Source organism: Bison bison, unplaced genomic scaffold (assembly GCF_000754665.1).
Source record: "Bison bison bison isolate TAMUID 2011002044 unplaced genomic scaffold, Bison_UMD1.0 scf7180017864171, whole genome shotgun sequence".
Lineage (NCBI taxonomy): Eukaryota > Metazoa > Chordata > Mammalia > Artiodactyla > Bovidae > Bison > Bison bison.
In genome coordinates this window covers 3758780-3822963 of record NW_011494743.1, presented here as the reverse complement: position 1 = coordinate 3822963, position 64184 = coordinate 3758780, and the positions used below count along the sequence as shown (strand labels likewise).

At 40.8% G+C, this 64184-nt stretch overlaps 1 protein-coding gene across 2 annotated transcripts; it reads right to left on the bottom strand.

The window, feature by feature from the left end:
• Window positions 1-11068: 11068 nt before the first annotated feature.
• On the bottom strand, window positions 11069-29767 carry THUMPD3 (THUMP domain containing 3). Of its 2 annotated transcripts, none has more exons than XM_010842056.1 (10): window positions 29644-29767; window positions 28097-28202; window positions 26776-26853; window positions 20751-21227; window positions 18592-18722; window positions 15771-15840; window positions 13405-13520; window positions 12291-12401; window positions 11411-11534; window positions 11069-11236 (listed from the first exon to the last, which is right to left on the bottom strand). In XM_010842056.1, the coding sequence occupies exons 2-10, from the start codon at window positions 28166-28168 to the stop codon at window positions 11087-11089; spliced, it is 1329 nt and encodes a 442-aa protein (XP_010840358.1). In that variant the 5' UTR covers window positions 28169-28202; window positions 29644-29767; the 3' UTR covers window positions 11069-11086. The 2 variants fall into 2 exon arrangements, with proteins under 2 accessions (XP_010840358.1, XP_010840357.1); XM_010842055.1 differs by having other exon boundaries at window positions 27914-28202; window positions 29644-29766.
• Between the last annotated feature and the right edge of the window lie 34417 nt (window positions 29768-64184).

The following is a 64184-nucleotide window of genomic DNA, read 5'->3' as shown; positions in this document are numbered from 1 at the left end:
GGGGCTGCGTGAGTCTCTGAGCGCAGGCGGGCGGCGGCCGCCCCTCCCCCGGCGGCGGCGGCGGCGGTAGCAGCTCACTCAGCCCGCTGCCCGAGCGGAAACGCCACTGACCGCACGGGGATTCCCAGCGCCGGCGCCAGGGGCACCCGGGACACGCCCCCTCCCGCCGCGCCATTGGCCCCTCCGCCCACCGCCCCGCACCCATTGGCCAACTCGCTGCCAATCAGCGGAAGCCGCCGGGGCCACCTAGAGAAGAGGCTGTGCTCTGGGGCTCCGGCTCCTCAGAGAGCCTCGGCTAGGTAGGGGAGCGGAACTCTGGTGGGAGGGGGTCCGGCGGGATTGGTGGGGGGATGGGTGGCTGAGGTCGTCTGGCCGGTACCTGGGGGTCGCTTTCCCCGGTGGGAAGAGGGGAGCATAGCGTTTGTTACGCTGAAAGGGAGAGAGGTGGTCAGAGGCAGGCGGGAGTGCGGCCCGCCTTGCGGCAACCGAAGGGGGAGGGAGAAGGGAGCGGAAAAGGCTCGAATCCGGACGGAGCCATTGCTCCTGCAGAGGGAGGAGCGCTTCCGGCTCTTATCTTGTCACTGATTGGTTGCTGCTGCTCCCGCCGTGTGTGAAAACACAAATGGCGTGTTTTGGTTGGAGTAAAGCGCCTGTCAGTTACAGCCTCGGGAGTGCGCAGCCGCCTAGGGACTCTCGCATTGCCCACTGGGTGGGTGCTTAGGTAGGTAGGGTGGAGAGAGACTTGGATGAGCAGGCGCGGTCGGCCTCCCACGGGGAGGTAGGGGTGGGGGTGGGAAGGGAGGGTCAGTGAAAGTGGCTTCGCGCGGGCGTCCTACCACCCTCCCCTTCCTTCGGGGGAGTCGGTTTACCCGCCGCCTGCTTGGCTTCGGCATCTGATTGGCTGCTGAAGCTCAGGGAACGGCCCCTTGTTATTGGCTCGGGTCCCAAATGAGCTAAACCACTGCGCGGGTCGGCGGGGAGGCGGTCGTTGGTACGATCCTCCCCGAGACCCAGCGCCGCAGTGTCTGGCCCCGCGCCCCTGCGCAACGTGGCAGGAAGCGCGCGCTGGAGGTGGGGGCGGACTGCCGGGCCGAGGATTCTGGGTGGTGGCGATTGCGGCTCCGCCCTGGGCGCCCGCTGCCTGAAGGACAAGACTAGCCCGACCTGCTCCTGGACCCGTGGGGCTGAAGGGAGGAGTGGGGGTCGGTGCCGCTGGCTTGTGGGTGGGAGGTGCATGTTCTCCAAAAATCGGCGCGAGCTGCAATCCTGAGGTGGCTGCAGTGGAGGAGGCGGAGAGAAGGCCGCACCCTTCTCAGCAGGGGGAGGGGAGTGCCGCAATACCTTTATGGGAGTTCTCTGCTGCCTCCTGTCTCCTAAGGACCGCCCTGGGCCTAGAAGAATCCCTCCCTCCCCCGCGATCTCGTCATCGCCTCCATGTCGAGTCTCGATTATGGGCGGGATTCTTTTGCCCAGGCTTAACCTTATTCCTGGGCGTTGTCCTGCAGGGGATCGAGCAGGTATAAGACTTAGAGGACGAACCCAATTTCTTTTATCTTCCCACAGGCTTGAGTTTGTGTCACAAAATAATTATAATGGGGTGGTGGAGTGAAATGAAGTCCAGGCAACACCTAGGACTTATTTTATGCAGCGAGACTGCGAGTTACTACTTCTTAACATCCTTTTGTTGCATATTTTCCAGGAGATTGAGAGAGAGGTTAAAAGCTTGATCTCCTGAATTTTATACTCTCCCCATTTGAGACAGTTGAGAAATAGGTTAAAGGCATGCTCTCTTGAGTTCCCCATTTGAGACCGTAGCTACACCGCCAAAACAGAGCATTTTAGATTAGATCTTAAAAATTTAATTCCCCACCCTTGCATTCTCAGAGTCAGGCCTTTTAGCAACTCTCACTCATACTTTCAGCCCATTTTCTGTTTGTTACACTTGCTCATCTTGTCCCAGTCATACCATTGGCTTTCTCCTCTCCTGTTTTTGGTATCCCGGTGAGTCATGAAACCAGACAGGTTTCACCACCAGTTAAGGCTACCCAGCTCGAGCATAGGCTTCACTCTTGCCCAGAAATGCATTTATTCTTCTTTTATGGATATTCTGGAGTCTTTACCTTGATTTTCATTTAATTTTTTAACCTCAGCTGGGATTCTACTGACCCTCTTAATAGTCCAGATGATCTTGACGACTGCTTTGCTGAGAACCGGACGTGAGGTTCAGCAACATCTCTTTTATATCCTTAGAATACCTTTCAACCCATTTTCATTGATATGCTTATGAGTTAGTAATCAAGCTCAGTTGCCATAAGGCTAGTATCCTTCGAACTAGGATCTCTTGTCTCTGATATCTGCTGATACAACTTTCATATGTGTCCAGGACAGTAGTTCTCATACAAAGATAACAGCATGGAAGTAACCGATCCAACTCCTTTACTGCCTGGTAACTACTGACAGGATGCGTTCCATCATCACAAATGTGATGTACAAGGTCCCTCAATGGACTAACCTCACCTTAACAGCCTTTTTGTTTGTGACAGTTTTCCACATACACACCCAAACAATATTATTGGACCTCTTTGTAGGGGTGGTTCCTCCTGGAATGCTACCCTTGATAGTCCTTACCCTTCCAATAAAGACTGTTAAAACTCAAATATCATCTCCCCTATGATCTTGCCTTCTGTGGTCTATGCTTTAAGCTAGAATCCCCTTTCTCTTGGTCCCATATATAGCAGGTTGAATCATAGCACTTCTCAGGTGGTTGTCAGTGCTTATTTAAATTATCTTAGCTATTCTGAGCTGCTTGTTGAGTGTTGTACCTAAGTTCCTAGTATATTTCTTGATGGCTAGCCAACCTTAAATAAAACGGAATGAGTGACTTGTAGACGTCTTTATAAGGTTTGATAGATTGTCCTCTGTTAATACTTTTTTGTGTGCTTGCTAGTGTTCTAGATTAGCACTGTCCAGTAGAAGATTCTGCAGTGATGGAAATGTTCTGTAGTGTGCTATCTGACATGATGGCCACTAACCATACATTATTCTTGAGCCCTGGACATGTGGCAGTTGTGACTAAGGAACTGAATTTTAAATTTTATATAATTTAAATTACTGCTGTGGACAGTGAGGCTCTAGCTACAGACTGGATTGCAGAATACTTAATGTTGTTCACTCACTCAGTACTGTCCAACTCTTTGCCATCCCATGCACTGCCCCACACGAGGCTTCCCTGCCCTTCACCATCTCTGGGAGCTTGCTCAGACTCTTGTCCATTGAGTCGGTGATGCCATTCAACCATCTCGTCCTCTGTCATCCCCTTCTCCTGCCTTCAATCTTTAGATGGACATTGATAATTTTCTCTTCATACAGAGCAGTAAGGAACCTCTGGCACATTTAAGTTCCTCCCACTCCACCCCTGACTCCTGCCAGGTTGGTTGGTTGGCAGGTTTTAATACTGGATTGACCAAAAAGTTCATCTGGGCTTTCCGTATGATATGGAAAAACCCAAATAAACTTTTTGGCCAACCCAATACCTATTTGTGTTCTTCTCGTGCTCAGTTGCTCAGTGATGTCTGACTCTTTGCAACCCTGTAGACTGTAGCCCACCAGGCTTCGATATCCATGGGATTTTTCAGGCTGCCATTTCCTGACAGCTAAATCCAGAAAACCATTTCTAAAGATAAACCTGCCTTGGACAATGTTGAGAAACCAAGTGTTGATGTGTTTTGAGTTTCAAAAAATAATACATCATGAATTTTAGGAAAGTGGGATTTCATTAAAATAATGATGACAGAAGTTTAGTGAGGAATAGGACTTTAAAAGGGAAATTTTTTAACTTAAAACTTTTCCTTAAAATGTGAGAAGTGCACATAATTGGCTTGCTATTTAATGCAGACTCCCAATCTCACACCCAGAGATTCTGAATTCAGTTAAGATTGGTGGGGGGCATTAGAATTCTGTGTCTTTTATATCCTGATGTTTGTAGGCTGGAAATCACACTATAAATACAGTCCTGTGGGACTACAGTATGCCTGTCTTTAGTAGTTTCAGAAGCTTATAGGTCAGATTGTTTTGTTTTTATTTTAGAAGGAATGTTAAACTATTCCAAGTAAATTTTTTTTTTTTTTGAGAAAGAAGTTTCCTTTTTTGTCTATTTTCCCACTACATGCATTCCTCAAGGATATGGATTTGTTTTTGATTCCGCAGTGCCTGAACCTAGAGCTGAGTACTCAATAAATGTTGATTTTATTGACTTATATGTGAAATTGATTTTCAGATAGAGTTTTAAGTCCACAGAAACAATGCTTTTTTTACGGAGAAACTTAACCCAAATTACCTAATATTCTATTCATAAAGGAAGCTGATGCCTCACGGTCTCTGAATACATTTGTCGGCCATTTAGCTCTTCCTTGGGTTTCCTGTACAAACCCTTGCACTTAGCCTCTTCCTGTGCTTGACTTCCTTAGACTTTCATTACAATTTTTTAAACAAACCCACTACTTAGCTCCTTTTGAAGTAGAGCCATATTATTTCTTAAACTCCTAGGACAAAAAATGAGTAGAATGAAAACATACTTGCATGAGAGAATTGAAGGTTTTGTAAGTGCTCTTAATTTTTTAAAAGATTTATAAAATTTGAACATAAATGTTTCTATCATATTTTTTTGTGCACAGAAGAGGTATGGTAAATTATGGTTTGCAACTGTTAATCCAAAATGTGATAGGGATCAGCATCAGGAGGGTAAGACTAGTTTGTTTTAGGCAGCATGTGAGATTTTAATTCACCAAATATTGGGAGCACAGAGTCTTAACACTGGACCAACCAGGGAAGTTCATAGGCCAACCTTAATTATAGAATACATCGTTAGGTCATGTCCCAGAAGTCTGGTACTTTAGATTGCAAAGAGACCGAACAACTTTCCTATAGACATAGCAATTTATTAAGGACCAGGGAAGGCAATGGCACCCCACTCCAGTACTCTTGCCTGGAAAATCCCATGGATGGAGGAGTCTGGTGGGCCGCAGTCCATGGGGTCGCTAAGAGTCAGACACGACTGAGCAACTTCACTTTCACTTTTCACTTTCATGCATTGGAGGAGGAAATGGCACCCACTCCAGTGTTCTTGCCTGGAGAATCCCAGGGACGGGGGAGCCTGGTGGGCTGCCGTCTCTGGGGTCGCACAGAGTCGGATACAACTGAACCGACTTAGCAGCAGCAGCAACAGAGATCCAAACTCTGGTCTGATTTGCTTAGCTATTACTACCAATTTAGGGTACTGTCTTTTCTGATGGAAAGTCTTTTAGAAAATTTAATCTAGGTGCACATACAGGATAGGCTGTAGGGTTAAAGGCAGAGAGACCACTTTAGAACCTAAGAGACCACTTTTAGAGACCACTTAGGTTCTTTTATAGTAGTCCAAACAGGAAATGATGAGGTTTTATATACAGTGGTAGCAGTCAAGATGGAAAGACAGACTTGGACTAGCTAAATGTCAGTCACTGAAAAGAATAGTCTCAACACATTCCTTTCTCAAGGAAGCCTTCCATGATGCCTTAACTCCAGTATATTGGGTTCCCCAACTGAATGCTGTCATAGCATTTCTCACAATCATAATTATTAATTGGGGTGTTTTCCGCATACTTCTTTAGCTTGCTCCTTCAGGGCATGACTTTGCTTGTTTTTGGCTGTATCCCTGTTGCCTAAGTAAATGGAGGTCTTCAGGGTCAAAACTTTTCGTAATACAGTTAAGTCCCTTACATATGAACCTTCAAGTTGCAAACTTTCTCTCCATTCATGTAAGTTAGTTCATATGTCTCATGTACAGTGTCACGATGTAGGGGTTTTCTTTGAGGAGGCACTGTTACTCTTTGAGACACAGGATCCAAATGTAGACCAGTACATAGAGGTTGCAGCAACTGTGAATGCAATCCAAAGCTATTGTGTCATCTCTGATGAGAAAAAAAGAGCTACTACCCAGATATCACTGGATTAGGTATTCAAAGGGGTAGATAGAATTGAATCCAGCGAAGAACCAGAATCCCAGAATCTGTGCTATTCAGATAGAATTGAATCCAGCATGCAAACAACTTGTGCCATCCAGGTCAGGTGTGAGAGAAATTGCAGCTTGCTTTCCATCTCCTATTGCTGATAACCTTCAGCTCTACTATCTCCCACCTCCTCTCCCCGCTCCAGTCAGTAACTCTTGCCTGTTCCCTCGATGCCTTTATGCCAGCCTTTGTACTATATTATTGTACTTTTCAGGGTACTGTATTATAAGATTAAAAATGTTTATGTATTAATGTTTCTGTGAAAAGTATTATAAACCTGTTACAGTATAGTACGATATAGTCAATTGTGTTAGTTAGGTACCTAGGCTAACTTTGTTATACTTAGGAACAAATTAGACTCACCAGTGTGCTCTCCGAATGAAACTCATTTGTATGTAGCAGATATACTATACTAAAATGAAACAACCTTTTCAACTCATTAACCTTTATAACTTATTCTCACAAGTGCGTAGAGGCTACATGATATGTGGTGATGTCATCACTGATGTTAACTGAATGGTGCTGTATATTCTTCAGTTTTCCATAATTTCCTAAGGTGGTAGGTTTAAGTATGAACTCACTCTTTAGGTTATGCCTTCAAAATCCCAGCAAACCTCAGTATTATGTAGTTATAAAATCCTGTAGACTTTGTGCCTAAGCATGAACATGAATACATTCTGTTGTCTTGTTGTGAAATAAGGTTTTAAATATTTTCTCACAATTTATAAACTTTTATATTGAATTACAATTTTAGAATATAAATTTTCTCAAAATAAACCAATTTATATTTTTCTTAATTTAAGAATGAATCATTGGCTTAAAAGACTGGTTGTAAGACTACATGTTCAACCCACAACTATACCATCTATGTCTGAAAGTGCTAAAAAGATTAATATTTCAGTGGTCTGAGGGAGAATAGATTCCAAAAAAACTATAATAAAAATCTACTGAAGTATATTAAAGGACAAGTTACTATATGGCATTGGCTGAAGGAACGTACATACATGGTAGTAGAGAAACTTTACAGATAGCTGATGCTCCTGAATATGTGTGGGATGAAAAATAAGAAATCATGGTAATGCTACTGTTTAACAATGCAGTGTAAGATTTGTGGTCAGACATGAATGAAGTGTATGAATATCTCATCCATAGAAATATACTTAATGCCTTACAGTGGATGAATCTACAAACATGGCTGTGCTTGCTTTTTGCTTTTAGTTGTCAGCAGCAGCGTCAGACTGTCCTACGTGCTGCACAATAAACACAACATTTCTAAGACAAAGTGTTGAATAACTTTAAAATCTGTTTATTCTGATATTTTCACTAATGTTGAAAAGCAAAGGTGGTTAAAACTGCTAGCATCTGGCAAAATACAGTGGCACCAAACTAGCAGTCATTCTTTACTGCCACCCATTTGCAGTGTAGTGGTCAGAGTTTCATGTTTCATTTAATGATGTCCTTGTGAAAACGGTAAATTTATTTAAATCTGGGCCAAAAACATAAGTTATGAAATGGAAAGTTTACATGTGGTGCTTCTGCTACATGCTAAAGTACTCTGGTTGTCTCAAGAAAAAATATGCAATTGAACTGCATGCTGAATTAGCTCCTGTTTTCTTAGAACACCAATTTTACTCAAAAGAATGACTGTCAAATTTTTGTTGTCAGAGTTGGCTGTTTGGCAGACATTTTTCTGAGTATGATGGAGGTGAGCTTTTTTTCAGGGAAAACAACTGACAGCAGTTATCAATGATGAAATTTCAAATTTGGAAGTGAAAAGTAGAACTTTTGGAAAACTTAAAGGAGCTTGACATCTTTTTGGTACTTAGTGTTTTTTTAATGTAATGATTTTAGCTACTATGTAATAAGCTGGGCCAACACTTGGAATATTTCTATAACTGAGGTGAGCCAGTAATTTCTACATGGGCAATACATAAAATAACAAAATTGCAAATAAGTAACATTTCAACCAACTGAATGCAGGAGGTAAAAATCCAGCTTCTAATAGCCCCTTCTCTTAAGGCAGAAATTTCAGAGAACTGAATTACAAAAATACACAACATTGCCAGTCTTTGTGGAAAATAGTTTCTTCTATGAAAATGTTATTTGTTACTGAAATCTTTTTTTCTCATTTTAATCTAATATGGTAAGATACTGGTAAACAAAGCTACTTGGGGCCCTGAATTTTTAAGAATGTAAAGGGTTCCTGAGAAGAAACATGCTATAGCATAGTGTATATATATATCAACTTTCATACCTGTCGAATTTGTCAGTGTAGTTTACAGTGGCTCCCAGAGTTAAATGTGGATTACTGGGAGGATGGGCATGCTAGGACAGGGAGCAGGTTTTAGTGGGGAAAGAGGTTCATGTTGAGTTTTAATTTTAAGTAGGACATACAGAGAAAGGGCAAGCAACAGTAGATAGTTGGAAATTCAAAATTTGGGCTTGGGGAAAACAAAAACACCATTTTCCTTTCCAGTAAAAATTTCTTTCATCATGGAATATATAATTAAACAGTTGTTACTTCATAACTGATTGGTGTATGTGTTAGCCTTAGGACAAAGGTATGAGGGTTGATATAGCAAGCTTCTTATAGTTTTTTCCACATTGTGCACATTTAAAAATTTGGTACAGGAGAGTTTCTCTTGAACTTAAAAATGTAACCAAGGTACAATAATTTGATTTTTTGTCCTAGAATTTTCAAACTTTATATTCTTACATAACACCTCACCTGAACTTGGAAAAGGCTTTTCTCTGCCTAACTCACTAATAATACACACTTGTGGGCATTAATGTACTTTAGGTATTTGATAGACATTTTAAAATACTTCCTTTTTTTTTCACTTTACAGTCCTTGTAGTGCAGACTTGAACCATGTCTGACATTGGTATGTTAAGAATCTAAAATTTTCTAAAAGTCTTAACTAACATTTGAAAAGAAATGTTTAAACAAATGTTTCTCTCTCTAGCCACTAGTACATTGTCAGTCTCTGAGAGATAACCATCTTCCTTTCCTTTCATTAAACTTAAAAAATCTGTCTCAATGTCTGTTATTTCTCTCCCCCCTCTAAAATATTGAATGTCTGGTCGGTTACCTCAAGTCATTTTTTGTTCAGATTATTAAGATTACCTTCCCCATCTTTTCACATTACCACGGTGCAGCAGGCCCACTTCAAAAGTTAAAAACCAAGATCACACAGCTAGTAGGTGGCAGTGTCATATACAACTCATTCTCGCTTTCCTGAGTCCCTCACGTAGCACATTTCCTGTTCCTGTCACCAGATTACAAAACAATACTAGGGAGGAGGATGACGAACCATTACAGTGTTCACTACATACTTATATCATCTTAAACCACTCTGTTCATGTTTTTATAATGGTATTTAATAGGACTAAAGCTATGATAGATCCGGCACAAATCTGATTTACTCAAGAACAGCCAATATGCAAAATTGTCTGTTATGTTCAACAAATATTAAATGTCCATGCTGGTAGGTAAATGTGTCTGTCAGGCACTTGGTAAGCAGCAAAGAAAACAGACATGTTCCTTGAACTCTAGTCCTGTGGACTGCGGACTAACAGTTTTAAAAGGTTTGAACAGTTTATTTTGTCAGAGGTGAAAGATATTATGTTGAACCTATAGTAGTGCAACTGTGCATTCTGATCATGGTAGAAACTCCAGTCTAGGATACAAGACCCTTATAAATGTCTCATTTCCAATTCATACTCAAATGGGAGGTACATCAGAGAGAAACCATACAAGGACTATGGATTATGCTGCTAATCTGAACTTTTCTTTCAAAGGAAATAAACACTGTCCTTTTATTCTAGATGAGACATTAAAAGTTAATTATGAATAGCACTGTTATGTAACTAATATGGCACTGAAAAATCTAAGCTGAATGTAGCCAGAACTCCAAAATAAACTGAATACAGAATCCCACATAAAACTCCACATCTAATCTGTCCCAGGGAAGCACTGGTTTCACAAGACTTAATTTTTAGGTTATTTCATTTTCCACTGTTTTGGGAAGGACTTTCTGCAACTAGAAAAGCATATATGGTAGCTCAGCTGGTAAAGAGTCCACCTGCAATGCAGGAGTCTCTGGTTCAATTCCTGGGTCGTGAAGATCCCCTGGAGGAGGGCATGGAACCTGGAGAATCCCCATGGACAGAGGAATCTGGAAGGGCTACAGTCGATGGGGTCAGTCAGACATGACTGAGCAACTAAGCACGGCACAGCAGAGTGACTGAGAAAAATAACAGAAGGACTTGCGTGAAGTTTTTAATTCATCAGTTATCTAGTCCTTTAGAAAAGCCAACAAAAATACTTTTGACAGGTTTATGTCTGATTTTGAAAAGCATCACCTCTGTGTACTGAAAGAAAAATAAAATTTCTTTAAATATGGCTTGTTGGTCCCTTTCATTTACCATTGTATTTGCTGCTATTTACAAATAGGAGTGTCTATCTTCAGATTAATGTGTTAATCTTATTCACTAATGTTATAACTTTTAAGGCAGATAATAAACTATAAGTCTTATAAGACTTACATAAGATTTAGCTTGTCATGGAACAAACACTATTTTACAAAGCATAATAACGCTTCATTTTTAGAAACTAATGTAAAAAACTTGAGCAACTAAACAGCAAAGCTGCACAGGCAATGAAATGTAACCTCATGCTCTGATTAGGCTCTCTTCCTTTCCATGAGGCCAGAGTAGCTTTCTACCTACAGTGGAAAATAGGAACTGTTACAAAGCCTGAAAATGTTCTAAACCCAAATCCCGGAGCATTTTAGTAGGCTTAGCATCTTTAAAGCCTTTTAAGAAAAGTACTAATTGCTCAACTACCCCTTTCAAACAGTGCCCAAAAAAAGCTCTACTTTCTTATAAGACTTATTCCATTTATATCTTTTCCTAACTATGGTGAAGAGATTTATACCAAATCTTTAATACTGTTTTTTTCTCTCAAAGCAAGTTCTTTGTGCTGATATTTTCAGTGTCAGGAAGCACAGATACTAGTAATCATTTTCGATCTTTGTATTACCAAGGACATCTTTCTCCATCTTCTTCTGAAGGATGAACAAAACTTTGAGGTGTACGTTTCAGGAGATAAACTGCAGCATGAAGACCCCCTATGTTGACCCAAACAGTATGCACCTTCCGCCATAGGTGTCCCATTCCAGATAATGCCTGTGTATACACAAAAAGAAAAGTAATTAGCTGATAACTGCTTCTCTACCACTCAGAGGTCTTAGTAAAAAACACTGGGAGAAGAGAAAATACATCCTACTCAAATATCCCCAAGTCTAGTTAAAAAGGTCCCAAATTTGTCACAGGCTGAGGTTTTGCACTAACATACAGCACCTTGGCAAAGCATTTCTTGTCCTGAGTCAGTAGTACAGCTCGGCCTGTCCCTGGTCTGCAGACACGGCTCATCTCCCGCAGGCAAGCTGGATAAAGGTTCCAGTTTCTCTTCTTGGAGCCCATCCTATAACAGGAGGTCGAATAAGTCACTTACTTTTGCAAAAGGTAAGTAGCTAGGACTGTATATGAGAAGTTCTTAGAAATTCATTGCAATAAGAAAATCCTGAAGTATGAAAAAAGTTGCCTTGTAAAACCACGCTTTGCCATTTATGTGTCAAATGATCAGACTAGTAAATTGCTTAGAATCTTGAATGGGCTGAACTGGTTAAGGGTAAAAGAAACTGACAACTATAATAGTTAATATAGGTTGTCTTAGTATAAGCAGTTACATAACAAAATGCATGTATGCTCAGTGGTGTCGGAGTCTACAGCGCAATGGGGCTACTGGAGCGGGTTGCCATTTCTTTTTCCAGGGGGTCTTCCCGACCGAGGGATCAAACCTGCATCTCCCTCATTGGCAGGCAGGTTCTTTACTAGCTGAAACACTGGGGAAGCCACATAAACCAGTGATTAAAAAACATCCTGAGATTTTCTCAACCTTTCTCTGAAGTATTAATGTAATTCAACAGTGGGCTACAAAGTGGATGAACCTCCTGTGATGGTCAGGATCAAAGTGTAGTTAATACACTTCTGAGTTCTCAGAAGAAACAAAATGGGTGAATCTATCATACTGTTAAAGGAAGTAAAAACCTAAGTCTCCTAAAAGAAATCGAAGATTTCTGACAGAATAAGCTCAAAAGAAAAGACAACAGATTTAGAAGATATGTGGGTACTAATATAATAACAAATGAAAGTAAAACTCATTTTTTAGAAGTCTCACCTTTTTCCAAATGGCATGTCTGTGACAATAATGTCTACAGAGCCAGTTCTTAGTGGCAGGTTGCAGATATCCCACTGAATAGTATCTATGGGCAAGCCCAAGGGCAGTTTGCTGTGGGGACAAAAGAAAAGGTGCTTCAACGTATCCTGAAGAATGAAATTAAAAAAAGACTTCTCAAGAGACTGTTACAGTATCCAAAAATTAAAATGAAATCAGTGACAACATCTGCAACTTAGCAAAAATGTTTAAGGTAGCATGTATGTGGAAAGCACAGATCATAAGCTAAAACACTTATAATATGTAAGAACAAGTAAATTTGGAAATTAGTTAAGACTGATTTTCAACTTTAATTGCATAAGAAAATATTAATATTTTAATATGTACTTGTTTTATAAGAACAGATTTTGAAATGAAAAAATGATTTATGAGTTATGAGTCTGAATGAATCAAATATTGGGATACACGTGGTCCTGCAAGGCTATGAAATCATCAAAAGTGGTCCTGAAGCATACCAATAAGAAGACATTAAAGATTATATGGGTGGGATAGACAAATATTTGGTATTCGGTGACTCTTCCCCCTGGATTTCTCTAATTCCTGTAACATTTAGCACAAGATTGAATTCCTTGTTTGTATTCAATTAAGTTTCAGACAAAAGGGCACCACTGCCATCTTCCTCTTCCCTGAGACCTGGGAGGATAGCTAAGGCCCCTCCTCTCACCCCTGCATGGGGTGCCTTCTCCAAACTACATTACCTACTTAATAAAACATTTCCAGAGACAAGATCGCTTGTGCCTCTATTAAGTCCCCAACTAGATGGCTGCACGCATAATGGAAAACTTACAAAATTAAAATGAATCTATGTAATTCTTCTATGTGGAAAAGAAGATATAGGAATAAGAAGGAAGACAGAAATTTAAATAGTTGCATTAGGGTAAGGGAAATTATAGTTAAAATATTTTAAAAATATAAATTAGTTTCAGTCAACTTTAAATGGAGTCTCTCAGAATGTATATTTGGTTATAATGTCACAATGCACTGGTTGTATTAATTCATAAAGCCAATATGAAATTTGATTATCTAAGTGATGCTACAAAATCTTTTAAATTTTTACCCTTCTTTAACTTGGATCTTGGTCAATAAAGATGAGATGTTATTTGCAGCTCTATTCACAGCCAATGGATTATTATCACCAGCAATATGATAACAGTTAGACCATTCTGTAGCCCCCTAAAAGACAAGAGTATTTATTAAAACAGAATTAGCAAACTGCAAAAAAAAGAAAACCCCAAAATGATTAAAGGTAAAATCATTTCAACCACTTGTCAATATTCAAGACAATCCAAGTCAATAATCCAATGCTTTTCTAAAGTGGCAAAACACTGCATGCTGTCAACATTGCTACCTCCCTTGCTTGAAACACCCTCCTGTTCTTTCTGTTTGCTCAACTCTCACTCATCTTTGAAGTCCCAGCTCAAACGTCATGCCCTCTGATGTCAACCCCAGCTCTCCAACCTGTCTCTCATTTGCCTCTCCAAAAGCACTTTGTACATATATCTGCCACTGTACTTTTTCCCTTTTTCATACTTCTGTACCTATCTGCTCCTCAACAAACCTGGGAACTCCTTAAGGATAGGTCTGGTATGTTATTTAATCCTTCACCCAGTACTCCCTACCACACAGGAGGCCTTGCAGACTTTAAATGTACTTTGAAAAAGTTAACCAAATCAAACTGACTAACCTATACCCTTTTGTGATTATGGGATTTTTATATAATCTGAGAAACGAATACTTAAGAATTTAAATGAAGTGTAATCTTCATTATATGGGCTTTTGAATGATAACCACTATATTCTTGAAAGGATTTTGTAAGTTTAAAATATGTCAACAGAACATAAACCCTGAGCTTTTCGTATTATTTGTGCAGTGAGGTGACACACTGCCCTAGGCATGAACAATGTTCTGTGCAGATTAACAGGTTTCTGACATGAAAGCACAAACAGTTCTGCTCTCGGTTTAGGGATGAGTAACAGCACCTCTTTCTTGGTAAACAGTAATACCCCCTCACCCATGGACACAGTGCTTCACAGCTTTTTCTTTTGCCCAGACCCTTGAGGGTAATGGAGAAGGGTGTGATGAAAGCCTCAGGTGATTTCTGATTGCCCAATATTCATTTTTTCTTCTAAACCTATTTATGTAGATTTTCAGCTCCTGAAAGACAAGGGTTTTGTAGTACTTCCAAGTTTTAAAGGGAGTATTCGAAATTAAATATTTTAGAGTTTGGTGAACAAACTGTCTCTATAACCTGTCAATTCCTTTCATAATTTCATTCATTTGGATCATATATCAGCCTAGGTTCTTCTACATTGACATTCTCAGGTCTACCCCTACATGGAAGGGCCTCGAACATTTTCTTTCTATCGGCAGTGCCAGGGGCTCTTCTGGACTGTCTCTAGCTCTAGTTGTATATTTCTTGACATGTATTGACCTTCACTGCTATTCCAGACAACATTCACATCATGGTTCAAAGCTGGAGAGCACTCTGCTTTGTTTCCAGAATTCTTTGCGACAACAACTGATTTTCCTCTGTGTGGCTCCTGAGCCAGAGTAAATTTCTCTAGTTGATACTAGCAGAAAACAGCAATCATCTGGACTACTGTGATTTCCTTCTGGGATCCTAATTCCCAGGTGGCAGATGTCCTTTCCTAAGTGCACTCTGGATTATTTTTCCCTTTGTAGGTTGCTTTGGACTTGTTCATGTGTCCAGTTTCTGCTCACTCAGAATCTGTGGTATCTCCCTGAAGTTTCTTCCCACTGGCTTTACATATACTATATTTAAGGAACTTGCTATGTTTCACAAGTTTAAGCAATTTTACTGGGAGTGCCCTCTTCTCAATTATAAAAGTTTAGATAATACTGATTTAATAACAATGATTCAAGCAAACTCTCCTGTTAAATGTTCTCCACTTAGAAAATGCCTTTCCATTTCTTGCTTTGCTTTAGGTAGTTTTTGAGTCCTCTCAATGTGATTTGAGAGGTTTTTTTTTTTTTTAACTTTGTAACCTTGCTAAACATCCTAAAAAATCGAAATAATGTTCCTAGGTTTCCCCTAGGAACCTAAATGGATTAAGAAACATAATCTCACTTTATAGAGATTAAATGCCCTCTTCCAGTTTATGCTTGTGCCTTCAATTACCTTTTCTGTTCAAGTCTACCCATTTGTCTACAGAAATGGGACGCATCAGTTTGTAATTCTCAGCCTTCTCTGTAATCCAGTGAATAAACATGACTTCTAATCTAAAGCCTAGTCCTTGGCTATTTATAGTAGGTGGCTACATCTTTATCACAAAAGTTCCAGCTTTACTAGTGTAATTCACTCAAATCTTGGGTCCATGGACTTAACCTTGGTCATTACCCATTAGTTCTAGAACATTCTGGATGTATCACTTTCTTATCTAAAAGCTAAAGGAAAGTTATTACCTCAATTGGTATTGCCCCTGTTCCACACATCGGATCAACTATTATATCAGTGGGCTGAGGTGCACAGAGCCTAGAGAAGAAAACAGCCTATGTGAACAGATGTCAACAGCCAAGACACCCACAATAACTATTCCTGATGCTGTCAGATCACAGGTCTGTTATGCCAGCCTGAAGAAACAACAATCAGTATTTATTTTAAAGATAAATTTGTAACTATATGTTGAGTCTATAGCCTGGCACTTAAAAAAAATTACACATAACTAAAAGTCCTCTATCGTCCAAAACCTCTATTTCACTTTGAATGGAATTTGGCTTGTAGATCTTTTCATGTGTGTGTGTGTATGTACATATGCTTTTAGAAAATACCTGTTATTCTGTATATAAACTTGTGTTGTTATATTGAAAACTCAAAAGTGTCAAGTACAACATGTATCAATACAAGTTTACTGGCAATTACTCATTCAGGATTCCTTTCCTAATTACTTTTAAAGACAATAAAGGTTGCTATTAAAATAACTACTTTAGTTTTCAGCTCTTAGTATTTGCCAGGCATGGAATTAAGTTCTTTGCATGCATTATCTCTTTTAATCCTTTTAACAGCCTTGTGAGATAGGTTACTATTATTATTCTCAGTTACAGATAAGCTGATGCAAACCCATCCATCTGTGGATGCAAAGCTAATAGGTGACAGAGTCAGAATTAGAGGCATTACTGTTAGTGGCTTAAATGTTACCGCCTCTATGAAATATCTCCTCAGACAGGTGACAAGGTTCTTCTTTCCTTCTTTTGTCCTGCTATTCTTTCCACATTCTATTATGGTTCTCCCTCACAAAACTGAGATTCCTGAGGACTAACACTGGACTCCTTTTTCAAATTAATTTGGAGTATAGTTGCTTTATAGTTGGTAAAGAATCTGCCTGCAATGCAGGACACTCGGGTTTGATGCCTGGGTTGGGAAGATCCCCTGGAGAAGGGAAAGGCTACCCACTCCAATATTCTTGCCTGGAGAATCCCATGGACAGAGGAGCCTGGCAGGTTACAGTCCATGGGGTCGCAAGAGTCGGACACAACTTAGCAACTAAACCACCATAGTTGCTTTAATACTGGATTCTTATTGTAACGCCTGTCCAGCTTTCAAGAGTCTTCTCCAACACCACAGTTCTGGACTGCAAGGAGATCCAACCAGTCAATCCTGAAGAAAATCAGTCCCGAATATTCATTGGAAGGACTGATGCTGAAGCTGAAACTCCAATACTTTGACCACCTGATGCGAAGAACCGACTCGTTGGAAAAGACCCTGATGCTGGGAAAGATTGAAGGCAGGAGGAGAAGGGGACGACAGAGGATGAGATGGTTGGATGGTATCACCGACTCAACGGACAGGGGTTTGAGTAGGCACTGGGAGTAGGTGATGGACAGGGAAGCCATGGGTTTGCAAAGAGTCTGACACCACTGAGCAAGTGAACTGAATTGAACTGTCCAGCTCTACTTCCCCATTCCTGCCCCTCAAAACACAGAGCAACAGAATCCTTGGCAACCCTCTTGGGAGTAAGCAACTCTGTACTCCCAGCCACTGTTGCTGGGTCTGAGTAAACACATGACCGAAACTGTCAATCAGATTCTCTCTTCTTCTAACCATTGGGAACAAAGAGCTAGAAACCCTGGTTATTTAAAATTGGAAACATAAATTTAGATGAGGGGGAGCCATTTATAGAGATAAGTAGAGCCAAGAGCCCATGGGCTCCCAGGGGAGATAAAAGTGACTGTCTAGGTTTCTGGTGGTTTTCTCTAAGACCAGGATCCTACTTTTCTTAAGACATGGCTTTCAGTTTTTCTGTGGGTTCCCCAAGACATCTCAGTATTTTGCTATTAATTCCCACTCCCACACAATCATCACTTTTTAAAATCTTAAACTAGCTTATTTAGGTTTCTAACAGTTGCACCCATAATAATTCTCTATATTCCTGGCTCCTACCATAATGCCTTCAGTAGATAATAAATGTTTGTTAAATGAATGATGACTAGGAGCTCTTCCTTAATCAAATGGGCCCAGTTTTCCTACTGTTGTCATTGAATTGACAGGTTCCAATTGTGTTGAACTAGGATTCCAAGGATGAGCAGGGGAAAAGAGGAAGCAAAGATTGGAGGACAAGGAAATAGAATTAACTACCAGGTATGCCAGGTACTGTATGTAACAGGTATTTTGCATCTGTTTCTGCATTTATTCCTCACACATAATCCTTTAAGTCTCACATCAAACCTATTTTGCAGTCTGGCAAACAGAAACCTAGAGAAGACATCTTGTCCTAGTGGTGGAAAGAAACACCCAAAGGGAAACAGGCAAAGAAGAAAGAAAGCCGTTTTGTTCTTTGAAAAGTAGAAAATTCCAGGATGATTCCTGGGTTTCTGTGAGTATAGAATTTTAACATATAAGTAAAAGCTCTCCGTGTTCATTTATACATTATACACATTTATGAAATCTCTGCTCTCCATCTGCTTCACTGCACAGAAATGAAACAGAACAAAATTTGTTCTATTTCTCAACATGGAATATATCCTTTCTAAACAGAAATGTGACAACTACATTCAAAAGGCAGATGAAAACTATCATTCTCATTTTAAATCAAGAAAATTGAGATATTAATTATGTGATCTTTTCAGAATCTCAAGGAATCAACATTGGATACAAAGAAAGAGATCTTTAACATTTTATCCTGTTCTTTATCTACTAGATTCTAACACAGTACCTCACAAAAGATTTTGAAGGGAAAATTCAAAGCAAAGTGTCCCTTGAAACTACAAGGCTAACTCATTGTCCTACCTGAGCATCCCATAGGCAAGAGTAGATCTAAGAGTTGTGGGTCCAAAATGTGTGATATTTCTTCGGTGGAGACTCTCCTCTGTCAACGCAATGCCCACAACAACTTCATTATCATGGATGTTCAAAAGAACCTACAAACAAAATAAGACAGAATAAAATAGCTTTAAGAGAGTTCAAGTTATACTTATTACTAAGATTTTAAAATTTGAGGCTTAATTAATTTGTTACTTTATTACTGAGGTATCCCTTGCATACAGTAAAATGCACAAATTTTAAGTATGTAGTGCAGTGAATTTTTGCATGTACATGCTGTGTAACCACCACCCAGAAAAAGAGTTTTTCTTGCCCTCTAAGTCAGTGCCCATCCCAGATTGTCATTAATCTGACCACTATCATGATAAATTATTTTTTCTTGAGCTTCATATAAAGGAAATCATTTAGGTATATACTATTTTAGAATTATTTTATTCTCCTTTTGATTCACTGTTTTCACAAGTTAGGTATAACCAGGTTTCCTCTGATTTTTATAAGAGAAACATATTTTGAAGGTTTCCAGGCTTCTAAAATTCATTTAAAAATTTTTTAACTTTGGGGGAAAAAATTCCAAACATATAGAAATGCTTAGAAGAATACTGGCACAATGAACTCTTAACTATACCCTTCATTTAGATTAACCAACTGTTAATGCCAGGCCACATATGCTTTAACACCTATTATTTTCTTAGTACTTTAAAAAAATCTGACTCATAAGTAATGCCTGTGAAAATATTTTTTTGGTCATAGTTATAGTTTTTCTAGCACACAGTTAAATATAAACTATTCAAATAAAAGAAAAATGAGTTCTCCCATCTTCCACCTCAAATTTCCTCATCATGATCTCAACAGCAGCAGTTAACACCTAGCTCTATGCAAACCACTGTTCTACACACTTTATTACCTCATTTCATATCTACCCCCTCTGAGCTAGATATTATCCTCCTCCTCTTATAGATAAGGAAATTAAGACAGAAAGAGGTCACTTTTACTTGCCCAAAGTCATACAGCTCATAAACTGGGGTTTAAACCCAGGTAGTGGGGTTTTCTTGGTGGTCCAGAGGCTAAGACTCTGCACTCCCAAGGCGGGGGGCCCAGGCTCCACTCCTGGTCAGGGAACTAGATCCTGCATGCTGCAACTAAGAGTTCACATGTCACAACCAAAGACCCCACATGCTGCAACTAAGAGCCAGCACAGCCAAATAATATAAATAAATAAACCCAGGTAGTACAGCTCCCGAATCTCCTCTGAGCCCTTTTGCTAACTCTGGACATCACTGTTGTAGTCAGCCTGTTCATCATCATAACAGCTGTTACAAGGAAAAAGGAATGAGGAATTGTTCTTCCAATTTGATATGCAAAAATAAAAAGAATAACGACTTGCCCCAGATTCAAGTGTCCCAAAAGCAACAGTAAAAACATCAGCTGCTAGAGGCTGTTAAACTGTTGGAGATGGAAAGATTAGTCAGTATGGTCCACATGGAATCACCCATATAGCAGAAGATTGAGACCAAGGAGAGTGAGCATGTTAAAAAGGAGGATCTGAGCTTGGGAATATAGCGCAATTTAAGAAAGAGGAGAGCCGGCTCCAGGATGAGTGTTAGTAATGATGTCCTCGTTTTAGAAGGTCAAGGTTTGTTTTAAAAATATACCCCACTTCAGTAGCAAAGTCTGCAACCGAGACACACAACAACAAAACAGTTGCTTTAATTCTTTTGAATTTTATAATCTGAATGTGTCCACACCATGTTAGAAAAAGCACTAGGTTAGAAATTAGAAAACTCAAGTCTCAATAGCTCCCCCACTACTGTGCATGTAGTATAGACCAGGTATCATTCCAGATACTTCAAAAGTATAATCTCATTTAACCTTTAGGACACATAGGTATGAAGTGTTATTGGCTCCAGTTCAAAATGGAGGCTCAGACAGAATATCTTGTCCAAAGCTACACAGTTATGGAGTACAAATCTGGATTTGGCTCTGTCTCCATTGCTCATACTCTTATTAATGATACCCCATTAACTTTGTGACCTCAGTTTAATTGTCCATAAGACTTAAGTCTTGAAAATTCTACAAATTTGTTATGACAACCTTCTTGAATCATCACAGTAAGAACATGCACTTACCTCCACATCAAAGTTAGTCATATCAGCCTTCCACTTAAAATAATCTTGAACAGCACCCCCAAAATCTCTTGCTGCCTCATTTGAGGAAAAGCAGTGTTTCTCTCCTGCCCTGTTGCATGTGACTCTAAACTTCAGCACTTCCGGATCAGCTTCTTCTTTTGAGTTTTCCTCAGTCTCATCTTTGCAAGATGTCAAACCATCACCTATTAATGTTGATACCTGCTCTTTGATGGCTGGATTTTCATAACAGTCTGAGATCTGTGAATCTGAGACACTGTTAGTTAACTCTTTTTTAACATCCTTCTCAACTGTTGTGTCTCCTCGTCCATTATCAATCTTCTGTTTACTTGAATTCGGATTTATCTTTCTGCGCTTTGTTTTTTTTTTCTTGAAACATGTGTTAATTTTCCATATTTTTAAAGGGTCTGACCATGGAAGCTTCCCAGCCAATTCCTCAAAATCCTTTAGAACTTCTTCCTATAAAAGACAGAGAATGAAATCCATTAATTTCATTCATTTCTTAACACTTTAATTGAACAAATAAACTCCTACTTTGCCTATGGACTACATTAATCGCTATGTTGGGGGTGGCAGGAGTACAGGACAAAAGAGTAAATAATATAATGCCTATAACTGAGGAAATTAAAGTCTTAATTGAGAATATTAAGATGTATACAAATTAAGGCCACTACAGAATAATACAAGATAGAATGGTAGGTCACAAGCTGGGCTTCTAGGTTAAAATGTAAGCAAATAAGAACTATTAACAGTGGTTACCTCCAGGGAGGGGAAGTGGGTGGATGAAAGACATGGGAGGGCAGCAGACCTCTCAATGACTGACTTCCTATTTAATTTTGTGGCTGTGTATACATACTATTTTTGAAAAGAAAAAACCCAAACTTTAACAATTAAAAAGGTATCTATCCAGTATCTAAATAGTATCTACAGTCATCTGTGAAAAAAGTAAATCTGATCACGTGTAAAGTACCTCAGCAGCTGATTACATCCCCGCAAATTTAAATTCCCTAAAAAGCCCAAATAACCCAACTCCTGTCTATGTTTCTTTTCTTGTATCATGTCAGGATCATCTCTCCCAAGCTTCTCACCTCTGCTTCACATGTGAAGGTATGTGCTTCACATAGCCTCTCTGCACTGCTGGCTCCCTTCTCATTATTCAACAGCAGTTTAAAAAGCACATCCTCTGAGAGACCTGCTCTACTCTCAAGTCACTCTCATCTTATTTTCTTTACATAACTTAGCATCATCTAAAGTTTTAGGTTCATTACCAAGGCTCCTCTCAGGAGGTAAATACAGGGACTTCCCCGGTGGTCCAGAGGTTAAGCCTCTGAGCTTCCAGTGTAGGGGGTGCAGGTTCAGTCCTTGGTTAGGGAACTAAGATCCCACATGCCACACGGCATGGCCAAAAAGAAAAAAAAAAAACAAAAACCCAAAACAACAAGAAAAAGAACAACAGAAACACCAACTCAATGGTAATAGAATCTACATGGTATCTGTTAATCTAGAACCAGAACATAAGAATTCTAACGTAAGAATTCCTGAGTACAGGGAAACTCAAGCAGAGGTGTAGGAAGACACCTGAGGAAGGATACCTACACATCTCAGGCAAAGGGGCGAGCAGTCTGCAAAGGAGGAACAAATAAATTCTCTGGAAAAGCAGGGAAGAAGAGAATGCACCAAGAGGGAGCTTCCCTGAATCTTGTTTGTTTCCAAAGGCAGCAGAGGAGAGAAATGGAGGCTGAAAAAGGAATCTCAGAGACTGGCTCTATTTGCTGGAAAGAAAGAATAGAGATTTGCAGAAATATTCTATATAGTAAATAACCTTAAAGTTCCTGAACCTTTCCAGCTAGGGAGAAGGAATGGTTAAAAGAACTCAGTAAATGGTATGGAAATTATACCTCAATAAAGCTATTTAAAAAAAGAAGGAAAAGGAGAACTCATTCACCCACAACCTTTTGCCAGAAGGAACTTCACAGTGAATCAGGGGGATTTCTTGCTGGCCTGGAACAGTTCCTGAATCTCCCATCAAGAAGGAACTCCCTCATTCAAGGATGAGCAATTATCAAAACTTATTAGCACCAGACTTACATGAATGGAAAAAAGGAGGCAAGGGACAGAAAAACAAACAGCAGAAAACAACCAGTGACCAGAAAGATACTGACACAAAGCAACTGAAATCCATGATGAGATATGTTGCTGCTGCTGCTAAGTCGCTTCAGTCATGTCTGACTCTGTGCGACCCCATCGAAGGCAGCCCATGAGGCTCCACCATCCCTGGGATTTTCCAGGCAAGAACACTGGAGTGGGTCACCATTTCCTTCTCCAATGCATGAAAGTGAAAAGTGAAAGTGAAGTCGCTCAGTCGTGTCCGACCCTCAGCGACCCCATGGACTACAGCCCACCAGGCCCTCCGTCCATGGGATTTTCCAGGCAAGAGTATATGTTGACATGACATCAAAAAAATCTAATAAGGAAATACTTCTGCTACATAAGAGCTCAAAGAAGAGATATAAAAGCAGGAAAAAGATGAGGGGAGCTGCCAGAAGAAGATGAAACGGGAGCTTGTAGAGTTCAAAGAAAAAGTTGAATGAGAAAACAAAACCATTGCAAAAATGAAGATTATATTAGAGCACCACTTATGAAAGCCACTGCTGAAAATACAGTAAGGGATGTGAAGGAAACAAAGCAAATACAGTAAAAATGAGCAAAGATTTTGAAAAGGACTAGAGAGAACAACAGAAAACATCAAAGACAGTCCAAAGAGATCCTACATATGTATAACTGGTTTATCCCTGATAAAGGGATTTAAAATAAAACATATTAAAAAAATAATTCAAGAAAACTTAAATATAAATGGATATGAATTGCTCTAGAGCTTGACATGTCCTAACTAGGAATTATCAACAAGGAGACATATTCTGGTGACTTCAAAGATTGAAAAAAAAAATCATCTGGGCATCAAGCAGAAATAAAAAGAAAGCAACAAATATGGGGGGGAAATAACAGGGTGGCTTCAGATTTTTCCATGGCAACATTTCATGCTAGAAGAAAATGAACAATGTCTATGATATTCTTAAGGAAGGAGAGCATGACTCCCAATTTTAAACCCAAACTATTAATCAAGAATAGAGGAGAAAGACAAACATTTCTGAACTCATGCCATCCAAGAGATAAACCTGTAACAAAAAGACAAGCAGTGTGCCTATAATCAATTTAACGAAAAGACTAAAACAAAAAACAAACATACGGATTATGACAGCAAAACAGAATGTAAATGTTACAAAGGGATGTATCCTTGGAGGGAAAGGTAACAGAACATGGCAAGTAATTTAAGCACACTGATATCTTCTTCTCTTGTACCCTGAGGTCAAAGGACAGAAATTAAAGCTAATGTTTTTTAAAGTATACTCAAAGGATTTAAAGGCATATGGGTCAGCACCAAGAAAAATTATAAAACTGGAGGATGAAAGGGAGGAAGGAAAAAAAAAAGGGAGGAAGGAGAGACGTGGAAAATATGCCAACTTCATCACTGCTCTTAGTAGAGATTCAAGAAATACTGTGTAAACAGTAGATTAAGTTGTATTTATAAAAGTTAACAGCTAGAGAAAGATCACAAACTTTCCAAATATTTTAAAACACATGCACATGGAAAAAGCAAACACATAAATTTTTAAAAAGCTAAATGTGTGTAACATAAACATGACAGAACCAAGACCACACATTTCTGTTGTATCAATAAACATCAATGGGATAAACTTATCAAACAGAAAAATGATCCGCAGACTGAACATGTACATGCATGTATGTAGGATGTTCATTGCACCACTGTAATGACGAGAGTGTGGACAATCCCAATGTCCTAAAATGGGACTGATTACATTGTGATGCAGTCAAATCCAACAATGATAGCGGTGTGATCTCCAAGATGACAACTAAAAACACAGAACAGAACAGTATGTACAGTATACTTCCATTTGTGTAAATATGTAAAAAAAATATACATATTAAAATACCTCTTGAAGGATATCTAAGAAATTGGTAATAACTGTTGCCTTCAAGAAGGGAAATGGATAGTATGAAGACAGAGGAACATGTTTCACTGTATATCTTTTCAATCTTTACAATTTTGTTCTAAATAAATATATAAACTGGCTAAACAATTTAAATCACAGGTGTTACCCTTTTAAAAAAATTAGTTAATAAAAAAGCTAATAGAATTAATGATATCATCTGAGTATTTAAAAATAGAGAACCCATTAGGATGGTTAAACTAACAGGTTTTTATAGACATGCGAAAGTATAATGCAACAAAGGAAAAAACTGATGGTCAACAGAATGAAAACTAGAAGCCAAACAAAACAAAGTTCTACTGGGGGCATGTTGCAACTCAAGTCCACAAAGGGCTTAACAATTTTTCACGGTCACATGCAACAGAAGTTGCTCTTGCAAAGATCTGAAAATCTACTTTAATTCTCGCTGTTTTCTTCTGGGACTTCTATCAGTAACCTGCTTTGCAGTTACTTAGAAGGCAGCTCTGGAAATATGGCTCCATAATACCAAATTCACCTCCAATTAGAGAGATCAAGAATACCCCAAATAATACAAATTCCAGGATGGCAAAAACATGGCAATTGAAGAAAATATTATTAATAATACCCTAGTAGGTTAGAGGCAAGAATTTAAGATGGACACATATTTTAAAAATATGTCAACATTTATTCATGTATAGAATCAGCTATTAAAATTTTGAAATACTTAAGAGCAAAGATTGTCAGCAGCCTGCCTGTTATTTACTAATTTTGTAGATATGATTTGGTTGGCAATGCCCGTTAGAAGGCTGAAGGGTTATAAAACTCGTGTTAAAAGTTACATTTTTAGTTAATAAAATTATCATCTATTTGCAGTCTGAACTCTTTTCGATCTGTTTTTTTCTACGTTGTGGGTTCATATCAGTTTGACTGGTTTCTGAATGATGTTTTGGAAATCAACCTGTTACCAATAAATAAAAATTAGACAATCAGGCGGCACATCATAGTTTTAAAAAAGATTATTTCTAATATAGGCAATAAAACTGAAAGAAAAAGGTTTTCAAGCATTTGACTCTGGAAATGAGACCTTTACAAAGCAATGTGGAAAAATACTAAAGCCGGACTGTGATCTATTTTCAGCCTTCAGCTTAGGCAGCATCTCAATATTTAGGAATCTGATGCTAAATACAAGTTAGGAACAAAGCTGTTGTCCTAACAACTGAAGGAGTATTTAGATATTGCTTTGGCTTTATTGCAAAAAACAAGTTAGAGAAGAAAGCAGGGCAAAAAATAGAATGGTGAGAGAAAGTGTTATTGGTAGATGACACAAACTGATGCCTGCTCTTTGCTTCACAGCCTGGAAGCAATTCTATTTGAATCCATATATATCAGCAAAGCTCATCTAAGGTGCCTTTCTTTTGTCAGAAAGTCAAATCATTTGTTCTATTTCTTGTTAAGTTTTTGTTTTTCAATATTGATTTTTATTTCTTTGTTCTGTTATTCTTTCCCCTTTAAAAGACAATGGGATATAGTTAACATATAATTTTAGTCTCAGGTATATACAAAATGATTCAGTATTTGTTTACCCTGGAAAATGATCAACACAACAAGTCTAGTTAACATCTGTTACCATACAGTTTTCTGGTGATGACAACTCTTAAGATCTACTATCTGAGCAACTGGAAAATGTGCAGTACAGTATTACTAACTACAGTCACCATGTTCAGTTCTCTTATAACTGGAAATTTGTATCTGTTGACTTCCTTCACCCATTTCCCACACCCTGCAATAATTATTTTTAAAAGCAACTTTTGAAAATGGATTATCAACAAATCTCTGGATTTTACTGTAAAAGCCTCCCAGTATTCTATGATCATAAAAGAAGCAGTAATGCTAAATGATACACAGAATATGAAAAGTGGAAATAATCTCTTTGGGAAGATGGCTCAAAATTAGCTTCCATGTTTAGGAAAGCTTACCTTTGTTTCTTTGAACTGGTAATCCTTAAACTCCTGAACAACCACAAATAAATTATCAACTGATCTCAGACAATGAACCTGGGTAGGGAAAAAAAAAATTTTAAGAGACAAATTCTGGGCAAGATTTTGAAGTGCATAAACTATCAACATTTAAATATAAAAATTAGGTACAAAGATTTTAAAGCAGCTAATACCTATAATTTGTATTTAATATTTTTCCCATTTCCCCACCCTCCCATCTTTTTGGCTACCCATCAGGTTCTATTCCCCTACACAAAAGGAAAAAAGACAGATGGAAGACTAGAAGCTAGAAGTATTCTGTGGGCAGCAGAGTTAGGAGAGAAGGAAAAGATGAAGCAGTGAAATGGGGCTTTATTCTGCCCTCACAGCTCTCTGGGGTATACTGTGTAGGGTCTGATCTCCAGCTTGGTGATTATTAGCTAAGTAACCTTGTGCAAATTACCTATTATTAAGCTTAATGATTAATGAGGATAATGATAGTGCCTATCTTTACAAAGCTGCTGAGGTTATTAACTAAACACTGGATGAAAAATACAGGGCCTACTATATGCCAGATACTAAGAGCTTAGGAAATGTTGACCAAAAAAACCCCCAAAACACATGCAATAATCCCTGGCCCCGTGTTGCTTCTGTGGTAATGAGATACAGCTTAGTGTTTACTCTAGAGGGATGGCGGTTTGCTGACCTTCACTTCTCACTTTCAGTGATCCTAATTACTTTTGAGCATGAATAAATTTGACACAGATAGAAAAATCTCTCCCTTTATGCTTCAGTACTGGAGTCTAAATTTCAGCTACATGCCAAAGTAAATAAATTCTAAGAGGAATAACAGATACTAAGAATTTCTTCCTGAGTCTCACAGGATTTTTTCTGGTGAATTGATCCTCAGGAAATATTAGGATCAATTCTAAAAGAAAAATAAATAAATAAATAAATAAATAACTAAAGCAAACTTACAAATCAATACCCAACAGAAAATGCAGGAATACTTTAAAATCACCTGATATAGGGCAGAGCAAAGAAAAGCAGTAAGGATTCCAGAGAGGTCTGTAAACTAAGAAAGTAAACATAAAATCATCTATTTAGAAAGCCATTTTAAATATTGCTTCATTCAAACCTGAGCCAGACTGTCCACTGAAATGTCAAAGTATATCTTGCCCCGGTCTTTGCTGATTTTGCATGATGACCCCAATTTCTCTCTCACTTCATCTGCAGCTGTTTGCTCAAAACCAGTAGGCACAGTGGCACCAATAGTGACTTGGAGGTGCTCAGACTCACTTCTGGGGCCACTTTCAGTCACTTGTATAGACATCTGGTTCTCACAAAGATTCACATCCAGGAGCTGGTTAGTGGCTTCTTGAACATCAGACATATTGGCAGTGCTTCCAAGATCCTGAATATAGTCCCTTTAAAAGTAGTACAGAAAAGAAAAAGAAATAATGCCCAAACATTATCACCTCTTACTTCAACTATAATTAAAAATATTTAATTTGGAGGTCTAGCAGAACAATCCAACATAACCAAATCAGTATTCACCAAAGTTATACGGACTGAATAACATGGGTCAAAGTGGAGGATTTAAAATACAGTATTATTAAAAAAGCAACACAGATACTATGGAAGAAATGTAGACAGACAAGTCTTTCCACAGCATGCAACTTTTGGTTTGAGATCACCCATCTTGATGATAGTCATCACATAACTACAGAAATTAATCTCAAAACAGAGGTTGCTAGAGCACATTTAAAAATATTTCCGCATTTAATCCTTCTTCAGCTAGTAGTTAACAACAGGGGGCTTTGGAATTTCAGACCTGGGTTTGAATTCTTGTCCTGGACATTCAAAAGTTGAATGACCTAAAATAAGTTTATTTTCCATTGCCTCTATTTCCCCACCTGCCAAATGGGAAATGAATAATGGCTCTCTCATAGGGTTATTAAAAGACTTATGCAAGAATGGCATACTACTGCCAGTTCCTACTTGCTAATTAAGGATGTCTATCTTCCTCTTTGAAATGGATAGTGATTCATGCATTTAAAAAAATTAACTGACCATCTACTGTCTTGTGATTACAAATATTTGAATGTCTAGGACAGGGCAGGCTCTGGGATACATGAATGGGCATCAGTAGAGATCTGTGAACTATCTGAAACTAACTGTAAGCGAAATTTCCTTTATCTGAGCATTTGGTACGGTGGGAGGCAGGGTGGAGTAGAAAGGACTAGAGAGCTGGTAGGTGGAGATCAAAAGTTCTCGCCAGATTTTCAAAGTTTCGGGATCCAAAACAACTTAAGCAGACACAGAGTTCCTACACTGTCCCTATTCTGTACCCGGGACAGGCGACACTGTCTAACACAAATAAAAGTCCTTTCCTGCCATTAGTGAAAGTCGCTCAGTCGTTTCCGACTCTTTGCAACCCCATGGACTCTCCAGGCCAGAATACTGGAGTGGGTAGCCGATCCCTTCTCCAGGGGATCTTCCCAACCCAGGGATCAAACCCGGGTCTCCCGCATTGCAAGCGGATTCATTACCAGCTGAGTCAACAAGGAAGCCCATTGTTCCTGCCATTAAGGAGCTCACAATCACTAAATAAGGGAGCGGAAGCCCACGGAAGGGCGTATCCAGCCAAGGTCAGAGTGCCAACCAGTGGCGCAGGCGGGAATGAAACCCACGTCTCCCGACTCCCACCCGAAGGGCCCTAATCACAGGAATCCCGGGGAGCACGTAAAGTCCAGGGAGAGGGAATTAGAAGGGATCCACTGCAGATCGGGCTGAAATGCAGCCAGTGCCCGTCCGGGTGGGAAGACGAAGGTCACTCCTCCCTGCCGAGGGTCAGCGGCGCCCCACCTGGCCACTCCCAGCGTCCGGTTAACCGGCCGTCAGTGTAGACCCTTCCGGCTTCGGAACCCCGCCGGCCTAGCGCGCCCGGTCTCGCTACCGGAAGCCGCCTCGGTGACCCGGAAACGGAAGTCTGGTGGCGCGGCCATAACGGCTCCGAGTAGGGGGCAGGGGCCTGTGAGAGGTCGCTGAGGGAAGAGCATGCGTATAAAGGTCTGTACGCTGTGGTGCCGAATCTGTGGTGGCCCGCCCCTGCGGTTGGGGGCCGAGTCCTCAGCAAACTGAACCGGGAAGGCCGCAGGCCTCGTCGCCTGTCGTCATTGTAACTAATTTTAGAGAGCGCTTAGCGGCACTGGCACTGAGTGAGCGCTTCACACGCGTCATTTGTTCAATAGCTCTCAAGTGGCAGGGGCCATCCTTTTTAAAGCCGGGGGAACTGAGTCTGACAACGGTTGACTGTCTTGTCTAAAAGGCAGCTTTTTAGAGGCAGAACTGCGATTTGAACCTGGCTGCTGTGAGGCCAGAAATCTTGCCTTTAGTGTATGAGCCAGTGTTGCTGAAACTAGGCCTTGAGTTGTACTTTGCCTTCATTATTTTTGCCCAATTGTACTGTTGTTTACTTAACATTTTTCTCTAAATGTATTATTTTTAAACTTATTTTTTAAGTAGCTTTCTTTCTTTTTAAGTTTTTTGGCTGCACCGCAGGACTTGTGGGATCTTAGCTTCCTCACCAGGGATTGAACCCTGGCCCCTTGCATTAGCAGTGAGTAATCGTAACTGTTGGGCCACCAGGGAAGTTCCTAAGTATATAGTTTTAACAAGATACTTTAGAAAGAAAAATTTTTACAATTCAGCAACACAAAAATAGTTCAGTTTACATATGGGCAAAAAATTGAGTATTTCCGGAGAAGACACACATACAGTCTGTAATCACATGGAAGGATGATCAAGGTCTCTAGTCATTGGGGAAATGCAAATTAAAGCCACAGTGAAATACCTATTTGAGTGGCTAAAGTTTTAAAAAGAGTACAGTTCCACGTTTCAGTAAGGGTGTGAAGTAATGGAACAGTTGGGTGTTGCTGGTGGGAATGCAAAATGGTACAGCCACTTCAGAAAACAGTTTGTCCTTTCCTCAAAAAGTTAAGCAGAATTACCATATGGTCCGGCATTTCTACAGGTATGTAATTACAAGAAAACTGAAAACATGTTAAAACAAAAACTTGTACCTAAATGTGCCAGCAGCTTTATTTATAATAACCCCAAAGAGAAAACAACTTGAATACCCCTCAGCTGATAAATAAGTAAATGTGGTATATCCACACAATACAGTATTATTCAGTCATGAAAAAAGGAATGAAATCCTGGAACGTGCTACAGTATGGATGAACGTTGAAAACACGCAAAATGAAAAACAGGAAGAAGCCCCTCCTCAAAAAAACCTGTCCCGAAAGACCACATGTTCCATTTGTATGATGTGTCTAGAATAGGCAAATATACAGAACAGAAAGATTAGTGGTTGTTTAGGGCTAGGGGAGAAGGAAATGGTAACCCACTCCAGTATTCTTGCCTGGAGAATCCCAGGGACAGAGGAGCCTGGTGGGCTGCCGTCTGTGGGGTTGCACAGAGTCGGACACCACTGATGTGACTTAGCAGCAGCAGGGCTAGGGGAAATGAGGTTAGGAAGTGATAGCTAAAGGGTATGGGGTTTCTTTGGGGATGTTGAGAATGTTCTAGAATTAGATAGTGATGGTTGCAGAACACTGACGATGCTAAGAGACACTGCATTGTGCAGTTTAAATTGGTGAATTTTATCTTAAAGGAAACTTTCTCTCATGGGAAACGCATCATGTGCAAAAATGATACTTAAGAGTTCTTAGAAGATTTAAATGAGATTAACATGTTACCAGACATAATTAAAATAGATGGTGCCCTTAAATACAGTGGAAACAAAGCAAGGTTATTAAGTTCTGGCCAAATAGTGTTCCCTACAAAAAATTGTAAAGGTTAAGGCCCATTCTCTTTTTAGAAGGGTAAGTTATCAAGTGTTAGAGACAAAATTGCACAAAGTGGGATCTTTTTGACTTAACGAGAGGGATTAAAATATTGAAAAGATTCTTTCCTCTTGATTCAGTGTTACTTAAATCATACCTTTTTTAAAATCATCTCTCATGAAAAAGTCACATACATGGGGAAAGTTACCCTAAGACAGTATTTACTCACAGTGTTTTGTTAGGTCTGTGGTTTAAACAACAGACTTTTTTGAACATTACGTGTCATGCACTCTCAAGAACTAAGGATACAGCAATGAATTTTTTTTTTTGAGCTTCTATTCTATGAAAAAGACAATACAGAAAAATACATATCACATTCCTATGATGATAAGTATTATGGAGAAAAATTAAGCAAGATGGGAGATGAAGAGTGCTGGATGGATGGAGGGGAAAACCTATTTAATATCAGGTGGTCAGGAAAACCTGAGAAGGTAACAAAGCAGAGCCTGAAGGAAAGCAAGCCATTTGGGTATCTAGGTGAAGAGCATTCCAGGTTGAGGGCAGAAGCATGTTCAATAAGGTTTAGGAATATCCAGCCAAGAGGCCAGCCAGCATGGCCAGGGAGGAGAGGATGAGGGAGAAGATGAGGTAGGGTGGGTACGCTGTATAGGCCAATGTTTTACACATTATCACGATGACGTAGATTTTAAGAGAATCACTCTGGCTACTACGTGGAGAAAGGTTCAGTTCAGTTCAGTTGCTCAGTCGTGTCCGACTCTTTGCAACCCCATGGACTGCAGCACACCAGGCTTCCCTGTCCATCACCAATTCCCAGCGCTCACTCAAACTCATGTCCATCCAACCATCTCATCCTCTATCATCCCCTTCTCCTCCCGCCTTCAGTCTTTCTCTGTTCAAATAAGTCAGCTCTTCGAATCAGGTGGCAGAAGTTTTGGAGTTTCAGCTTCAGCATCAGTCCTTCCAGTGAATATTCAGGACTGATTTCCTTTAGGATGGACTGTTTGGATCTCCATGCTGTCCAAGGGACTCTCAAAAGTCTTCTCCAACACCATAGTTCAAAAGTATCAATTCCTCAGTGCTCAGCTTTCTTTATAGTCCAACTCTCACATTCATAACATGACTACTGAAAAAACCATAGCTTTGACTAGACGGACCTTTGTCAGCAAAGTAATGTCTCTGCTTTTTAATATGCTGTCTAGATTGCTCATAACTTTTCTTCCAAAGAGCAAGTGTCTTTTAATTTCATGGCTGCAGTCACCATCTGCAGTGATTTTGGAGCTCCAAAAAATAAAGTCTCTCACTGTTTCCATTGTTTTCCCATCTATTTGCCATGGAGTGATGGGACCGGATGCCATGATCTTTGTTTTCTGAATGTTGAGTTTTAAGCCAGCCTTTTCACTCTCCTCTTTCACCTTCATCAAGAGGCTCTTTAGTTCTTCTTCCCTTTCTCCCATAAGTGTGGTATCATCTGCATATCTGAGGTTATTGATATTTTTCCCAGAAATCTTGATTCCAGCTTGTGCTGCATCCAGTCTGGTATTTCACATGATGTACTCTGCATATAAATTAAATAAGCAGGGTGACAATATATAGCCTTGACATACTCCTTTCCTGATTTGGAACCAGTCTGTTATTCCATGTCCAGTTCTAACTGTTGCTTCTTGATCTGCCTACAGATTTCTCAGGAGGCAGGTCAGGTGGTCAGGTATTCCTGTCTCTTTCAGAATTTTCCACAGTTTATTGTGATCCACACAGTCAAAGGCTTTGGCATAGTCAATAAAGCAGAAGTAGATGTTTTTCTGGAACTCTCTGGCTTTTTTGATGATCCAACAGATGTTGTCAATTTGATCTCTGGTTCCTCTGCCTTTTCTAAATCCAGCTTGAACATCTGAAAGTTCATGGTTCATGTACTGTTGAAGCCTGACTTGGAGAATTTTGAACATTACTTTGCTAGTGTGTGAGATGAGTGCAATTGTGTGGTAGTTTGAGCACTCTTTGGCATTGCCTTTCTTTGGGATTGGAGTGAAAACTGACCTTTTCCAGTCCCGTGACCACTGCTGAATTTTCCAAATTTGCTGGCATATTGAGTGCAGCACTTTCACAGCATCATCTTTTAGGATTTTAAATAGCTTAGCTGGAATTCCATCACCTCCACGAGCTTTGTTCATACTGATGATGGCCCACTTGACTTTGCATTCCAGGATGTCCGGCTCTAGGTGAGTGATCACACCATCATGGTTATCTGGGTCATGAAGATCTTTTTTGTATAGTTCTTCTGTGTATTTTTTCCACCTCTTCTTAATATCTTCTGTTTCTTTTAGGTACATACCATTTCTGTCCTTTATTGTGACCATCTTTGCATGAAATGTTCCCTTGGTATCTCTAATTTTCTTAAGGAGATCTCTAGTCTTTCCCATTCTATTGCTTTCTTTACATTGATCAGTGAGGAAGGCTTTCTTATCTCTCCTTGGTATTCTTTGGAACACTGCATTCAAATGGATATATCTGTTCTTTTCTCCTTTGCCTTTCCCTTTTCTTCTTTTCAGCTTCCCTGGTGGCTCAGATGGTAAAGTGTCTGCCTACAATGCGGGAGACCCGGGTTCAATCCCTGGGTTGGGAAGCTCTCCTGGAGAAGGAAATGGCAACCCACTCCAGTACTCTTGCCTGGAAAATCCCATGGACAGAGGAGCCTGGTAGACTGTCATCCATGGGGTCACAAAGAGTTGGACAGAACTGAGCGACTTCACTTTCACTTTCTCTTCTTTCCATAGCTATTTGTAAGACCTCCTCAGACATTTTGCCTTTTTGCATTTCGTTTTCTTGGGGATGGTCTTGATCACTGCCTCCTGTACAATTACACGAACCTCTATCCATAGTTCTTCAGGCACTCTGTCTATCAGATCTAATCCCTTGAATCTATTTGTCTCTTTCACTGTATAATCGTAAGGGATTTGATTTAGGTCATACCTGAATGGTCTAGTGGTTTTCCCTACTTTCTTCAATATAAGTCTGAATTTGGCAATAAGGAGTTCTTGATCTGAGCCACAGTCAGCTCCCGGTCTTGTTTTTGCTGATTGTATAGAGCTTCTTCATCTTTGGCTGCAAAGAATATAATCAATCTGATTTCTGTATATCTATATGGAGAATGGTAGAGGGCAGGAATGGAAGCAGTCCTTGGGCCATTTCAGTGGTTCAAGTGAGAGAGCATGATGACTCAAACTAGGATATTAGTGGTATTAAGTGTGAGTGTGGTGAGAATTCAATTCTGGTGTATTTTGAAGGATGACCTGTTATTGGTTATGAATTGACTATGGGTTTGAAAACAAGGTAAAAAGCAGGATGTTTAAGGGTGAGGCTGAGCAGATTTTGCTGATCTGAAGTGGCCCTATTCTGCCAGGGGATGAATGCTCAAGAGTTCAGGCTAAAATGCTGCAGAGGAGGTAAAAATGGACACATTTGCTCTTTGGAGTTCTTACTCTCATTTATTGCAAAGAGTAATAGTATTTTAGTTTATATCAGAAAAACACTGATGAACTGCTGTGGAAACAAATGAACTGCTGTGAAAATATTGACTAAGTGTGTCCTTGCTTGAAAAGGCCAGGTGTGGTTGTTGTTGTTCTTTTAATATTTATGTATGTATTTGACTGCTCCAGGTCTTAGTTGTAGCATGTGGAATCTAGTTCTCTGACCAGGGATTGAACCCTGGCCCCCTGCATTGGGAGCACAGAGTCTTAGCCGCTGGACCATCAGGGAAGCCCTGAAAATGCCAGTTTTGAATAAATAACATTTACTTGTGGAAATTGAAACTTCTAATTTCTTTCCATTTGATAGTTGTCTTATAGGAAACTTGGAGAAGGCGATGGCACCCCACTCCAGTACTCTTGCCTGGAAAATCCCATCAGAGAGCCTGGTAGGCTGCAGTTCATGGGGTCGCTAAGAGTCGGACACGACTGAGCGACTTCACTTTCACTTTCACTTTATAGGAAACTAAAGTGACTCCTAAGTAAATAAGCAAATGATTAAACTTAATGATTCCTATCAGATAGCAGATTACAAACTGAGTGGTAGTTGCTCCCATGAACATAGACATCTATTTTACCCTAATAGCTGCCTATCCTTGCCAATTCTTAAGGGTAAAACAGTGTCCAGGTTAGAGTTAGAAATAGTGCAACCAATCCCCAGCCGGGTCCCTCGCTGTGCTCGTGTATAGAAGCAAGGGCTGTTAAGCACGTCAGCCTTTTGTTCACAAAGTGATTTCCTACATGTTCCCGAATAACATGCTTATAGTCCCTTGGACTGCAAGGAGATCCAACCAGTCCATTCTGAAGGAGATCAGCCCTGGGATTTCTTTGGAAGGAATAATGCTAAAGCTGAAACTCCAGTACTTTGGCCACCTCATGCGAAGAGTTGACTCATTGGAAAAGACTCTGATGCTGGGAGAGATTGGGGGCAGGAGGAGAAGGGGACGACAGAGGACGAGATGGCTGGATGGCATCACCGACTTGATGGACGTGAGTCTGGGTGAACTCTGGGAGTTGGTGATGGACAGGAAGGCCTGGCGTGCTGCGATTCATGGGGTCGCAAAGAGTTGGACACGACTGAGTGACTGAACTGAAATGAACTGAGTGCTATATCTTACTTTTTCAATTTTAGACATTATCTGTGAAGTCTGTTACGGTACTTGAGGTTTAGCCTATTAATGTCCCACCACATTATTCTCCTCTCCCTAGTCCTCCCATTAAAGTTACAATCCAGTATAGTTTGTTTCTCTGTGTTATTTAATGGGTCATGGAAATGATAAATGATACATAAGACATCTTTTTGTTTTATCGGCTGTAGACAGTATCTCTTGATTCCCCATACTGTAAGGCAAGGGTTTAATCAGCATTCCTGGCCTTTGCTCTACTCATTTTGTACATTTCTCTACCTTTCTTCTATATAGTTCCCAACCTATATTGTTAAGATTCCACTTGGCAGGTTGGATTCCTGTGGGGATGTGATTGAAAGAAAGGATGCCCCTACTTCTGCTTCTCACTCAAGAAGCTACTGAAATTCCATCTTCCCCAAGAAAATCTTTTGGGACCTCACTGGAAAGCGAATGATGTGTCTACAATCCTATATATTAATGAAAAAATATGATACACTCAGAGTCCATGAACTCTTAACCCAACAGACCTTTGGTCTGTCAGGTGATAATAACTAGAGAGGAAAACAATCAGCTTTGGCTGTGTCCTAAATAAGATGAGATTTATTTACTTTTCCCATGCCCTCTCAAGCCAAAGGCTATAAAACCGCTTTAGTAACATAACTCCTGTGAGAACTCTCCAATAGAATTAGTGATAATCACAGTGAATTTTCAAAAGAATGTACTTGAAATTTATTGTTCACCTTGAACTTCATATGGGTAAGTTACGTTTATTTAAAAGCAACTCATTCATTTTGAAAGGAACCGTATTTTGGCTGTAATTGAGATTGCAAGCAGAAAGAAGGAAATGAGTTGGGGAGTGGAACACTCCTGCCACCTAGTGGTAATTCTGAAACATGGCAGTTCTTTCAAAGCACGGGCAACTGAAAAGGAACTGAGTTGGTAAAGGAAACATCTTGCAAATAGTCTGAACTGGGGAAACTTCCATTCCCTCCTCCTTTGTTAGAAAGGGATGTTTATGAGTCTTTTTTAAATAGTCACCCATGAAACAAGGTATTAACAGAATTAGTCCTTGGAATTAGTCTTCCTTTGTGTGATCAGAAGAATTAGCAGGGCACTGACAAACGGAAAATGTTGTTAGGTAAACATGGACTGCCACCAGATCTCTAGTATGAAGTAGCAGCTCCAGAAAGAAGCTGGAAGTGCAGCAAGTGAGCAGAGAGGGACTGCAGTGAGGCAGGACCCTCCACAGTGGTCACTGCAGCAGCAACATGGGTCCAGGGGCAAAGCAGAATTAGAAGCAAGGCCGGTGGGGACGGTGATGATGAAGTCACATAGACTCAGGATCACCAACAGCCCTGGAGACCATGGTCTTGGGACTGTGGAACTGCCTGATTCAGGATAAACTCAGAAAATCACAAAAATAGTTTTGATGAAGCACATACTCTATCCAGGCAGTGCTTTACATGCATTATCTCATCATAGTACTGTGGAGTAGATATTGTTACCAGCCGTGGTCAACTCTTCTACCAGCCCCTCATATTTCTACTTCTACTCTACTTCTTTCCTCTACTCATTTTGTACATTTCTCTACCTTTCTTCTTTATAGTTCCCAACCTATTTTGTTAGGATTCCACTTGGCAAATTGGATTTCTGTGGGGATGTGATTGAAAGAAAGGATGCCCCTACTCCTGCTTCTCATTCAAGAAGCTACTGAAATTTGATCTTTCCCAAGAAAACCTTTTGGAACCCCACTGGAAAGTGAATGGTGTGTCTACAATCTTATATATTAATGAAAAAATATGATAGACTAGGAGTCAATGAACTCATTCAGCTGGGACACTGGCTCCCTGGTGCCTCTTTCTCCATGTGGTCTCTTACCAATTTCCCTAAAAAGTGACGTGAGTGGTCCAAGAAAACAAAAGTGGAAGCTTCCAGGCCTCGTGAGACCTAATTAACTAGCCCAAAGTCACAGAACTAGTGAGACTTAGAGCCAAGACAGTTCGATCTGAGTTTACACTCTTCATTACCATGCTCTCCTGCTTCCCTAGGGTCGCGAAGAGTCGGACAGGACTGAGTGACTTCACTTTCACTTTTCACTTTTCACTTTCATGCATTGGAGAAGGAAATGGCAACCCACTCCAGTGTTCTTGCCTGGAGAATCCCAGGGACGGCAGAGCCTGGTGAGCTAACATCTATGGGGTCACACAGAGTCGGACATGACTGAAGCGACTTAGCAGCAGCAGCCTGCTTCCCTAAGGGAGAGAAAACAGCGGGTTCAACTCCTCTAATGCTACTGACTGTTGTATTGAGGGATAGTTGTGCATTCGAGCTCTAAAGGTGGTTAAGATCTGGTTTTAGATCTACCACCTACTTGTAGGAAGATACTTAACCTTTCAGGAACTAATTTTCCTTCATTGTAAACTAGGGGAGAGATAAAATGGTGACTATTTCACAAGTTGCTGTTGAAGATTCATTGAGATAATATACAATTTTTGACATGTGGCAAATCAGATGGCTTGCCTGCAAAATGGATGCCAGCAGTTCTAATCGTTGTAAGGATCACTACTCCTCCCAACAAGAGATGGAATCTATTTCCCTTCCCCTAGTATCTTGTTGGGTTTCTGACTTGCTTTGACCAGTAGAATGTGGCAGATGTGTCTTTGAATGTGGCCAGTTTCAAGCCTAGATCTTACGAGGCCTGGCAGCTTCCACTTTTGCTTTCTTGGACCACTCATGTCACTCTTTACGGAAACTGGTAAGAGACCACATGGAGCAAGAGACACCAGGGAGCCAGTGTCCCAGCTGAATGCAGTCACGCAAGTGAGCTGTTGGGACCTTAACTAACCTGCCAACCTATAGAATCAGGAGAAAAAAATAATTCACTGTGAAACTACTAAGTTTGAAGAAGTTTGTTATGCAGCAAATGGAAAGTCCCCAATAAATGACATCTATAATACTAAATGAAATCAATTAGTATTATAATTGACGCTGGTGAGGGATTCAACCAAATGTCTGGTTTATCTTTTCTTAGGTCACTGTTTTTTTGTTTTTTCCTCCTTTCACTGGAACAGGCTGAGAGAAACATGAGTTTTATGTGCAGGTGAATGTTGGTTATTACAGGTATATCTTGTATATTTATCAAAATAGAATATTGCTGGATATCTACTCAGAAAGACTTTGTTAGTGTTTCATATTGCTATATATATTTGAAATAATATAGAAGCATATATCTTCAAATATTTACAATTCAGACTTTTCATTAATTGATTATGGTTCAGTTCAGTTCAGTCGCTCAGTCGTGTCCGACTCTGCGACCCCATGAACCGCAGCACGTCAGGCCTCCCTATCCATCATCAACTCCCGTAATCCACCCAAACCCATGTCCATTGAGTTGGTGATGCCATCTGACGATCTCATCCTCAATCTTTCGCAGCATCAGGGTCTTTTCAAATGAGTCAGCTCTTCGCATCAGGTGGCCAATGTATTGGAGTTTCAGCTTCAACATCAGTCCTTCTAATGAACACCAGGATTGATCTCCTTTAGGATGGACTGGTTGGATCTCCTTGCAGTCCAAGGGACTCTCAACAGTCTTCTCCAACACCACAGTTTAAAAGCATCAATTCTTCAGTGCTCAGCTTTCTATATAGTCCAACTCTCACATCCATACATGACTACTGGAAAAACCATAGCCTTGACTAGACAGACCTTTGTTGACAAAGTAATGTCTCTGCTTTTTAATATTCTATCTAGGTTGGTCATAACTTTCCTTCCAAGGAGTAAGCGTCTTTTCATTTCATGGCTGCAATCACCATCCACAGTGATTTTGGAGCACAAGGAAATAAAGTCTGACACTGTTTGTTTCCCCATCTGTTTCCCATGAAGTGATGGGACCGGATGCCATGATCTTAGTTTTCTGGATGTTGAGCTTTAAGCCAACTTTTTCACTCTCCTCTTTCACTTTCATCAAGAGGCTTTTGAGTTCCTCTTCACTTTCTGCCATAAGGGCGGTGTCGTCTGCATATTTGAGGTTATTGGTATTTCTCCCAGCAATCTTGATTCCAGCTTGTGCTTCCTCCAGCCCAGCATTTCTCATGATGTACTCTGCATATAAGTTAAATAAGCAGGGTGACAATATACAGCCTTGATGTACTCCTTTTCCTATTTGGAACCAGTCTGTTGTTCCATGTCCACTTCTAACTGTTGCTTCCTGACCTGCATACAGGTTTCTCAAGAGGCAAGTCAGGTGGTCTGGTATTCCCATCTCTTTCATAATTTTCCACAGTTTGTTGTGATCCACACAGTCAAAGGCTTTGGCATAGTCAATAAAGCAGAAATAAATGTTTTTCTGGAATTCTCTTGCTTTTTTGATGATCCAGCGGATGTTGGCAATTTGATCTCTGGTTCCTCTGCCTTTTCTAAAACCAACTTGAACATCAAAGTTCATGGTTCACGTATTGCTGAAGCCATACTGATTATGGTGGGACCTTCCAAAACCTTAATACTGGAGGAGTTGAGGCATGAACAGAGACCTGTCCTCTTAATCTAGCATTGAAAGCCTTGAGAATGACACTGAACTCTGACCTTTATCTCCTTTATATCTCTTTCCCTAAATTCTTTTTTTCTGTCCCTTTGTGTCTTTCTGTCTAAACTCTCTTTTTCTGTCCCTTCTTACATGCCTTTCTTTTTTCTTTATTTAATGATTAAGTAAGATCTTCCCTACTGAAATGTAGATTCCAAGAAGGAGATTTTTACCTATTTTGTTCTCTACAGAACATTCTTTACTTAGAGCAATGCCTCTCACACAGAAGTGTGCCACAAATGTGTGTTGAATGAATTAAATAAGGCATGTAAAAGCACTTAGAATAGTGTCCAGCATGGGGTAGATGATGCTGAATAAATACAACCTGTGACAATTCAGTGTAACACACGAAATCATTCACATTTATCTTTTAAATGTTCTGTTATTTTTGTTCTTTCCTCACTTTTCTTTCCACTTTTTCCCTTCTTTTTTTTTCTTCTGTCATTGCATTTATCCTCCTGCCCTTACCTGTAGCTGTTCAGTGACTCTCACTGGTGGTGTTTCACCCTACCTTAGAGGATGGGCAGAGAAAAGTTTTGGAACTTTGTCTTGGATGATAAGTAACTATTCGTGATTCATAACTGACTTAGGACTGTACATAAAATTCTGCTGTTGAGGTGAGTTAAATTCTTGTATTACTGGATATTTTAACTATAGGCCTAGATAATGGAAAACAACCTGCTTATTAAGTTATAGTCTAACAAATGCCTTGACTGTACATGTTTCTGGGTGTGTGGGTGTTTCTAGTGCCTTTTGGTGAGTAGCTGCTACTCTTGGCAGTAGAGATGTGAGCAGAATCAAGCAGAATTGATTTAGCTAATTTTCTCTTCCCCTCTTTCTCCATAAGGGAGTGGAAATGTACTGCCACACGTTGTGGAGCAGTTCTTTCTCAGGCTGGTAACATTACAGAATTCCTGTTGAAATGCAAGCTGTACTGGTGGATACCAGATTCTCAAATCCTCTCATGAGCTGTTTGTCAAGGTAAATCCTATGTATTTTAAAATCATAGGGAACTTTGAACCGATCGTCAGAACCAGTTATACAAATGTCTCTGTCTCCTCCAGTAATCACTGGTGTAGGAAGATCTCTCTCCTCTTTCCTGCTAGTCTTTCAAATTCAAAGCAGAAGTTTCATGACTCTGTAGGCCAACGGCTGGATAGCTTGAGCTGAGTACAAAACAGTATTGGTGCAGTTCTCAACACAGCCTCGTTTTTGTTTCCTCTAGGCTAATAGGTGATTCAGACCTCTTAGTCCTGCTAATGCTTAATAGAGTCCTGTATATATAGATATTAATATATACATATACATATATATGGGCTTCCCTTGTGGCTCAGCAGTAAAGAATCTGCCTGCCAATAATGAAGACACGGGTTTGATCCCTGGATTGGGAAGATTCCCTGGAGAAGGAAACGGTAACCCACTCCAGTATTCTTGCCTGGGAAATCCCATGGACAGAGGAACCTGGCCGGGAACAGTCCATGGGGTCACAGAGCTGAAGATGACTTAGCGACTAAATGACAACAACAATATATATATGTATATGTATATATATTCATATAATATATATTCCTGCATATATTCTGTTACATAAGACCACTGTTTTAAAAATCGAGAGTTGAGAGGAGAAAGGGTGAATCTGTGAAACTCCTATCATTTTTTTCTCAAAATTGCTTTTAGCCACTCTATTTTCTTTTCTACCTCAAACATCTGTTCATCTTATAGGCAGTAATTTACCAGGCCTCTTTACTAGGTTGAACGTGAACGTGAAGTTGCTCAGTCGTGTCCGACTCTTTGCGACCCCATGGACTGTAGCCTACCAGGCTCCTCTGTCCATGGGATTTTCCAGGCAATAGTACTGGAGTGGATTGCCATTTCCTTCTCCAAGGGATCTTCCCAACCCAGGGATCGAACCCGGGTCTCCCACATCGTAGACAGACGCTTTACCATCTGAGCCACCAGGGAAGTCCCTTTACTAGGTTAATCAACCCAATAAATTAACCTAGACTCATGGTAGTGAGATTTTGAGGCATTCAGACCAATGATTTGCCAACATGTTAATTGGCACAAAAGACCCATAATACACCTAACTCTTCCATTGCACTTCTTGTGGGAAGAGAGTTTGATAATAGCAAAGAATTAAGGAGGAACTAGATAGCTACACCAAATGGCAACATCATAATGTTTATGGGTGAACTACATGGTGAAACCAGATAAGCAGCTACATTTGGCCCATGAAATAACACATACAGGAAGGGCTGTATTTGAAACTTAAGACACTGTGAAGTCTCCTTGCTGCTGCTGCTGCTGCTAAGTCGCTTCAGTCGTGTCCGACTCTGTGCGACCCCATAGACGGCAACCCACCAGGCTCCCCCGTCCCTGGGATTTTCCAGGCTTAGCCTCCCTCAAAATCATTCTTCTTGAAAACTTTGGAAATTTCAGTGATCTATATTGTCATATGCATGGCAGGAAATTTGTGTCATTGCCAAACTTTCTGTGGGAGCCAAAGTTTTTGATAATGGGCAGCACTGCACTTCATTTTTTTTTTTTTTGGAGAATATAAAATTTTAATCACTCTTAATAATTAAGAAAGGAAGCTATTAAGTACTTAGTCATACATGGAAATGAAAGTCCCTGGCCTTACGTGGCATTTGCTGTAAGAGAGGAAGAAAAAACTTTCATATTTTGACCTCTTTATGTTTCATCAGAAAGACTCTAGTGGGCTACAGCTAAGAAACTTGCTGGCCCAAATGACCATAACAGCTTTATTTCTGAGCCTTCTCTGGTCTATATTTTTGAACTTGTAACTTTCTTTTAAGTCTTTTTGTAACGATCTGATTTCTGCATTAAAATAACTCTATGGTGGAAATATAATAAATGAATATAACCTTTCCAGGGAGTATTTGGCTGAAATTCAAAGTCTTAAAAATATGCATCCCCACTGATCTGACAGTTCTACTCCAAAAGAGATACCTATGATATGACCAAAGATATGTGTACAAAGATGTTTATTATAGCATCTTTTAAAAATATTTTTGTATTAGATAATTTATACTAGAAACTTGTTCACAACTCTTATTTTATTTATTTTCATAACACTAATTTTAAAAAGTAGGACACTATAAATTATGTATGGTATAATCATTTTTATCTAAAGATTTATATTTATAGAAAATGGACAGAGGTATATATAATGCGATGGTAACAGTGATTATCTTTTTTGTGTTATTACAAACTCTTTTCAAATGTACACAATAAACATGTATTAATTCTGTAATAAGAAAAAACCATTTAAACATATTTAAAATTAAAAAACATCCCTTTGGCAGCAGTGGTTTTAAGAATATGAATGAGAGAGATTGCATGAGAGCTTGTTGCAGTGAATCAGGCAACAGACAATGTAAAGAATACGGCAGTGCAGATAGAGAAGGAAAAGCTTACTGGAGACATATTCAGTAATCCTCTGAGAACTATAAATACACCACACCTCCCAGTTAGTAATATTGTTGATCTTTTAAAAGAGCCAACATGATTCATCTGTATCCTTATGTGCTGTGTGCTAGTCACTTTAGTCATGTCCGACTCTTTGCAATCCCCTGGACCGAAGCCCACCAGGTTCCTCTGTTCATGGGATTTTCCCAGCAGGAATACTGGAATGGGTTGCATTTCGTTCTCCAAGGGATCTTCCCTGTATCCTTATAGTGCCTTCTAATATGCGTTTAAAGAAACTCAGAGCCATCTCTGATGATAGGGTTTTGGTTTTCTGACTTATTCAGCTGAATTGATGGAGAACCAGTTGACTAATAAAGAGAATTAAGAGGAGGACTGGATTGTGGAAGGAGAAAATCAATCGAGTTTTGGACATGTGGAGTTTGAGGGATTTTGGGTTCATGTACTAAGCTGTGATACACAAGTCTGAAGCTCATTTCTGGTTAGGAGATACAGAATTAGGGATCATCAGTAAATGAATGCTTATTGAAACCAGATGGCTGTTACGGTTACCTGGAGAGTGAACAGTGAGAAAAGGGCTGAGCAGGGAACCTTGTGGAACCGTAACAGTTCAGGGCAGGAGGAGGAAGAGGAGATCCCTGAGAAGACTGAGGAGTGGTGAACTAGGCCAGCCTCTGATAAGTGGTTCAAAGCCTGTTACAGGCTCAAAGCCTGGCAAGAATGACCAGCTGGACAGGTTCAAGGTTGCTTTCGTTTTAGCTTACTCCCTAATGTGCACGCAAACACTGAATGAATAGATGCTGGGGTTTCTTCTGCTCCTCGTGGAGTTGTATGACCAGAGTTCAGGGCTCAGTGCTGTCTCTCTGAAGTCTGATCTGCCCCTCACTGCTCTTCAGGCTGGGGAGGGGGCCAACAGCCCTCAAGGATCCAGGTATTACTACTTAAGGCAATTGTTCGCTGTTCACAGGCACGTCCTCGTGTGTTCTGCCTTCTTACTGCCTCTTAGCTCCTTCTTACTGCCATGCAGGCTTGGCTGTGGCATTCCAAAAGTGGCTAGAGGGGTTCGGAAGGAAAAGTCAGTTAAGGGAGGGGAGAATTTCAAGGAAGGAATTGTCAACAATATCAGATGTCAGCGAGGTGAAGTAATATACTATATTTGGCAATTTAGGGCTATTTGCGACCATATACATAGGGTACTGCCAAGTTCAGATTCCCATGAAAATAATTTTCAGTCTCATGAAATATAATCCAAATTTTTTTTTAGATATAGTATTTTGTTATGGCAGCCTGAGATGACTAAGACATCCACCGTGCCAGACTCCCTCCTTTGTGATGATTTTCTCTTAGTGTCCTATTGTCCCTTCTGACAGTTGGGCCTTTTTAAAGGAACTAAAAGGTCGACCATGCAGGTTGTAGCATATTCCATTTGTGGGCTGTGTTCAGCATCTTTTCCATGGGGCTGTTGTGTCCCATGTACATCCAGGAATGCAGCTGGGTACCAATTTCATAGTCCCTACACCTTCCTAACAGGTGAGACGACTACGGGATGTTGGTCTTCTTGGAGTGTGCAGTGGACTTCTAGGTGACACATCTATCAGGTCATCCCTGACTCATGGAATCCTCTTGCCCTTAAGTGCCAGAGTAAAAGAAATACATTCAGATAGAAAGTGTGGATCTGCAGCAATAAATTAAAAGTACTGGGTTTTATAAAGCAGGGCATTTGTCAGAGGCTATAAAGCTTAGACTCTCCTGCAAGGGATGAGTGAACTCCAATCTTACATTTGTTGGGCCAGCTTCATTTGGGGCCCCAAACTGAAGCAGTATAAATATCAATATCTTTTTACATCTGTCATTGTTTATTATTTGGTTTTCCGTTTGCCCTGCTCTGGAGTAGGAGGAGGAAGAGAAGACAGAGGGAACTAGTGAGCTCTTTAGAGGAATAGTGTCAAATATTAAATCCGTAAACAAAATAGATTGAACTGGAAAGAATGAGTCAGAGATGAAGGAAGCATGAAAGCAGGGAGTGTCACACTGGGAAAATGTCCCCTTAAAGTGCTGACTGAATGCTCCTGCTCTATTTGCGATTGGCCCTGTATGTCCGATCAGCACAACTGGGTTCCTGCACTGCCTGCGCCTCACTGCCCTGCTGAGTGCATTTCCATTGTTTCCTCATAGTGAGCCCTGAGATTCATTTATATAATGCAGGCTGATGACCCATGATGAGACTGTCCTTTCCTCTGTTGATAATGACCCTGTCACACCAGGTTCCTGTTTCACTGGAGTGTGAAGATTAGGCTGATTGATTGAGACCAAGCTGGAGTGAAATAAGGATTTCACTAGAGAGTCCCTTGGTCTTGCTGCATAATAGTACCTCAGATGGTGCTTAAAACTGGGAGTTACCCTGAATGCCCGGCTTTCTTTGGGAAGTTGTAAACAGGCAGCCCTGGGTCTGATGTCTTTTATTTGGTCTACCTATGGTTTGGATGCTCCAAAATAGGGATATTCCATATCCAATTTTCCTATTTCTTTTTAAAACTGCAAGACCTGGAAGTTTGGCCGGACAACCGCTCCCAGAGATGACCGGCTGATGCTGACTGGGTCACTGTCATTTGGTGGGGACATGGTTCTCCAGGTGGCCACAGTCCCGGCTGCTGCACTCATTTATGTTGGCCACCAGTGGCACCTGAATTTGTGTGCCCTGGTCTATAGGAAGGAGTTGTAGGGGAGGAAAAGCTTTTCTCCTCTACCCTCCTAGGTTCATGGCTTTGCACGAGAATCAAGGTGATAAGACATAGATTAACAAGAGAAGAAAACCAGTTTTAATTACATAGGTACACACAGAAGTTTTGCAAAGAAACAAGACTCAAAAAAGTGACCAGATGACTGAGGCTAGACAAAGGGAAAGGGGTTTTGGGGCTTCTGGATAGGAGATGAAATTTATGACAAAGTGAGAGGAGGAAATATAATTGTCTGGTTATGTAGATAAGAGTTTCTTAGGTAATAAAAGTTGTCTTTCTTCCTGGTGCAGAGACACCTTTATAAATGGAAAGTTCCTTCATAAAAAGAAATTTCCTTTACAAAAGGGGAAATTTATACTCTAATTTTAAGCAATTGAGAAGATGAAGAGCTTTTCTTGCTTTTGCTGGTTTTCCAATTGCCTTTAACTTAAAATAATCAGTATGCCAAAGAGGCATATTTTTGAATGGCATATTATGGTACTCTTCAGAAAAAAACTAGCATTTATTGAATTCTGTGCATGAACCATTGTGTCTTGTAACTTGCACATATGATCTCACTTTATTTCCCAACAATCCAGTAAGATGTGAGCTCCAGTGCAACAGGAACCATGCCTGTTACGGGTTCAGGACATGCTACCTCAAAATATGGCATCTTGGCATATTGAATATTTTAAGCTGAAAGAATTTGAGAACACAGCAGAAACAGGAAGATCACTCTGCCCTTCTCCCTGCCCTTTTCCCCAAAACAGGTCATAAAACCTTCATAAAAGAAGTGTCCTCCCTGTAAAGATTTCCCCTGCTACTGAAAGTAGCGTATTCCTGTGAAATCTTTTGTAAGCCAAAGTGGCATAAGGTGAAGAAGCAATTACCTCAGGACACATCTTGCTAATGGATGCACAAAGTCAATCAGGATAAAGCATAGATACTCACAGACATTGTTCAAAGCTAGGGTGCTCAGATGCTGAGATGCTGAGTGTAGTTCCCAGGGAAGGAGCTTGGCGTAGCCACTCTGCTCTGGGTGTGTGCCTGCTTCAAAACAAATGCTAAGTGCTGTTTTCGGGTTTTTTTTTTTTTTGGTCTTTTTCTTTCTTTCCTTTTTTTTTTTTTAAATGAAGATCCTTTCAGATTTCTTTCAGTTATCAGAAGCAGGAAAATGTGGGTCTTCTGTAAAATTTTAAATTTCGAAAATGTAAATTTTGAAAACAAGCTTTCGAAAAGCAGGGCATATCTGTACCTGACGGAAATGTGCATCCTTATTTCTGAAGACAAAGGGATCCTGAGAATTCTAACAAGGAGATCTTGCTTGATTTCCTTCCTACTCCTTAACATTCCCTATTCCTCCCTGACTGTCCCCTCTCCGTCAAACCTAGCACTAACATCTCAGGTCTTACTGTTTCTTTCATAAGGACTTTTCATGTCCTTATGAAGCCACCCATGTAACATAAAATGTGTGTGCGTGCTCAGTTGCTTCAGTCATGTCTGACTCTGTGTGACCCTGTGGACTGCACCCTGGCAGGCTCCTCTGTCCATGGGATTCTCCAGGCAAAAATACTGGAGTGGGTATTCATGCCCTTCTCCAGGGATTCTTCCTGATCTAGGGATCGAGCCTGCATCTCCTATGTCTACCTGCATTGGCAGGTGGGTTCTTTACCACTAACTCCACCTGGGAAGCCCCAACATAAAACTTATCTTTCATTAATTTGTGTGTTTTTCTCCTGTTAATCTGTCTATATCAGTTTAGTTTTCAGACCCAGCTAGGCACCCTAAGAGGGTCAAGAAAATCTTTTTCCTCAACACTGTGAGAGTACCCTGCACTCAGTATAGTTAAAGCTACATGGTAGGAGTTTTGAATGGATGAAGGTACCCATGAACACATAAATATATGAATGTAGCATTTTAATTCTATTTTTGTAGATGAGACAACCAAGGCCCTAAACAGTTAAATAACTTAATCAGACTCATAGAACCAATAGAGGTTGCAGTTGGAATTTAAGGATGAGGCTGTGTGACTCCAGAGGTCCACTGTGAAGGGAAAGCCCATGGGTCACTCAGGGCCATGTGCATGGTAGGTACTTTATAAGTACTTACTGAACTGGTTGAAGACGTATAGACATATTTTCATGAGTACAAAAAGGAGATTGCAAGTATGGTTCTTAGCTTCTGAAATTTATTTAAAACCTCCTGGTGTCTGAGTGGGTGCCTTGGACTTTGGGATTTTATCATAAAGAGTCTCTGTAGTAGAGGGCAACCATTGGCACGTGATAAGAAGGCCATGGTGTTTCTGTCTGCAGTTGACTGGTGTCCCATAAATGTGGTAAAATCCCAAAGTTAATTCTCTTTGCACATCTAAGGAACTTCTTCCAGGGCTTAAAGTACCTCCTGATGGTGCTGGGTTACTACCCTGGAGCCCAGAGCTATGCTCAGGGATAAATGTAATTCAGTGCTTTTAGTGAGGCTTATGAAGAGGACTTGAAGCAGCCATAAGAAACATGCCCCTCAAAATGAAGTCCCTTTCAGTGAGAAGGGATTGGCCTGGCTGAGGGAAATGGGGGAATGGGGAAGAGGGTATCTCAGTGGCTAAGTTTCCAACTCTTTGTTGATTATTCCTATATTGATCTATAATTTTGATAGCTCTCAAACAAGTCTCATAATTCTAAGAACTGTTAGATATTTCTTACAGACCTTTGTGTACCATGACTCTGAAACCAGCAATGGAAAATGAGCATATTGTATTTCTGCCCATCAACCAGTCTTTCAGTTTTTTACATTAGTGGTTATGTATTTATGTATTCTTTCGCTTATCAAGGCTTCAACTTTTGAGTTTTTTTTTTTAATTATTCATTTATTCATATTTATTTTTGACTGTGCTGGGTCTTTGTTGCTGCATGGGCTTTTCCCTAGTTACGGCGAGCGAGGGTTACTCTCTATAGTTTCACTGCATTGGCTTCTCATTGTGGTGGCTTCTCTTGTTGCAAAGCATGGACGCTAGAGCACAGGCTTAATAGTTGTGGTGCATGGGTTTAGTTGCTCCGCAGCATGTGGGATCTTCCTGGATCAGGGATCAAACCTGTGTCTCCTGCATTGGCAGGTGAATTCGTTACCACTGACTCAGCAGGGAAGCCCCTGGAGTTTTCTATTGTTACCAGATAAAACTTGGGTCAGCTCACCCATGATGCAGTGAAGACAGTTTACTTCACTGGGTGGTGAAGGAAGTATAATGTTCATTGCAGGGCCCTGCAGGGAGTACAGGTGACTCATGCTCAAAAGACCCAAACTCCCCAATAGCTTTCAGAGACGGATTTTTAAAGGCAGCATTTGTGGTGAGGGCTTCAAGGTGCATGATTTTATTTGGATTGGTTGGTGGTGAGGTAATGTGGTGATGTTTCAGGAATCTTAGTCATTAACCTTCTGGTTTCAACCAGTCTGGGCTCTATGTGTTTATGGTCAGCATGTACTTACCATCCTCCATCTGAGTGGAGTCTTAGTTTCTGCAGAATTCAAAGATATCCATCAGATTGTTATATATATCCCTTGAGGAGGAATTAGGACTAATACACTGTTTTCTTCTGCAAGGCTGAAAACATTAGTTTCTGTGGAGGTTACCAGTTGGTGGTCCAAACCCCAAATCTAGTCCATAGATACGTTTTGTAGGGTCACACAGTGTTTTCCATTAAAGGAAATTAGTTAAGGTTTAAAAATCAGGGATTTATGAACACACACACACACTTACAGACATACACACAGACAAATCTTTCAATGTTTCAAGAAAAATAAGTTGGCAGCAAGGTGCCCAGTTTCCTACCTGGCAATCTTTGTCATTAACCAACAAAGAATAGCTGTGCTGCTGTTCCAAAGGAGCCTAGCCCCCAGCCAGCATTCTAGATAAATGTAGCCATATGAGTGAGCCCAGGCAAAACCAGCAGAAAAACTACCCAGCAAACCCACAAAATAGTGAAAAGTAATATACTGTTGTTGGTTTAAGCAACTATCTTGCAGGGTGATTTGTTATGGAGTATAGCTGACAGATACAATACTGATACAATTGGCACAGTCCCCATAGGCCTGCTTCAGTTATGTTACTCATTTATGTTAATTCCCTGGGCCTGTAGGCAAGTGAGTTTCTAGCCTGAGCTTTACCTTGAAGAGCATTCGACAAACTTGAAAACCTTTTATACATCCATTATCCCAGCAACCAACCCCACAAGGTCAGCTGGTATTATGTCTTCATTTTGCAGATGAGGAAACTGAGGACCAGTGAGCTAAAGGACATCCCTAGAGCCACACAGTGACAGAGCAGGATGAGAAAACATCACTTTTCACTTAGGCTTTAATGTTTTCTCCCTTCCATCTGGGCAACTGACTGCTATTCTCTCCAGGCCAATAGACCTGGCTGCCACTAAAGCCAGACTCTGTAAGTTAATAGGGTACCATGTTTTCAAGAAGGGGAGCCCTCTATCTTGTTTTTATTTATCCTGAATATTGCCTGTAAAGTGCTTAATTTACTAACCAGTATATGTTGTTCAGTTATTAAGTCGTGTCTGACTCTTTGCAACCCCATGGACTGTAGCACTCCAGGCTTCCCTGTCCTTCACTATGTCCCAGAGTTTGCTCAGATTCATGTCCATTGAGTTGATGATGTTATCAAACTGTCTCATCCTCTGCTGCCCGCTTCTCCTGTTGCCTTCAATCTTTCCCAGCATTGGGATCTTTTCCTATGAGTCTGCTCTTTGCATCAGGTGGCAAAACTATTGGAGCTTCAGCTTCAGCATCAGTCCTTCCAGTGAATATTCAGGGTTGATTTCCTTTAGTATTAACTGGTTGTATCTCCTTGCAGTCCAAGGGACTCTCAAGAGTCTTCTCCAGCACCACAGTTGGAAAACATCAATTCTTTGGTGCTCAACCTTCTTTATGGTCCAGCTCTCACATCTATACATGACTACTGGAGAAGCCATAGCTTTGACCCCTTCATGGATCACAGCTTTGTCGTGGCTTGCATAACTCAATGAAGCAATGAGCCATGCTATGCAGTGCCACCCAAGATGGATGGGTCATAGTGAAAAGTTCTGACAAAACGTGGTCAGAAAACAAAACAGCTGTGTCTGTTACCAGTTGAGGGAAATGTTTGAAAATACCACTTAAAAGTTGCTTATGATTAAGTCTACTTTGACTCCATCTGAATATAACCAACCAAATGTACTGGTTGGAGGGAATGGCAAACCACTGTAGTATTCTTGCCTTGAGGACCCTGTAACAGTAAGAAAAGGAAAAAAAAAAAAAAGGCAAAAAGAAATCCCTAGTGTATAGAAGGGTCTTAATGAGAGGTAGTTTCTCTTATTATTATCTACTGGTAGCTTCCTGGTAAAGAATCAGCCTGCAATGTGGGAGACCTGGGTTCTACCCCTGGGTTAGGAAGAAGCCCCTGGAGAAGGGAACAGCTACCTACTCCAGTATTCTGGCCTGGAGAAGTCCATGTACTGTATAGTCCATGGGATTGCAAAGAGCTGGACATGACTGAGTAACTTTCACTTTTTCACTTTGTTTCTATAGCATCCCATGATGCCCTTTTCCTTCTTTCCCTACTCTCTGTACCCCTGGCTGGATACTTTTCACCTCTCATCTAAGATCTAGTAATTTTCTGTATTTCTATTATAGCACATAATCATACTATATTATTTAATGTGTCTTTCCACTTACTCCCTTAGTCCTTGGGTGCTTTAGTTTCAGGGATTATTTTTATTTCCAATCTCTCTAGCACAGGACCTGGTCCAAAGTAGGTGAGACATAAATGTTGAATGGAATGGAATTTCATTAAATGGAATTGAGATTCAATTGCACAGTTGCAAGATACATTCAACCATATTCTAATTTTACTCCCTATTAATAATCACCCTGCAAAGCAAGTGTTATTGTTAATAAAGAATAGAAATGAAGCTCAGTGTCTTGAATTCTCTCAAATTGGTGATACTAAGTGATGTTTGTCAGGTTTTCCATCAAACAGTTGATTGCTAGTCTTTTTATATTCTTGTATAAATAAAAATAATATTTATATTATATTTGTATTATATATACAAAGAAGGCAATGGCACCCCACTCCAGTACTCTTGCCTGGAAAATCCCATGGACAGAGGAGCCTGGTCGGCTGCAGTCCATGGGGTCGCGAAGAGTCAGACGCGACTGAGCAGCTTCACTTTCACTTTTCACTTTCATGCATTGGAGAAGGAAATGGCAACCCACTCCAGTGTTCTTGCCTGGAGAATCCCAGGGACGGCAGAGCCTGGTGGGCTGCCGTCTATGGGGTCGCACAGAGTCGGACATGACTGAAGCGACTTAGCAGCAGCAACATATTATATATAATATAAAAATTATATATACTTTATGCAAGGGTTTCTCTCTAACAGCAGAGCCTAAGCCTTATGTAGATCTTTATCCCCAGCATGGGATGTGGCAGGTGGCAGACACTCAGTAATTCTTGATATGAAGATATTTTTCCACTTCTATATTAACATATAGAAGCTGTGTCTGTTACCAGTTGAGGGAAATGTTTGAAAATACCACTTAAAAGTTGCTTATGATTAAGTCTACTTTGACTCCATCTGAATATAACCAACCAAATATACTCATTGTTTTATCAGAGATTGGATGGAGAGACAGAGAGGGGTGGGAGCTGGGACTGACTGTATCTTTGAGAAAGGGACATGGGAAATTGCAGGGTAACCATACCCTGTCTGAGAGAGAATTCTTTCTTTGTGCTAGTACCAGAGAGTGTGGGGCTGTCATGTGACGAGCAGTTGTACTCTTTGTGTATCAGGTAAGGGAGTAAAGAGAGAACTAAGGTTCAAGGAAAGGAGGAGTTAGAAAGGGCCAAGTGATTGAAATCAACCAAGGGAATAGGCCAAGAAATACAAGAAAGGGAGAGGAAGGAAAAGCCTGAGAGGCCGGTTGTAGATAGCATTTAAAAGAGACTAAGGAGTGCAAAGTGACCCGCTGTGAAGGAGCCACCAGATATCATCTGTATTCTCTGCCCAGCCCCAGCTGTGAGATACTTTTTGTTTCTGAAAAGGATTGTCATCATCAAACCCCAAACACCACTGCAGTATTTTGCGATAGTATTGCTTTTAAAGTGTATATAATTTTATTTTAGGAAATTTGATTATTCTGTGAAAACACTCTGGTATTTTGTAAAACTAAAATATGCTAAGGCATTCTGTCAAGAGAGATGATAAGTCAAGAAGCAAGAGTATTTTTTTATCATCATGGTTGCTGATTTTGATAGGGAATTACCCACGTGCAAGAAACATTTCCTGTTAGCAGTGGGTTCCATATCATGTTTTGAGCTAATGCGATTTTCTGGTCTAGAGCCATTTGTGTCTGAATAAAAATGACAGCTATATTCACAAATTGTCATATTCTCTTTGGAGCAAGTTCCTTTTGTTCATGAGTCTGTTATTATTGAAGAAGCAGTTAGGTGTAGGTAAATGACCCTTGCCTTCTGTCTGTAATTGGAACTCAGCCTGCCACAGTTAACATGTTTCATGACTCAATAAATCCTGAAAGCAGAACCTAATGTGCTGTAAAAGCAAAAAAAAAAAAAAAATTAATTGGTTTCAGCACACATTTTCCTATGTAAACAATTCCTTGCTTTCATGTAGAAAGAGCTCTGTTATTCTTTTTTTGAATAATCTTCTACACATTCTGGCTAGTTTCTGTTTAGTTGTATGTAGTTCTGTTTTCAGAAGAAATCTTTGGTCTGTGTAGAAGGAAGCATGAAATCTATAATCACGCTCTGGGTGTGGAGTGTAGACTTGATCTGTGTATCAGGAAAAGAAGTGCAACGGAGCCTCACCAAAAGGGCTTTTACTTCACTGTGTTACTGTAGTAATTTTTTGCAGCATTAATCCTCATAGGCACCTCAGTGACTTGAGAGTGGCTCTCAGCTTGTACATTCAAGTTGTATCAGTTAGCTAGTGTTGCATAATAAATCACCCTACAACTTAGTGGATTAATCCAACACCAGTATATTACTTTTCACTATTTTGGGGGTTTGCTGTGTAGTTTGGGGCTGATTTTGCCTGGGCTGACTCACATGACTACATTCATTTGGAAGGTCACCTGGGAGATGGGCTCATTTGGGCTAGCAGAAATGTCTGGGCCTCTCCTTGTATGTGATATTTCATTTTAGGCTTCTTCCTACCACCCTGGTCTTGGGGTTCCAAGAGGATGAAGGTGGAAGTTGCAAGTCTTCTAGAACTTACATGACATCACTTCTGCCATATTCTGTCAGTGCAAGTCTCAAGATAGCTTAGATTTGAGGAATGGGGAATCTACCTCTTGTAAGAAGGATAGTCTCATAGTCTAAGGTCCGGCTCTTACTGTCAGTGCCTTAATTTACTTCTGTGACTCCTGCATTCCTGACCCCTGACCAGATTAAGATTTGAGGAGCATAGGACACTTTGGTTTTGGTCTTAATTTTCTGTACTCCTAACCTGTCTCTTATAGTCCAGAAGCAGTTACCACTTGACCTGTGGCCTTGACTTGGGATCTTCTTCCCTTGCATCTTGTCTCTTTGTTTATTTTATTACTTTGCTTTATGGTAACTATGCCTTGGATTAGTCATATCTAATGGGCCAAATAATTTCTTAACACTGATCAGTATTCTGGGCTATGCTTTCTCCATCGACAGGCTTCCCTTTCTCCCTTTCTTCTTTGGGAGAACAAGCTGCAATACAGTAGAATAAGCCTTGGATTCAGAACCAGAAGCCCTGAGTTCAAAATCTGACATATGTGACTTGAGGCAAGGCTTTCTAATCTCTCTGTACCCCAATCTTCTCACTTGTAAAATGGGAAGAATAATATCTACCTAACAGGATTGCCTTGAATATTAAATAGGAGAATTCAGATATTGTAAGATAATTTCAATTCAGTTCAGTCACTCAGTCGTGTCCAACTTTTTGTGACCCCATGGACTGTAGCACGCCAGGCTTCCCTGTCCATCACCAACTCCCGGAGCCTACACAAACTCATGTCCATTGCGTCAGTGATGCCATCTTGTCCTCTGTCGTCCCCTTCTCCTCCTGCCTTCAATCTTTCCCAGCATTAGGGTCTTTTCCAATGAGTCAGATCTTTGCATCAGGTGGCCAAAGTATTGGACTTTCAGCTTCAGCATCAGTCCTTCCAGTGAATATTCAGGACTGATTTCCTTTAGGACTGCTGGTTGGATCTCCTTGCAGTCCAAGGGACTCTCAAGAGTCTTCTCCAACACCACAGTTCAAAAGCATCAATTCTTTGGCACTCAGCTTTCTTTATTGTCCAACTCTCACATCCATACGAGACTACTGGAAAAACCATAGCTTTGACTATATGGACCTTTGTTGGTAAAGTAATGTCTCTACTTTTTAATATGCTGTCTGGGTTGGTCATAACTTTTCTTCCAAGGAGCAAGCGTCTTTCAATTTCATGGCTGCTGTTACCATCTACAGTGATTTTGGAGTCCCCTCCTCCAAATTATTATAATAAGAGATATTAATTCTAAAATGCTAATGTGTATGTGTATTTCAATTTTTTTCACCCCTTTATGGCTCTTTTGTTTATGCAGTCTTCCCTATTTTTAAGCAGCTAGGCCATTCTGTGCTCGTTAACCGAGGGAAGGAAATGTCAGGGCAGACAAAACAAAGAAGAATCTTTCTTGCTTTGTTTTCCAGAAGTCTAAAGCCCTTAGGGGAACACTGAGAACACTGGATGTGGCCAGAATGAGTAGGGGCAAGAGTTTTGAAGAGAGATTCTCCCTCAGATGAGCAGAGTCCACTGTTCTTGGCAGAGGAAGGGGAGGTAAAAGTTGGAAGGAGAAGAAACATGGCAAGTCTGATAAAAATAAGATGCAGCAAACCCCAGGGCGGGACCCTGTGCCCTGCCTTCTGGGCAGAACCCTGGGGAGCAGAAAGGACATGGCTGGCAGTCTCCAGGTTCCCAGTGTGGCCCAGAAATAGTGCTGGGCCAGAAGGGGTCATGCATCGTGGGGTGAGGGGCTTGTCAGTGATGATCAGAGAGGATTGAAGCCTATAGGCCAAGCAAGGTTATGGCGATTTCACTTGGCAGCTATGTGGATAGATGACAGCAAGGACCAGAATGCAAGCCCTGTTCCTCCCCCAGCCCCAGTGATTATCCATAAACACCCAGAGCCTAGAGACAGTCTCTGCAGGTGGAAGGAAGAATGTAATTAGTTGAGGTCACATTTTTACCACTCTGGTTGAATAGAGGCTAAGAATGAAGTTGAGCTATAAAAATATTTTTATATTTTGTGTATGACTGGGTGTTAGAAATGAGACTTCCCTGGTGGTTCAGATGGTAAAGCGTCTGCCTGCGATGCAGGAGACCTGGGTTCAATCCCTGGGTCAGGAAGATCTCCTGGAGAAGGAAATGGCAACCCACTCCAGTATTCTTGCCTGGAAAATCCCATGGATGGTGGAACCTGGTAGGCTACAGTCCATGGGGTCGCAAAGAGTCGGACACGATTGAGAGCCATAACTGCATTACAGTAGAAAGCACTTAACCTGTGTCTGTAGGTAGGTACCAGACTAAGTTTACTGAATCCGAATCCAGATGTTATTGAGCCTTTGAATATAATGTCCTGCTTGATATCTGAGGCCTGGTACAGCCACCCCCTACATCAAGGGTTCTCAAAGTGTGGTCCCTGGGCACTTGTGAGAAACACACTTTCTCAGGCCCTGAACCAGAACTCCTGAATCAGAAACTCTTCCAGGTCATTTTTGATGCATGCTAAAGTTTGAGAACGACTGCTCTTAACACCCTCAGTTTCTCAGTCAAGTTATAGTTTGACACTTGACTAGCTTCAACTTTGGCCCAGCTAGACATTTCAAGCTTCTCACGTGAGGACAGGAGAGCTTCTGATTTGCCCAAGTTTTCCTCATAAACGTTTCGGTTTCATTTCCCTTCATGGAGGATCCAGTTTCTGGAAGGAAAATAGAAAGATGGGGAGAAGGCCCTTCAGTAAATGGGCAGAGGGAATCACAGACAGACATGGTCTTAAACCTTTGGAGCTGATGAACTTCAGAGGGAATGATTTTTGTGGCCAAGTAAGCAGGTCCTGGGGAAATTTATGGCCTAAACATTTTCCTGTTTCTGGGTCAGGAAATGATAGCACACAGATGGAATTTACAATGGGAGCCTGAATGGAGTGGCCCCACCCAGGCAGCTCAGCAAAAAGCCCCTTTCAATGGCTCTATTCAAATATAATGAGTGCTCCCCAGGCTGTCCTGGCTGGCTGCTTTTTCTTTTTCCTCGACTGCTTTCACTTTTTCACAGAGGGCTGCACTGCATGTAGTCCACTTGGGACTGGGGTGAGCCTTGATTTGGCAGGAGAAAGGAAGAAGTACAGAGCGGCCTACAAAATTGAATTGCTCTGCCTTCCTGGCCCCTTTCCTTGAATAATAGGCCTTTGTGCTTTGAAATGTAGGGAAGTCCCAGTTTCTCAGGCTTAAAAAAATAAAACCTCCTACTTCTGCCTTAAGATGCTTAGCAGAAAGTAGTTAAGGGGAAGAGCAGTTATTAAATCAAATGTTTCTTTAACAATTTTACAAGTTGTTAGGACAGCTGATTGCTAGACAAATACGTTTGATGAATTCTTTCAGATGGACAAAAATATTGACTCAATTAAAAAATCCAGCTTTAAAACAAATCACATGGGACAAATTGGTGCACTAAAAAAGAAAAAAAAAAAACAAAAAAACCTGTGTTTGGCTCTAGCCAGTGACTCACTTTCATAAAATATTTGACAGAGCAAAATTACATTGCCAGAGAGGAATCCAGACAGCCTTTGGAATCCGTTGAAATAAGTTGTTGATAATAGACATGATTTAGGTCATCTCTTGTTTTCCCTTTCTGATTTTTATCCTACTTTTTCAAAGATGAATGTTAATAGCATCACATTCTTTTTTTTAAATTCCTAGGAGCAAATTATATTGAAAAATCATTATCATCATTTAGGTGCCCATATATTTCAGTGGTTTATGTATATTTAAGCATCTTTGATTTTCATTTCATCATAAAAGATATGATTTCACCATTAATTTTGAATTGTGTAGAATGTGGCAAAATGTATAAAACATTCTTCAGGCAAGGACTGTTATCTCTTTGGCTAGGTTGCTGGAGGCCAGGCTACGGAACTAAACTTGGAGTAAGAGGTTATTATCTGCCCCTTCAGCAGCATTCCCCTTCTTTCCAGTTCCAGCCAGTGGATCTCTGTGAGGTTCCACTGTCACCCAGTGGGGAACACATGATCCCTGCGGATCAAATTAGCAAATCCTTTCTCCCTCCCAGCAATGGGGAAAGGCACAGAGGCTGGTTTAGGAATGGGTCACATGACATAGCCATAGCCAATGAAACGCAGTGGGAACTTTTCTGGGATTGGTGGGTGAGAGACAGGTGCCCTCCTCCCACTGATGATGCTAAGTCTGGGAGAAGGTGGAGCTGGAGACACAGCAGCCAATTTGACACCCGGAAGGGAGAGGCTGAAGCTATGGTAGAGGCTGGAGGCCTTTTAAAGAGCCTGAGAATGAATGAAGTGAACTCCACTGAAGCTGTGAAATGGAGAGAAACCCAGTCTCGGTAACATCATTAAGCCGTGTACCTGAAGCCAGCCCTACCACTGGAACATTTAGTTGTTTTACTCAGCAAATCTCCTTAGTGCTTAAGCTAGTTGGGTTTGGCTTTTCTGTTTTTAAAAGTGGTCTCGCCATGGCAGATCTGGAGTCCAAGGATATTGGGAATTTACTAAGACAAGGCTCCAGGTGCTGGGAAGGGCCTTGGAGTCTGGTGGCCTCAGTGCCACCCTGACCCCCCTATCGCCTGGCTACTGCCTGAGTGGGGTGGGGCGGGGCAGGGGGTGACTCAATGCTGGTTTCCACAGAAGGGTATGTCCTTACCATCTTAGGTCAGGTTTGTCCTGGGAATTAGGAGTCGGACCAGACTTGGAGGTAGGGAATCACATCCTTTCAGCTGTGGGGAGTAGAGGAGCAGGCTGGACTCATATTGTGAGGGGCTAAGGTAGGACAGAAACTTAATGCTATGTTACAGCTCTTTCATTGCGTGGGCTCTTTTTTCTCTCCAACTCTGTGTGCCCACAAGAGCAGAGAGTGTGTCTTTACTTTGGGTTTCTGCCCTGAACATCTTTCCACCCTCTTGTGCTCTGCCTAACTCCCACAATTGGGTTAGACATCTCTCCTCAGTATTCCTGTAAGCTCTTTTATGTACAGAGCACCACATTTTTCATATTATATTTTCACTCAGTTGTTCAACAGCCTGAGTAACTGCCATGTACAAGTGTTGTTCTAGGCACTGAAGGTACAGCAATGAACAAGACAAAAATGAAAAAAAAAAAAAGACAAAAATGCCTTCAAGGAGTTACAGTATATTCTAACAGGTGGAGATAGGCAATAAAATAAGTAAATTGTAAACTTTTAAAACGTAGATATGTGCAAAGGGTAAAAACAGGGCAAGAGAATAGAATAAGGACTGACAGGGAAAGGTGATAACTTTTAATGGACTGGTAAAGGAAGACTTCATTGAGAAGGTGGCATTTGAGTAGATTTGAAGGTGATGAATGAACAAGCCATATGAGTATTTAGGGGAAATACTCTTCAGGTGAATGGAACAGCAAGTGCAAAGGCCCTGGGGTGGGGGCTTGGTATGTTTGAGAAACAGCAAGGCTACCAGTGTCAGTAGAGTGGAGTAAACTCCAGGGAGAGTAGCCGCCACTGAGGTCATCACAGGGTTTACAGGGAAATAGGGGCCAGAGGCTATTGCAATTATTTACTGCTGCATAAGGAACCACTCCACAGCTTAATGGCACAACACAGTTAATTATTTCTCACAATTCTGTGGTTTGACCAGGCAGTTATTATGCTGGTCTCACCCTGTGGTCCCTAATGTGGCTGATAAAGCAGAACACTAGGATGACTGGGTTGGGCTTCTCTCCCATTGTGGTTTCTCGCCATTCAGTTGTTTGGCCCACCCTCCTTATGTGACAGATGGGTCCCCAAAGGGAGCATTCCAAGGGGACCAGCCCCAATGTGCGAGTGCTTATCTAGCCTCTGCCTGCATCACATTTGCCGATGTGATTGGCCAAAAACACATTCCATTGGCCAAAAACAAAGCAAGCCTCATGGCCAACCTCAGAGTCAGTATGGGACTGACTTCATCCAAGAATGAGATTACCAGAATGCAGGAGTCATTGGAGGAGGCCACAGCAGAGGCTCAGGGATCCTGAGCCTAAACTCATGGAGAGAGTGAGGTAAGAGGTGTACATGATTGATGGGCTGTGGGGTTGGGCTGGAGTAGAGGAGAGAGGTCAGGTCAAGAATGTTGACCACATTCCTGTGATCGAGCTGATTTACTTTGTCCTCTGGTAGAGCCAAGGGGTCACTTGGGAGGACTGTAGTTCTTCATCATTTCCATCATCCTGTTTCCTTGTATGTGAACAGTTGGCATCTTCTCAGTTGTACTTAAGGTACTGTGCAAACACAGTTCAAGATAAGCCTCCAGGCTGAATCTCCAGCTAGACTGCTTCCTGTTAAGCTGCACCTAGGTAAAAATTTTGGAATTACTACAGACATTGTAAATAAAAGGAAATAAGATCTAGTGAATCCATTAGACAGATCAGTGGATTACCCAAATTTGAAACGAATAGCGATACATTACAGGGAACAGATAGCTGCCAAAATAATTGTTCATTGATTAATACAACAGATATTTGCTGAGTACCTGTCATGTGCTGGACATTTGGTATCACAGGCATTAATGACATTCTGGAGAGGACCCTGAAATCTGCTCACTGAGTCTTATTTAACAATTGGCTGTGATAATTGCTTCCTTTTAAAAATGTTCATAAAAAAATCTTTTAGATAGTCTTTCCTAGACTGTCATCTTCCTTTTTATCTCCCTGTTGTCCATGGCATTTGGAATCACTTCATTGCTTTTCTGATTATTTTGCTTTTCAAAGTAAAATCAGTTCAGTTCAGTTCAGTCGCTCAGTCGTGTCTGACTCTTTGGGACCCCATGAATCGCAGCACACCAGGCCTCCCTGTCCTGGCGTGAGTAGGACACGTGAGTAGACTCCCAGAGTCTACTCAAACTCATGTCCATCAAGTTGGTGATGCCATCCAGCCATCTCATCCTCTGTCATCCCCTTCTCCTCCTGCCCCCAGTCCCTCCCAGCATCAGGGTCTTTTCCAGTGAGTCAACTCTTCGCAAGAGGTGGCCAAAGTATTGGAGTTTCAGCTTTAGCATCAGTCCTTCCAATGAACACCCAGGACTGATCTCCTTTAAGATGGACTGGTTGGATCTCCTTGCAGTCCAAGGGACTCTCAACAGTCTTCTCCAACACCACAGTTCAAAAGCATCAATTCTTCAGCACTCAGCTTTCTTCACAGTCCAACTCTCACATCCATACATGACCACTAGAAAAACCATAGCCTTGACTGGATGGACCTTTGTTGACAAAGTAATGTCTCTGCTTTTTAATATGCTGTCTAGGTTGGTCATAACTTTCCTTCTGAGGAGTAAACGTCTTTTAATTTCATGGCTACAGTTACCATCTGCAGTGATTTTGGAGCCCCCCAAAATAAAATCTGACACTGTTTCCAATATATGTATATATGTATTCCAGTATATGTATACAGTACATATACTGTCTCTGAAGTCTGTCCTTGGCTGAGAGTAGCACTGGTCACTCACTGAACCTTGGAGGAAAGAGCCACAGGGCAGTGGAATGTGGTAAACATGGGTGCAAGAGTGTGGAGCCAGGCTCCTCTGTGCAAATCCTAGCCCTGTCACTCACTGCTTACCTCTGAGGCTTGCTTTGAGATTTACAGCAATAAAGATAGAATGCTCAGCACAGAGTAAGTGTCTGAAAACTGTTGGCCACCTCCTGCTCCCCACCCCCAACACTTTTATTCTATTATACTTGGAATAGTTAACATCAGTGTAACTTCTCTGTGTTGGAGAATTATGGTCAGGGCCTGGACTAAGGAGGCACTGTCCTGATCTCTGTGGGTTATTGTGAAGGAGGCAAATGTCCCAGGTGTGAAAGGAAGGGTGTGTGGGCTTGCAAGAGGAGTAGGGCTTTCACTGGGCAAATGTTTATTGAGCAGCCACCATATGCACCCCCTCCGCTGGGTGCTGAGTTTATGAAGGTGATCAGGACACAGGCTCTGTTCCTCAGGGGCTCAGATACTGACTCGGAAGCCAGGGGTAGACAAACAGGTCTGTTCTGTAAATAGTGTACTGGGTCCCATGATGGCAACGGACAAAGCTTGGGAGCCTATGACCATGGGTGGAACGGTTCTTGCCATTTCTCCCCTCCCAGACGGAGTGAAGCTTCTGTGCTGCTGCTGCTGCTAAGTCGGTTTAGTCATGTCCGACTCTGTGCGACCCCATAGATAGCAGCCCACTAGGCTCCTCTGTACCTGGGATTCTCCAGGCAAGAACACTGGAGTGGGTTGCCATTTCCTTCTCCAATGCATGAAAGTGAAAAGTGAAAGGGAAGTCGCTCAGTCATGCCCAACTCTTAGTGACCCCATGGACTGCAGCCTACCAGGCTCCTCTGTCCATCTCGATTTTTCTATAGTGCACCGTTACCCCATGGGCACTTAAAAGGTGTCTCCCTTCCCTGCCAGATGGGACTCTGTGAGAACGTGACCCCTGAGCGCCCTGCTCCTGTGTGCCTCCAGGGCGTGGTGCAGTGGTCTTCTGTCTCCTTGTTGTAAACAAGTATGAAACAGTGGTTATGTGGAGTCAATGGGGTCATGTTTATCAAATGTACATCACCTTATAAATGTCATTATTGTATACTTTTCTAATTGGCCTAGTCTTTTGTGGATTATTGTAGTGAGCTGTGCAGTCTTTGAACTTTCTTATATGGTTATGTGGAGGATTAAGTAAATATATATATTATTAGAACAGGCCCTACCTATCATGTCATAAACACTCAAAAAGTCTTCGGTAAATCAAGGGATATAAAATTTCAGTTATGTAAGATGAGTAAGTTCTAGATAACATAGTGACTATAGTTAACAGTGTGTTGTATATTTTAAAACCTGGTAAGAGAATAGATC

What these genes read in the sequence shown, in the direction of transcription:
- THUMPD3 (XM_010842055.1), bottom strand. Translation starts at nt 28,168, where the DNA reads ATGTCTGATGTTCAAGAAGCCACTAACCAGCTCCTGGATGTGAATCTT. An exon ending in TGACTAACTTTGATGTGGAG is followed by an intron (nt 18,723 to 20,750) that starts GTAAGTGCATGT and finishes TTTTGTTTGTAG; the next exon opens with GTTCTTTTGAACATCCATGA. An exon ending in AAGATCCAAGTTAAAGAAGG is followed by an intron (nt 12,402 to 13,404) that starts GTAAAAATTTAA and finishes TTGTCCCCACAG; the next exon opens with CAAACTGCCCTTGGGCTTGC.